This window comes from Salmo trutta, chromosome 9 (genome assembly GCF_901001165.1).
Source record: "Salmo trutta chromosome 9, fSalTru1.1, whole genome shotgun sequence".
In the NCBI taxonomy this organism is placed as follows: Eukaryota; Metazoa; Chordata; class Actinopteri; order Salmoniformes; family Salmonidae; genus Salmo; species Salmo trutta.
Window position 1 is genome coordinate 30882949 of NC_042965.1, and position 71897 is coordinate 30954845.

Here is a 71897-nt window from a genome sequence, read left to right on the forward strand (position 1 = left end):
AAAACCGGTGACGTTGACCGCCAAACGCCGCCTGAACAAGGAGAGGGACCGACTTCGGCGGGAGTCGTGACACTTGCATATGATTGGCTTTGTGCTCTATTCATTGCTCTGGCATTTACTTGTAATTTCAAACATTGTGATTCTGTGTATAGAGGGGCGACTCTACTGTGAAGTAAATATTTCACTTAGGTGTCTGACAACAAATATTGTCCTGCAGAGTTCCCTTTGATTCTTCTTTCTCTCTTGTCTTATGTCTCCTCCAGCCGTTACCTGTCAACAGTCAACACCCAAAAGTATAGTGGTACCCAGGTATTATATCTGCTGTTTTAACTGAGGGAACGTTGTGGTGTCACGTCCTGACCAGTAAAGAGGTTATTTTGTTATTATAGTATGGTCAGGGCGTGGCAGGGGGGTGTTTGTTTTGTGTGTTTTGGAATTTTGGGTTTGATCTATGTTATCTATTTCTATGTTTTCCTTTTTAGTTCTTCTATTTCTATGTTGTGTATGTTTGGGTTGATCTCTAATTGGAGGCAGCTGATCCTCATTGCCTCTGATTAGAGATCATATTTAAGTAGGGGTTTTTCTTCATGGGTTTTGTGGGTAGTTGATTCCTGTTTAGTCTGTGCACCTTACGGGACTGTTTTCGTCGTTTGTTTTTGTGTTTAAGTGTGGTTCTTTAATAAATATGAAGATGAGCACTTTATCCGCTGCATATTGGTCCGATGATTTCTCCTCCTCTGACGACAAACAATATGACAGCACTACCCACCAACCAGGGACCAAGCAGCGGAAGAGGGAGCAGCGAGAGAGGTATCTGGAGTCGTGGACATGGGAGGAAATATTGGACGGGAAAGGACCCTGGAGGCAGGCTGGGGAGTACCAGAGACCGAAGGTGGAACTGGAGGCAGCAAAGGCGGAGCGGCGCCATTACGAGGCGTTATACGCACCGATTGGCAAGTGCGAGAGGCAGCCCCCAAAATGTTTTGGGGGGGGCACACGGGGAGTGTGGCTAAGTTAGGTCGGAGTCCTGAGCCAACTTCCCGTGCTTATTATGGGGAGCGACGGATCAAGAAAGCACCGAGCTATGCAGAAATGCGCACTGTATTGCTCAGACGCATTCAAAGCCCGGTGCGATCGGTGAAATCTCCTCAGCGTTGCCAGGCTAGGTTGAGCACTCAGCCAGGAAGGGTTGTGCAGGCCGTACGCTCCAGACCTCCAGTGCGTCTCCAGGACCCAGTGTACCTTGTTTCTGCTTCCCGCACTAGCCCTGAGGTGCGTGTTACTAGGCTGGCGCCTCCAAAACCAGCCCCACGCATCAGGCCTCTAGTGCGCCTGCCCAGTCCAGTACGTCCTGTTCCTGCTCCTCGCACTAGCCCTGAGGTGCGTGTCACTAATCTGGCGCCTCCAAAGCCAGCCCCACACATCAGGCCTCGAGTGCGCCTGCCCAGTCCAGTACGTCCTGTTCCTGCTCTGCGCACTCACCCTCCAGTGTGCCTCCATAACCCGGTACAGCCAGTGCCTGCTGTGAGCACTCTGCCATTAGTACGTCCTGTTCCTGTTCCCCGCACTCATCCTCCATTGCGTCTCCATAACCCGGTACAGCCAGTGCCTGCTGTGAGCACTCGGCCTCCAGAGTCGCCCTCCAGTCCGGAGCTGCCAGAGTCGCCCTCCAGTCCGAAGCTGCCAGAGTCGCCCTCCAGTCCGGAGCTGCCAGAGTTGCCCTGCGACCCAGAGCCTACAGCAGTGGTATGCAACCCAGAGTCTTCTGCGGGGTGGGCAGGTTAGATTGGGGACTAAGCCCGGAGCCAGAGCCACCTCCGTAGGGGGGAGTATTGGGAAGGGTGGGGTGTAGCTCAAGAACTGTTGGTGAAGGTGGCCACCCTCCCTTCCCTCCCTTTATGTTTGGGTTTCTTTTTGTGGGTTGTTTTTGAGGTGCATTCGGGGTCTGCACCTTTGGGGGGGGGGGGGGGGGGGTACTGTCACGTCCTGACCAGTAAAGAGGTTATTTTTGTTATTATAGTATGGTCAGGGCGTGGCAGGGGGGGTGTTTGTTTTGGGATTTTGGGTTTGATCTATTATCTATTTCTATGTTTTCCTTTCTAGTTCTTCTATTTCTATGTTGTGTATGTTTGGGTTGATCTCTAATTGGAGGCACCTGGTCCTCGTTGCCTCTGATTAGAGATCATATTTAAGTCTGGGTTTTTCTTCATGGGTTTTGTGGGTAGTTGATTCCTGTTTAGTCTGTGCACCTTACGAGACTGTTTTCGTTGTTTGTTTTGTGTAAGTGTTTTGTTTTCCTTCGAATAAAGAAGATGTTAAATATACCCGCTGCAGTTTGGTCCATTCCATACGACGAACGTTACATGTGGACTACTTTGGATCGGTTTGTTTGTACGGTACCGTGTCCTCTTCAGTGATTTTTTTTTGTTTGTTTTTGCAGTAGAGTGAGATAAGAGATATCTAAAGGCTTCTCTGCTGTTCTTATGACCTGATTTGAACACGGTAATGGTGGTAGTATTTGTCATATAAACATGTGACCTGTTTGCCATACAGATTGACACTTTCTTTTTAGAAAGACCTGATGTGTAACCTGGACATAGAAGAAATCAAATCACATTTTATTTGTCACATGCGCCGAATACAACAGGTGTAGTAGACCTTAACGTGAAATCCTTACTTACACAAAAATAAATATTAATAACACAATACAATAAAGAGGCTATATACAGGGTACTGGTACCAAGTCAATGTGTGGGGGTACAGGTTAGTTGAGATAATTGAGGTAATATAGTATTCAGACCCCTTGACTTTTTCATAATTTTGTTAGGTTACTGCCTTATTGTAAATTTGAATCAATAGTCCCCCCCCCCATGATGACAAAGCTGTCATTGACGTGTGTGTAGGTGGCAGGGAAGTCAGGCGCAGGAGAAACCAACTTGGTGTAACTGGAGTCGTTTAATATTTATAAAACAAACTCCACAAAACCAACGTACATAAAAGTAAACATACCCGTCGCACACCTATACAAATACACGAACACAACCACTAACAATCTCCGACAAGGACATGAGGGTAAACAGAGGGTTTAATACACAACATGTAATTAATGGGATTGAAACCAGGTGTGTCGGAAGACAAGACAAAACCAATGGAAAATTAAAAGTGGATCAATGATGGCTAGAAGACCGGTGACGTCGACCACCGAGCGCCACCTGAACAAGGAGGGGCATCGACTTCGGCAGAAGTCGTGACAGAAGCATTTTTACTTATTTATTAAAAATAAAAAACTTAAATAGCACATTTACATAAATATTCAGACTGTTTTCTCAGTACTTTGTTGAAGCACCTTTGGCAGCGATTACAGCCTCGAGCATTGTTGGGTATAACAATACAAGCTTGGCACACCTGTATTTGGGTAGTTTCTCCCATTATTCTCTGCAGATCCACTCAAGCTCTGTCAGGTTGGATGGGGAGCAATGCTGCACAGCTATTTTCAGGTCTCTCCATAGATGTTCGATCGGGTTCAAGTCCGGATTCTGGCTGGGCCACTCAAGAATATTCAGAGACTTGTCCCGAAGCCACACCTGCGTTGTCTTGGCTGTGTGCTTAGGGTCGTTGTCCTGTTGGAAGGTGAACCTTCACCCCAGTCTGAGGTCCTGAGCGTTCTAGAGCAGGTTTTCATCAAGTCTCCCAGTCCCTGCCGCTACAAAACATCCCCACAGCATGATGCTGCCACCACCATGCTTCACCGTAGGGATGGTGCCAGGTTTCCTCTAAAAGTGACACTTGGCATTCAGGCCAAAGAGTTCAATCTTGGTTTCATCAGACCAGAGAATCTTGTTTCTCATGGTCTGAGAGTCTTTAGGTGCCTTTTGGCAAACTCCAAGCGAGCTGTCATCTACTTTTTACTGAGGAGTGGCTTCCGTCTGGCCACTCTACAATAAAGGCCTGATTGGTGGAGTGCTGCAGAGCTGGTCTTTCTGGAAGGTTCTCCCATCTCCACAGAGGACCTCTAGAGCTCTGTCAGAGTGACCATCACCTCCCTGACCAAGGAACTTCTCCCCTGATTGCTCAGTTTGGCCGGACGGAGTCTTGGTGGTTCCAAACTTATTCCATTTAAGAATGATGGAGGCCGCTGTGTTTTTGGGGACCTTCAATGCTGCAAACTGTCGGTCTGTCGTTCTTTGTGTTCTCGTTTTTCTGTGTTCACATTTATTTAATAAAATATAATGATGAACATGCAACCCGCTGCGCCTTGGTCCTCTCTACCCAACGACAACCGTGGCATCAGCTTTTGAAGCTGGTGTACAAAACCTAAAGTAAAAGATGCAAAAACAAACTTCAGAATGGGAGACATAGACATAGAACAGCTCTACCGCTTCTTAGACTTGCTTTCAACGAGAATTAAATATTTATTTTGTACTTTTTACTCCTAATTGGTAGTTACAATCTTGTCCCAACGCTGCAACTCCCGTATGGACTTGGTAGAGGCGAAGGTCGAGAGCCACGAAATATGACCCTGTCAAGTTGCACTGCTTTTTGACACACTGCTCGCTTAACCCAAAAGCCAGCTGCACCAATGTGTCAGACGAAACACCGTACAACTGGCGACCGATGTCAGAGTGCATGGGCCTGGCCTACCTCATGGGTCTCCCAGTCGCGGCCGGCTGCGACACAGCCCGGGATCGAACCCAAGTTTGTAGTGACACCTCAAGCACTGCGATGTAGTGCCTTAGACCGCTGCGCCACTCGGGAGGCTCTATATCTCACAATTCTATGTCAATTTGGTGGGATCGCCCAAAAAGTTACATATTATAGTTTTAAATATTTACAGCTTCATTTTGACAATAAAAAATATCAAAAACAGTCACAACAACCTCTGTCTCTTCCTGGGCTGTCATATGAAGCTCAGGAACTGGGAAGGAACTTTCTCAGCACTGGAGCAGGCGTCGTCCCCCTGTTCATTCTGCAGGTACAGTACACTTTCTACGCTTTTACTTATTTGGTTCAATGTGTGTCCCAAATGGCACTCTATTCCCAATATAGTGCACAACTTCTGACTAAAGCCCTATCGACCCTGGTCAAAAGTAATGCACTATATATAGGGAGTAGGATGCCAATGTGATTCTCACCATCTTCTTCATTCTACTGAGCCTGTTTCCTCTTCCTTAGTCTATAAGACTGTTTGTGGTCTTAGTTCAAATGTGCTGACTGTGCATCCAAAACATGTTTCTGTTATTGTTTGCAGTTGATTTGCCTGTGTTTCACCGTCCCCATCTTCTGACACTTCAGTCGTAATGGATATGGTTACAAGTAAAAGAAGAACCCATGACTTTCAACTGGCTTATTGCGCAATACAGGATCTCCTTCACTTTGTCTGTAAATAGAACACAAAGCAATCGGGTACCTTTTTTGAGAGCAGTTATGTTATGAGTACTTAGCATAATGACCAAGCATCTGACAAGAACAGTTGCCATTGAGACTGAGCCATTTTCAGGTATCATTCTGTATATTCATCTTTTGATTTCATTCTGGATGAATCTCACCTGAGAGACTAATATATGTGTATGTTATAGGGATTGTTTAAAACTTACAGAAAAAAATGTATGTAAACAATAGTCATCTCAATTTTTGACTGCTCCTACCTGTGTATTAAACCATTAAACCATACCTCTCAAAATGTGGATGTGCATAGCACATTTTCACTCTTACAGAGTAGGCATGATTGAAACAACAGTGAGTCAGTTTTTACTTCAGAAAATATTTTTTGATCATTGGTTATTTATAGTTGAAAACATAGGTGCCAAATTCCCCTCCACTGGTAGAAAAGGGTTACCACAACTTTAGACCTTTTGTGTTTCCTTTTGCTAGTTTAAAATGCATGGCACACGTTCTCAGTATAGATTTTTCCCAGTGTGCCCCAGAATAAGGAAGTAGAATGAACTGACAAACCCCTTGCCTTCAGAGTCTAATGAGAATGGAAACTACCAGTACGGTAAAGTCAAAGGAGCAGTACATCCTCTAAACAACGTATTGTAGAGGGTATTGGGCTTGAGTTACACTTGTATCACTATTTCAACTGACAAGGTAAACACAATGTTGACATTTTCTTAATTCACTAAAGCTCAATTGATACCATTCTCACAGAAATTTAATGATGTCTCAATGTCATCATCTTTAATTGAAAGTTATATTTTATTGGTTATAAAACAAAGAGGACATTTGATTGTATTTTGATTGTCATGAGTGACTTACTGCATGTGTCTATTGATCTAGACATAGCTAACCAAGGGATAAGAGACATTGGTCATGGGTTTATAAAGAGAGAGTAACAATAACTTATTAAACCTTGTCTGAGAACAATCTAAAATGTAATGTTGTCAGTATTATTGAAAACATCTATTTGAAGACATTTTATAAATGTGGTATAACAAGAAAGGTAGGGTAGTTTGGGGTTTCTTAGACTCTTAGAGGTCGTTTGGCAGTAATTGAAATTAGCTTGAATGTCAAGGAGGAAATTAAGTACATTTTAAATTTGACATTGAAACAGTTTCATTTCATTATGTTTATCAATTACAGACACAGCATGGTTTCAGAGGATGAGGGTGATATTGGGTTGGACACATATTACTGAACAAAAATATCAACGCAACATGTAAGTGTTGGTCCCATGTTTCATTAGATTAAATAAAACATCCCAGAAATTTTCCATACGCACAAAAAGCTTATTTTTCTCAAAATTTGTGCAGAAATATGTTTATATCCCTGTTAGTGAGCATTTCTCCTTCGCCAAGATAATCCATCCACCTGACAGGTGTGGCATATCAAGAAGCTGATTAAACAGCATGATCATTACACACAGGTGCACCTTGTGCTGGGAACAAAAAAGGCCAATCTAAAATGTGTTGTTTTGTCACACAACATAATTCCACAGATGTCTCAAGTTTTGAGGGAGCGTGCAAATGGCATGCTGATTGCAGGAATGTCCACCAGAGCTGTTGCCAGAGAATTTAATGTTAATTTCTCTACCATAAGCCACCTCCAACGTCATTTTAGAGAATTTGGCAGTACTTCCAACCGGCCTCACAACCGCCGACCGCGTGTATCCACGCCAGCCCAGGACCTCCACATCCGGCTTCTTCACCTGCGGGTTCGTCTGAGACCAGCCACCCAGACAACTGATGAGGAGTATTGCTGTCTGTAATAAAGCCCTTTAGTGGGGAAAAACATATTCTGATTGGCTGGGCCTGGCTCCCAAGTGGGTGGGCCTATGCCCACCCATGGCTGTGCCCCTTCCAAGTCATGTGAAATCCATGGATTAGGGCCTAATGAATTTTTTTCAGTTGACTGATTTCCTTATGTGGACTGTAACTCAGTAAAATCATTGAAATTGTTCCATGTTGCGTTTACATTTTTGTTCAGTATATTAACCTGAAGAAGGTGTACAATTCTACACACATTCATCCCACAGTTGAATGAAATATTGTTATGATGTTGGTTTACTTCCACAGATATTTCCTCAAAGACTAAATCGATATCAAACTGTCTTGGTCTAAACATCAGGGTAAAAACTATGATGAAAACCAGCCTGGTCCCCTGGGTAAATTTAAATGAAGTATTATACACAGGAAACCAGATAAAGCATGCTCATTTCCTCATACTGTGTGACACTTTATGGCCTCACTACTCAGTCTCAGACAATGGTTCCATGCTCCTTCTCATTTCTTTAGATGAACAAAATACAAATCTGACTCAGAGGTGTCCTCACAGTTTTGTGTGGTATGGTATGTTGCTGTTTTCACTGATGGTTTCTGTGTTAAAGACACGCTTTTCATTGATCTGTTGGCACATTGTGTGTTTATCTGTCTCTTGTTTTGTTTTTTCAGGTCTTAACGTACTTCTGGGAAATGGCTCAAAATTGCCTCAAGTGTTTGAAATACACCATGTGTGTGGTTAACTTCTTGTGCTTTGTACGTATCCCAAACATCCATCTGTTACCTTCTATTCTTCCTTCCCTCAATGAGATAAAAACCCATGTTCAATATTTCAGTGTACATTTATCACATTCCAGCTGGTGTCTATTCCACAAGTTACCACCGGCTAAATCTATGACTTTAAAATGCCTATTTACTCTGTTCCATCTGACTTTTTTTTAGACTAACATTTAGTTTTCAAAAGCGGAGATTTGCATAAAACTTGCTGTCTGTCTCTCCGACATTTGCAACATTGCTTCAATATTCAAATTCGATCTCCAGCTATCCCATGGTAATGAACGTGTCGTGACGAGACAGACAGACAGGCAGGCGGCGGTTCTCTGCCAGTTGAAATCATGAATCAGCTGGTATCCTATTTATAGATGTATACAAAGAAATGTCAATTGAAAAAAGGTAAAACGAAACGAAATGCAGCTAGCTTGCGGTCTTTCCAGCTTCCGTTTGAAGTGGTTGTGTTAGCTGTGTTGTTGGCTAGCGCCTTTGAACAATAGTGTCCAGACAAGAGAGCACATTTTCTATGCCAGGTGAAATCGCGCCTCATTAGCTGATTGTTATTTAAATAAATGTCACTAGAAAACAGCTTGAACAAATGCAAATGCGGCTTCTTTGCTGTTATTCTTGATGCACTTTTTGACGTGATTGTTAGCCGTAGTTGGCTAGCTAGTAAGCAATGGATAAGATAAGAAAGTTGCCAGCCAGTATGGCAATGGAAAATTTACAACGAACGACTGGGTTGCGTCCATAGATACAGAACAAAAAGACTTAACGACTGGGTCGGGTCCATAGGTACAGAACAAAAAGACTGGATGGCTGGGTCGCGTCCATAGATACAGAACAAAAAGACTGGATGGCTGGGTCGCGTCTCTAGCAACCGAAATGATAGAACAAACGACCAGCCGGCTTGGGCAGCAACCCTAGATTTGTGTCGGGACTATATCTTGTGGAAGGATGAAATTGTATGAATAAATTCATCAAAATAACGTTTTTAATGAAAATATGTTGGTAACCCCTTGTATAAAAGTGATTATGCCCTCGAAGCCGGTGTTTGGAGGATATATTGGCACAGATTATTCTACATTGTAGAATAACAATTAAGACATCAAAACTATTAAATAACATATGGAATCATGTAGTAACCAAAAAATTGTTAAACAAATCAAAATATATTTTATATTTGAGATTCTTCCAAGTAGCCACCCTTTGTTAAGCTTTGCACACTCTTGACATTCTCTCAACCAGCTTCATCTGGAATGCTTTTGCAACAGTCTTGAAGGAGTTCCCACATATGCTGAGCCATTGTTGGCTGCTTTTCCTTCACTCTGCGGTCCAACTCATCCGAAACCATTTCAATTGGATTGAGGTCGGGTGATTGTGGAGGCCAGGTCATCTGATGCAGCGCTCCATCACTCTCCTTCTTGGTCAATATTTTATTTTTATTTTTATTTCACCTTTATTTAACCAGGTAGGCAAGTTGAGAACAAGTTCTCATTTACAACTGTGACCTGGCCAAGATAAAGCAAAGCAGTGTGACACAGACAACAATACAGAGTTACACATGGAGTAAACAAACAAGCCAATAACACAATAAACAAGTCAATGATACAGTAGAAAAAAGAAAGTCTATATAGTGTGTGCAAAAGGCATGAGGAGGTAGGCAATAAATAGGCCATAGGAGCAAATAATTACAATTTAGCAGATTAACACTGGAGTGATAAATGAGCATATGAAGATGTGCATGTAGAGATACTGGTGTGCAAAAGAGCAGAAAAGTAAATAAAATAAAAACAGTAAGGGATGAGGTAGGTAGATAGGGTGGGCAATGTACAGATGGGCTATGTACAGCTGCAGCGATCGGTTAGCTGCTCAGATAGCTGATGTTTAAAACCTGTTGGGGCTAGGGGGCAGTATTTTCACGGCCGGATGAAAAACGTACCCAATTTAAACAGGTTACTACTCTGGCCCAGAAAATAGAATATGCATATTATTAGTATATTTTGATAGAAAACACTCTGAAGTTTCTAAAACTGTTTGAATGGTGTCTGTGAGTATAACAGAACTCATATGGCAGGCAAAAACCTGAGAAAATTGAATCAGGAAGTGGGAGAAATTAGAAATGTAGTTTTTCTTTTGAATCCCTTGAAAAACTACAGTGACATAGGATTTACGATGCACCTCCTAACTCTTCCATTGGCTGTCAACAATCTTTAGGAACTGGTTTCATCCGTTACCTGTTACCGGGCAGAAAATTGTGGCTCAGTCAATCACTGGCCAGTCTGAGGACAGGTGTCTTATGACGCGCGTGCATGTGACTTCATTATTTTTTATTTTTCTTCTGGGATGAATACCTATTGCCTGGTTGTAAAATTATCGCAATTTTACGTTAAAAAATACCCTAAAGGATTGATTGTAAACATCGTTTGACGTGTTTCTATAAACGGTAATGGAACTTTTGACCATTTCGTCTATGGATTTGCGCCACATGGCATTGTAAAGTGTGCTGGATGGGTCAACAAAACGGACGTATTTGGAAATAAATGATGGACTTTGCAGAACAAATGAACATTTCTAGTGGAAGTGGGAGCCCTTCCGAGTGCATTCCGCCGAAGATCAGCAAAGGTAAGAAAATATTTTGAACATATTTTTAGAGATTTGTCGACGCCGTGGTTGTAGGCTAACTGTATAGCTTAGCACTGAAGGCTAAGTTCTGTACTCAGAATATTGAACAATGTTCTTTTTCCGTAAAGTTATTTTGAAATCTGACAAAGTGGTTGCATAAAGGAGTAGATTATCTCGGATTCTTTAAATAATTTGTCAACGTTTATGAGTTCTTCTGTAAATGTATGTGCCTATTCACCGGAAGTTATGGGGAGAAAACATGTTCTGAACGTCACGCGCCAATGTAAAAATTGGGATTTTGGATATAAATATGAACTTGATCGAACAAAAAATGCATGTATTGTCTAACATGATGTCCTAGGAGTGTCATCTGATGAAGATTGTCAAAGGTTAGTGCTTAATTTTAGCTGTATATCTGGTTTTGTGAAGACTATCCGTGCTTGGAAAATGCCTTTTTTTTGCTAATGTGCTATCCTAAAATAATCTAATGTTTTGCTTTCACCATAAAGCCTTTTTGAAATCGGACAATGTGATTGGATTAACGAGTAGAGTATCTTTAAAATGCCGTATAATACATTAATTTTAAATTTTAGATTTTTTATTTTTTATTTTGCGCCGTGCTATCTCACTGGTTGTTGTCCAACCAATCCCATTAACGGGATTTTATCTTGAAGGGGTCCTCTAGAGGTTAAAGTTGGTGAGGGAAATAAGTCTCCAACTTCAGCGATTTTTGCAATTCGTTCAATCACTGGCAGCAGAGAACTGGAATGAAAAGCGGCCAAATGAGGTGTTGGCTTTGGGGATGATCAGTGAGATATACCTGCTGGAACGTGTGCTACGGGTGAGTGTTGTTATTGTGACCAGTGAACTGAGATAAGGTGGAGCTTTACCAAGCATAGTCTTATAGATGACCTGGAGCCAGTGGGTCTGGCGACGAATATGTAGCGAGGGCCAGCCGACTAGAGCATATAGGTCGCAGTAGTGGGTGGTATAAGGTGATTTGGTAACAAAACGGATGGCACTGTGATAGACTGCATCCAGTTTGCTGAGTAGAGTATTGGAAGAAGCTATTTTGTAGATGACATCGCCGAAGTCGAGGATCGGTAGGATAGTCAGTTTTACTAGGGTAAGTTTGGCGGCGTGAGTGAAGGAGGCTTTGTTGCGAAATAGAAAGCCGATTCTAGATTTGATTTTGGATTGGAGATGTTTAATGTGAGTCTGGAAGGAGAGTTTACAGTCTAGCCAGACACCTAGGTATTTGTAGTGGTCCACATATTCTAGGTCGGAACCGTCCAGGGTGATGATGCTAGTCCGGCGGGCGGGTGCAGGCAGCGAACGGTTGAAAAGCATGCATTTGGTTTTACTAGTGTTTAAGAGCAGTTGGAGGCCACGGAAGGAGAGTTGTATGGCATTGAAGCTCGTTTGGAGGTTAGTTAGCACAGTGTCCAAGGAAGGGCCAGATGTATACAGAATGGTGTCGTCTGCGTAGAGGTGGATCAGGGAATCGCCCGCAGCAAGAGCGACATCATTGATATATACAGAGAAAAGAGTCGGCCCGAGAATTGAACCCTGTGGTACCCCCATAGAGACTGCCAGAGGTCCGGACAACATGCCTTCCGATTTGACACACTGAACTCTGTCTGCAAAGTAGTTGGTGAACCAGGCAAGGCAGTCATTAGAAAAACCAAGGCTATTGAGTATGCCGATAAGAATACGGTGATTGACAGAGTCGAAAGCCTTGGCCAGGTCGATGAAGACGGCTGCACAGTACTGTCTTTTGAGGTCTGTTGAGTCATTGTCCTATTGAAAAACAAATGATAGTCCCACTAAGCGCATATCAGATGGGATGGTGTATCGCTGCAAGAATGCTGTGGTAGCCATGCTGGTTAAGTGTGCCTTGAATTCTAAGTGGGAACCAGTTAATGCTGAGTTGTGTCTGTTACTTGACCTCTTGTGAAGCATTTATTTGGGCTGCAATTTCTGAGGCTGGTAACTCTTAATGAACTTATCCTCTGCACCAGAGGTAACTCTGGGTCTTCCTTTCCTGTGGCTGTCCTCATGAGAGGCAGTTTCATCATAGCGCTTGATTGTTTTTGTGACTGCACTTGAAGAAACGTTCAAAGTTCTTGAAATTTTCCGGATTGACTGACCTTCGTGTCTTAAAGTAATGATGGACTGTCGTTTCTCTTTGCTTATTTGAGCTTTTCTTGCCATAATATGGACTTGGTCTTTTACCAAATAGGGCTGTCTTCTGTATACCACCCTTACCTTGTCACAACACAACTGATTGGCTCAAATGCATTGACAAGAAAAGAAGGTACACCTGTTAATTGAAATGCATTCCAGGTGACTACCTCATGAAACTGGTTGAGAGAATGCCAAGAGTATGCAAAGCTGACATCAAGGCAAAGGGTGGCTACTTTGAGGAATCTCAAATATAAATATTTTAATTTGTTTAACAGTTTTTTTGGTACTACATTATTCCATATGTGTTATTTCATAGTTTTGATATCTTCACGATTATTCTAAAATGTAGAAAATCTTAAAATAAAGAAAAACCCTTGAATGAGTAGGTGTGTCCAAACTTTTGACTGGTACTGTATGTTGAACACATGCTGTTGTGATTTGGTTGTTGTCAGATCTGTGGAACGGCAGGGTTTGGTTTTGGAGTGCTCATGATGATGAACTCTAAGGTGTCGTCTCTCATCCCGTCCCTGTCCTCCCTGAACATTGCCAACATGCTCTTCATCACCGGCATCATCATGACCTGTGTGTCCTTCCTGGGGTTCCTGGGGGCCCTGAAAGAGAACCACTGTCTCCTTGTCACTGTAGGTCTCACATTTGACATAATTTCATATTTTTTAGAGACATTGGTCTCATCCCACTGGGCACAGACATCAGTTCAACGTCTAGTTTTGATTTACATTTGGTTGAGTTGTCTAACATGAATTCAACATGAAATCATCCAACAATGTCACCCTGTCGTTGGATTTAAGTTAAAAGTTGGGTGAAAAAAAAGACAAAATTCCCTGCCGTTGATGAATTTTTTCAAATCCAATCAGTTTTCCACATTGATTCTATGTCATCACATTGAATTTTTGGGTTGAAATGACGTGTAAATAACATTGAGTCAACCAGTTTTTGCCCAGGTGGGGATCATTCACTGTCCTTGCTTTAATTAAAATGACTTACAAACACTTGTACTTTCTTGATTTTCAGTTTTTCATCCTGCTGTTCATTCTGATGTTGGTGGAGCTGACTGCAGCCTTTCTACTGCTTTTATATGAGAACAAGGTAAGATATAACAGATGGGCACTGGGATGTTGGGAGGAGATTTGAGAGGGGTGACAGAAAATGAAGTGAAGAAGAGAACTTTAATACATTACTAATTTACATGAGGAACATCAGGGATTGAGAGAGGGCCATTGTTGTGAGGAAAGCTCAAAGATGATAGGAGATAATCAGGTAGCGTTTTAAGAGATGTTCATACTGCCAAATAATTCATGTGTGTGCTTAGATTGACAGCTTCCTACAGAGGGATCTCACAGACAGTCTGGAGAAGTCCCGGGAACCAGCTAAAGGTGGGAATTCAACAATGAGCACGGGCGACTGGGACATCATTCAGACCACGGTGAGCGTGTGCTGTGAAATACACTGCTCAAAAAAATTAAGGGAATACTAAAATAACACATCCTAGATCTGAATGAATGAAATAATCTTATTAAATACTTTTATCTTTACATAGTTGAATGTGCTGACAACAAAATCACACAAAAATAATCAATGGAAATCCAATTTATCAACACATGGAGGTCTGGATTTGGTGTCACACTCAAAATTAAAGTGGAAAACCACACTACAGGCTGATCCAACTTTGATGTAATGTCCTTAAAACAAGTCAAAATGAGGCTCAGTAGTGTGTGTGGCCTCCACGTGCCTGTATGACCTCCCTACAACGCCTGGGCATGCTCCTGATGAGGTGGCGGATGGTCTCCTGAGGGATCTCCTCCCAGACCTGGACTAAAGCATCCGCCAACTCCTGGACAGTCTGTGGTGCAACGTGGCGTTGGTGGATGGAGCGAGACATGATGTCCCAGATGTGCTCAATTGGATTCAGGTCTGGGGAACGGGCGGGCCAGTCCATAGCATCAATGCCTTCCTCTTGCAGGAACTGCTGACACACTCCAGCCACATGAGGTCTAGCATTGTCTTGCATTAGGAGGAACCCAGGGCCAACCGCACCAGCATACGCTCTCACAAGGGGTCTGAGGATCTCATCTCGGTACCTAATGGCAGTCAGGCTACCTCTGGCAAGCACATGGAGGGCTGTGCGGTCCCCCAAAGAAATGCCACCCCACACCATGACTGACCCACCGCCAAACCGGTCATGCTGGAGGATGTTGCAGGCAGCAGAACGTTCTCCACGGCGTCTCCAGACTGTCACGTCTGTCACATGTGCTCAGTGTGAACCTGCTTTCATCTGTGAAGAGCACAGGGCGCCAGTGGCAAATTTGCCAATCTTGGTGTTCTCTGGCAAATGTCAAACATTCTGCACGGTGTTGGGCTGTAAGCACAACCCCAACCTGTGGATGTCGGGCCCTCATACCACCCTCATGGAGTCTGTTTCTGACCGTTTGAGCAGACACATGCATATTTGTGGCCTGCTGGAGGTCATTTTGCAGGGCTCTGGCAGTGCTCCTCCTTGCACAAAGGCAGAGGTAGCGGTCCTGCTGCTGGGTTGTTGCCCTCCTACGGCCTCCTCCACGTCTCCTGATGTACTGGCCTGTCTCCTGGTAGCGCCTCCATGCTCTGAACACTACGCTGACAGACACAGCAAACCTTCTTGCCACAGCTCGCATTGATGTGCCATCCTGGATGAGCTGCACTACCTGAGCCACTTGTGTGGGTTGTAGACTCCGTCTCATGTTACCACTAGAGTGAAAGCACCGCCAGCATTCAAAAGTGACCAAAACATCAGCCAGGAAGCATAGGAACTGAGAAGTGGTCTGTGGTTACCACCTGCAGAACCACTCCTTTATTGGGGGTATCTTGCTAATTGCCTATAATTTCCACCTGTTGTCTATTCCATTTGCACAACAGCATGTGAAATTTATTGTCAATCAGTGTTGCTTCCTAACTGGACAGTTTGATTTCACAGAAGTGTGATTGACTTGGAGTTACATTGTGTTGTTTAAGTGTCCCTTTATTTTTTTGAGCAGTATATATATATATAAGAAACATTTAGTGTGTGTCCCAAATGGTACCCTATGTACTATATAGTGACATGACCAGGTCTTATAGGGAGACACTGAGACTTTACAATGAAACATGTAGACTCCCTCTTTAGCCCTCCCAGGCATGTGAACAAAAGTGTGTGGAAATGTGATGTTGTTTCATGTGTTGATAACACTGCTTTTGTCATGTTTAATTCTATTACATACATGTAGTTCCAGTGCTGTGGGGTCCATAACTCAAGTGACTGGAAGGATAAAGTGCCTGCGTCCTGCTGCTCCAAGACCCAATGTGACCTCAATCAGCCGGTATACTGGAAAGAGATACGCTGCCAGGCTTGAGGTCAATTCAGGAAGTACACGGAAATTCCATTTCCAATTCCCTTCAATGCTTTTCAATGAAGAACATTTTGATTTGGAATTAGAATTTGGTTTACTTTCTGAATTGACTGGAATTGAAATGGAATGGTACCACATAATGGTCTTCCCCTCTTCAAAGGGAGAGACACCTTAGACCCAAACTGTTATAGACCTATATCCATCCTGTCCTGCCTTTTCTAAAATCTTCGAAAGCCAAGTTAATAAACAGATAACCGACCATTTCGAATCCCACCGTACCTTCTCCACCATGCAATATGGTTTCCGATCTGGTCACGGGTGCACCTCAGTCACGCTCAAGGTCCTAAACAATATCATAACCGGCATCGATAAAAGACAGTACTGTGCAGCCGTCTTCATCGACCTGGCCAAGGCTTTCGACTCTGTCAATCACCGCATTCTTATCGGCATACTCAATAGCCTTGGCTTCTCAAATGACTGCTTGCCTGGTTTACCAACTACTTCTCAGATAGAGTTCAGTGTGTCAAATCGGCAGGGCCTGTTGTCCGGACCTCTGGCAGTCTCTATGGGGGTGCCACAGAGCTCAATTCTCAGGCCGACTCTTTTCTCTGTACATATCAATGATGTCGCCCTTGCTGCTGGTGATTCTCTGATCCACCTCTACACAGACGACACCATTCTATATACATCTGGCCCTTCTTTGGACACTGTGCTAACAAACCTCCAAACGAGCTTCAATGCCATACAACACTCCCTCCATGGCCTCCAACTGCTTTTAAAAGCAAGTAAAACTAAGTGCATGCTCTTCAACTGCTGCGCACACCCTCCCGCCCAACTAGCATCACTACTCTGGACGCTTCTGACCTAGAATATGTGGACGACTACAAATACATAGGTGTCTGGTTAGACTGTAAACTCTCCTTCCAGACTCACATTAAGCGTCACCAATCCAAAATGAAATCTAGAATCGGCATCCTATTTCGCATCAAAGCCTCCTTCACTCATGCTGCCAAACATACCCTCGTAAAACTGACTATCCTACCGATCCTTGACTTCGGAGATGTCATTTAGAAAATAGCCCCCAACTCTCTACTCAGCAAATTGGATGAGTCTATCACAGTGCCATTAGTTTTATCACCAAAGCCCCATATACTACCCACCACTGCGACCTGTATGCTCTCATTGGCTGGCCCTCACTACATATCCGTCGCCAATCCCACTGGCTCCAGGTCATCTATAAGTCTTTGCTAGGTAAAGCCCCGCCTTATCTCAGCTCATTGGTCACCATAGCAACACCCACTCGTAGCACGCACTCCAGCAGGTATATTACACTGGTCATCCCCAAAGCCAACACTTCCTTTGGCCGCCTATCCTTCCAGTTCTCTACTGCCAATGACTGGAATGTACTGCAAAAATCACTGAAGGTGGAGTCTTATATCTCCCTCTCTAACTTTAAGCATCAGCTGTCAGAGCAGCTTACCAATCACTGTACCTTTACACAGCCAATCTGTAAATAGCACACCCGACTACCTCATCCCCATATTATTTCTTGCTCTTTTGCACCCCAGTATCTCTACTTGCACATCGTCATCTGCACATATATCACTCCAGTATTAATGCTAAATTGTAATTATTTTTGCCTCTGGACTATTTATTGCCTACCTTCCTACTCTTCTACATTTGCATACACTGTACAAAGATCTTTCTATTTTTCTTTTCTTTTGTGTTATTGACTGTACGTTTGTTTATGTGTAACTCTGTGTTGTTGTTTTTGTCGCGCTGCTATGCTTTATCTTGGCCAGGTCGTAGTTGTAAATGAGAACTTGTTCTCAACTGGCCTACCTGGTTAAATAAAGGTGAAATAAAAAAATCAACTAACATTTTTTTAAATATCCTTTCATGTGGGTAACAAGTGAACTGAACTATAAAACTAGAGTACCAGTCAAAAGTTTGGAAACACCTACTGATTACAGGGTTTAAAATAATTGTTACTATTTTCTACATTGTAGAATCATATTGAAGACATCAAAACTATGAAATAACACATATGGAATCATGTAGTAACCAAAAAAGTGTTTATACGATTGAGCCAATCAGTTGTGTTGTGACAAGGTAGGGGTGGTATAGAGGAGATAGCCCTATTTGGTAAAAGACCAAGTCCATATTATGGCAAGAACAGCTCAAATAAGCAAAGAGAAATTACAGTCCATCATTACTTTAAGACACGAAGGTCAGTCAATCCGGAAAATGTCAAGAACTTTGAAAGTTTCTTCAAGTGCAGTCACAAAAACCATCAAGCGCTATGACGAAACTGCCTCTCATGAGGACAGCCACAGGAAAGGAAGACCCAGAGTTACCTCTAATGCAGAGGATAAGTTCATTAGAGTTACCAGCCTCAGAAATTGCAGCCCAAATAAATGCTTCACAGAGTTCAAGTAACAGACACATCTCAACATCAACTGTTCAGAGGAGACTGCATGAATCAGGCCTTCATGGTCGAATTGCTGCAAAGAAACCACTACCGAGGGACACCAATAAGAAGAAGAGACTTGCTTTGTCCAAGAAACACAAGCAATGGACATTAGACCGGTGGAAATCTGTCCTTTGGTCTGATGAGTCTAAATTTGAGATTTTTGGTTCAATCCACCGTGTCTTTGTGATCTCCGCATGTGTGGTTCCCACCGTGAAGCGTGGAGATGGAGGTGTGGGGGTACCTTGCTGGTGACACTGTCAGTGATTTTATTTCGATTCAAGGCATTCTGCAGCGATACACCATACTTCTGGTTTGCGCTTAGTGGGACTATCATTTGTTTTTCAACAGGACAGAGTGAAGGAAAAGCATATGTGGGAAGGAAAATGCTTAGCATATGTGGGAATTCCTGTTGGAAAAGCATTCCGGGTGACTAACTCATGAAGCTGGTTGAGAGAATACCAAGCGTGTGCAAAGCTGTCATCAAGGCAAAGGGTGGCTACATGATTCCATATGTGTTATTTCATAGTTCTGATGTCTTCACTATTATTCTACAATGTAGAAAATAGTACAAATAAAGAAAAACCCTGTAATGAGTAGGTGTGTCCAAACTTTTGACTGGTACTGTACATAAAAAAAACATATCTGTCACTCAGCAATGTTTTCTCTTCTTCATCTCAGGGTTGTTACAATAAGCTGAAGGCCTGGTTTGAGGAGAACTTCCTAGCCACTGGAGTTGCTGTGATTGTGCTCTGCATTATTGAGGTATGGTCATCTTCCCATACTTGTAAATACAGGGTGTCAGTGACAGGTTTATCCACATTCACATGACAAACATGTCTTATTCCTGACCAGGATAATCTGTCAACTATATGTATCAATCATCATGTATAGCTTTTAAGAAATAGGTATTGTGTCCCAAATGGCACCCTATTCCCTATATAAAGTAGTGTGCACTCATTTTTACCAGATAAGACCATGCTCTATGTATGGCCATTTGGGAGGCTGTTGCATGAGTTTTTAAACATGTATTAGATGGAAATGAAAACTCCACCAGAACACCATGTAGGCTAACACATCCATTTTGTTTTTCTATGTTGGTAGGTCCTGGTCATGTGTTTTTCCATGACTCTGTTCTGCCACATAAGCCAGTCTGGACTCAGCTACATATTATGAAAACGGTGTTTATTTTTTGGTTTGTATTTTGTAATATAATCCCCTCTCGGTTCAGGCTTTCTATGATGTTTAATTTTATTACATGCTAAAAGGCTAGCACTTTTTATGTTTTAGTCATTTAGCAGACACTCTTATCCAGAGTGACTTACAGGAGCAATTTGCTCAAGAGCACATCGACAGAGTTTTTACCTAGTCAGTTTGGGGGTTCGAAACCAGTGACCTTTTTGTCTTCTTAACAGCTAGGCTACCTACCTGCACTTTTGAATGCTATATAATACTATTGATACTGTGACTGTACTGACACATTTTGTAAACAACCCAAATAATTCAATAAACATTGAGCTGTTATTTAATTTTAACCCGACAATGAACCTGACTGAAATTACTTTTCGATCTTTGTAACTACGCAGTGACTGACTGTGTAGTTACTTATGTTATTTGTGACAGCTGCTTCTCAACATCACATGGTTTCCTGTCACTAACTTTCAACCTGCTTTGTGAGTGTTCATATAACCATTATTTTTAGCTTATCTGATGTAGCTGGTGGTTTCACAATATAACAACGAGGGCGATGAAGTCGGATAAAAAGGAGCCTTTGTTAAAAGTCCTCTGAGTGAAAACGCTACAACATTGTTTGGGCTGGGTTGTTTGTAACAAGGAAATAAAGGATGCTTTTTGTTGTGCATCTCCATTCAGGCCCCTTTCTATGTAGATCTGCAGTTTTTCACACCACCTTAATATACGGAACAAAAATATAAATGTAACAATTTCTACGTTTTTACTGAGATACAGTTTATATAAGGAAATAAGTCAATTGAAATAAATTAATTCGTCTCTAATCTATGGATATCACATGACGGGCAGGGGTGCAGCCATGGGTGGGCCTTGGAGAGCATAGGCCCACCCGCTGGGGAGCCAGGCCCAGCCAATCAGAATGATTTTTTCCACTCAAAAGGGCCTTATTACATACAGAAATACTCCTCTGTGGATGCAGCTTATGGTAGAGAAATTAACATTCAGTTAGCAGGCAACAGCTCTGGTGGACATTCCTGCAGTCAACATGCCAGTTGCATGCTCCCTCAAAACTTGAGACATCTGTGGCATTGTGTTGTGTGACAAAACTGCACATTTCAAAGTGGCCTTTTATTGTCCTGAGCACAAGGTGCACCTGTGTAATGATCGTGCTGTTTAATCAGCTTCTTGATATGCCACACCTGTCAGGTGGCAAAGGACAAATACTCACTAACAGTATTTAAAAAAAACTAAGTATTTAAGTAAACAAATTTGGGCACATTTTAGCAAAATAAGCTTTTGTTCGTATGGAAAATTTCAGGGATTTTTTTTATTTCATCACATTAACATGGGACCAACGCTTTACATTTTTTCTCAATCCTGGGGTGGGATATATTTAACTTGAGGTGAGAGAACCATAAGCAACATCTTGCAGGTACATTTGCAAATAAACTTGAAGGTAGCCTATGCATTAAAGGTCCAATGCAGATGTTTTTATCTCAATATCAAATCATTTCTGTGTAACAAAGTACCTTACTGTGATATTTTTTTCATAAAAAAACAAAACAAAAGCTTCTTAGCACATAGCAATATCTCAATCAAGAATTTTGGAAAAAAAAAGAAAACTTCCTGTTATTGGCAGAGAGGTTAGGAACTCTTTCTAATTGGTTTATTAACTAATGTAATTAATTAAGAGACCAGTCAACAGGCAGGCATAAAACTCCATCCCACCAACAGGCGGAAATATCAGGCAGATCTTTCAAACAGTGCTAACACTAAAAGGGCAGTATCATAATTTTCATAATATTATTCCAACCCCATTGTGGAAATACACTATATTCAGAAAGTATTCAGACCCCTTGACTATTTCCACAGACTTATTCTATAACGATAAAATGAACAAAATTCAAAACTAAAATAAACCATTTACATAGGTATTCAGACCCTTTACTCAGTACTTAGTTCAAGCACCTTTGGCATAAAATTACCGCCTCGAGTCTTGGGTATGACGCTACAATCTTGGCACACCTGTATTTGGGGAGTTTTTCCCATTCTTCTCTGCAGATCCTCTCAAGCTCTGTCAGGTTAGATGGGGAGCAGGCTCTGGCTGGGCCACTCAAGGACATTCAGAGACTTGTCCCGAAGCCACTCCTGCATTGTCTTTGCTGTGTACTTAGAGTCGTTGTCCTGTTGGAAGGTGAACCTTCAACATGCTTCACCATAAGGATGGTGCCAGGTGTCCTCCAGACGTGATGCTTGCAATTCAGGCCAAAGAGTTCAATCTTGGTTTCATCAGAACAAAGAACCTTGTTTCTTATGGTCGGAGAATCCTTTAGGTGACTTTTGGCAAACTCCAAGCGGGCTGTCATGTGCGTTTTACAAAGGAGTGGCTTCCGTCTGGCCAGTCTACCATAAAAGCCTGATTGGTGAAGTGCTGAAGAGATGGTTGTCCTTCTCTGGAACTCTGTCAGAGTAACCATTGGGTTCTTGGTCACCTCCCTGACCTAGATCCTTCTCCCTTGATTTCTCAGTTTGGCCAGGCGGCCAGCTCTAGGAAGAGTCTTGGTGGTTCCAAACTTCTTCCATTTAAGAATGATGGAGGCCACTGTTTTCTTGGGGGATCTTCAATGCTGCAGAAATGTTTTGGTACCCTTCCCCAGACCTGTGCCTCGACACAATTCTATCACGGCGCTCTACATACAACTCCTACCTCATGGCTTACTTTTTTTTTTTTTTTTGCTCTGACATGCAGTCAACTGTGGGACCTTATATAGACAGGTGTGTGCCTTTCCAAATCATGTCCAATCAATTCAATTTACCATAGGTGGACTCCAATCAACTTGTCGAAACATCTCAAGGATGATCAATGGAAACAGGATGCACCTGAGCTCAATTTTGAGTCTCATAGCAACAGGTCTGAATACTTGTTTACGGTCTGTTTAAAAAAAAAAATAATAATTGCAAACATTCTAACAACCTGTTTTTGCTTTGTCATTATGGGATAGTGTGTAGATTGACGAGGAAAAACATATTTAATCAATTTTAGAATAAGGCTGTAACATAACAAAATTTGGAAAAAGTGAAAGGGTCTGAATACACTGTTTATAGAAATGTTGACACCCCTTACAATTTGTGGATTTGGCTATTTCAGCCACATCCATTGCTGACAGGTATAAAATCAACCACACAGCCATGCAAACATGTTTAGCCAAACATTGGCAGTAGAATGGCCTTACTGAAGAGTTCAGTGACTTTCAACGTGGCACTGTCATAGGATGCCACCCTTCCAACAAGTCAGTTCGTCAAATTTCTGCCCTACTAGAGCTGCCTCGGTCTACTGTAAGTGCTGTTATTGTGGAGTGGAAACATTTAAGAGCAACTACGGCCGCAAAGCGGTAAGCCACACAAGCGCACAGAATGGGTGTAAACACTGATTTCGAGTTCCAAACTGTCTCTGGAAGCAACATCAGCACAATAAATGTTAGTCAGGAGCTTCATGAAATGGGTTTCCATGGCCTAGCAGCCAGACACAAGCCTAAGCTCATCATGCGCACTGCGAAGCGTCAGCTGGAGTGGTGTAAAGCTCGCCGCCATTGGACTCTGGAGCAGTGGAAACGCTTTCTCTGGAGTGATGAATCACACTTCACCATCTGTCAGTCCAATGGACAAATCTAGGTTTGGCAAATGCCAGGTGAACACCACCTGCCCCAAAGCTTAGTGCCAACTGTAAAGTTTGGTGGAGAAGGAAAAATGGTCTGGGACTGTTTTTCATGGTTCTGGCTAGGCCCCTTTGAGAAATCTTAATGCTACAGTTTACAATGCCACTCTACACGATTCTGTGCTTCCAACTTTATGCCAAACAGTTTGGGAAGGCCTTTTCTTGTTTAAGCTTGACATTGCCCCTGTGCACAAAGCAAGGTCCATACAGAAAAGGTTTGTTGAGATTGGTGTGGAAAAGAACTTGACTGGCCTGCACAGAGCCCTGACCTCAAACCCATTGAACACCTTTGGGATGAATTGGAACGCCAACAGAGCCAGGCCTAATCGCCCAACCTCATTAATGCTCTTGGCTGAATGGAAGTAAGTCCCCGCAGCAATGTTCCAACATCTAGTGGAAAGCCTTCCCAAAAGAGTGGAGGGTGTTGTAGCAGCAAAGGGGGACCAACTCCATATTAATGCCTGTAATTTTGGAATGAGATGTTCGACAAGCACTGGGCCTTAAGTAAATAATAAAAACAGACATTTAAGCATTCCATAAGTATTCCACAGTTTTATTTAAAGAATAAAATCCTGCATCAATATTTTAAGACAAAAAAACCTAAGATTTCCTTAATTTTAAAATAATTGTTCTTTTTTGAAACCGTCACAAAAAATAGAAACAAGTACAATTTTGTAATTTAAAATGTTTTACTGTACACAGCAGAATATACCATTTATTGCAAACTGAACACCCCTGATACCTCAGAAACTATACACAATTATTTCAATTCACCTAGAGATATGCAAAACTACTGAGTTCGTTAATTATATTTTCTGGTCAAATATGACAGTCCGGTTTCTCTGCCATGTGCCCCTGTAATTACCATGTGTCTGAAGCACAGTAAGTGGCATCTTCAATGTGACGTCATGCCTTTAGTACAGTCCATTTTAGGGGAGGCCAATTTCTTTATTTAGTTTGTACAAAATTCCAGTAAATGTGGCACTTTTGTCCTCCTTTCTGCAAACATACAACAGAATAAACTAATGGGGAAGTCATAAAAAAAAAAAAAAAAGCAGAGCTCGCCACAGAGTCCCTCTGAGTGACAAACATGTTTACTAATTAATTAAGCAGAAACCGACTGACTTACATTATGGTAAAGCAATGCACCAAACGTAAGATGCTAGACTATTCCTGCATTATGGACATCTCTAAACACACAGGACAATAAGAAATAAAGTCTATAAAAAGGGATTTCATTTGGAAAAATATGTTTCATTCAGCCTTTGGGCTATTCAATTACTTATGACCTACACATCATAAGACAAAGTAATGGTTTGATGTACAACGCCTTAAAAAATGTGTTCCATGGTTTTTTCTTTCTTTTGCTGCGTATCACAATAATAACAGTACATGCCATTTTAATGACACATTCCATGTTTACTGGTCTAATCAGAGGAGGGTAGGGTTGCAAAATTCTGCTAACTTTCCAAAAGTTTGAGTTTTCCAGAATTCCTAGTTAGTTGATTCCGGATTTCCTGCTCATTCCGGGAATATGCCAACAGGGATTTCTGGGTATGACATAATGTTGCCCAGTGGCCCAAGAGGACACTGTATATGCAGTATAGTGGGTGTATACGACATTATTCCACCCCAGTAAATTACTCACTGCGGCCAAGTAACAGTTGCACAAGAAAATGTTGTAATCAAAAGCCAAATAAATACACCTGCATGACACAGCGCATCAGAAATCTGAAACTCAATTAGAATAGTTTGAGACAGTACCATGACTAAAAAGGACATATCGTTAAGTTAGAGAACCCAAACCATCCATGATTTAAATGCTGTAAAGAGTGATCTCTTATCACTCAGTAAATATTTAATCCACAAAGGTCCATGACCGCAGATCCATCACACTGCTTTATGTAATGACAATATCAATAAATAAGATGAGAAATCTTTTCCAACCCTTTTCTACCAAAATCCCCAAGCCAAACCTATTCATCCAAACCTATTCATACAACCCAATCATAACCACCAACCTCATTGGAATGAGGAAACAAAATAGGGTGCCCAGCCCCTCTAAAGAATCTAGGTTAAAAACCTGTATATCATCTGCTTTTTATAAAAGCTGTCAGTTATGTTTGTTGAGTAACCATCGACCCATGATAGAATCTGCACTTGTTTAAATTGATCATGTCAAATACAGTATCAAGAAATCACACCCCTGTACTGTCCATTGCGAGCATACATAACACCAAAAACAACAGACCCCTTATGGGTTAAGATCACAGTTACGGTTAGTTAAAATAAATGTTTTTTTTAAAAGGTCACCGATGATTCAAATCTGCCTCTTTTTGTAACCAGTATTCAGCCAAATAACTGCCGTCCCCACCCCATTGCACCATGGAGCCATCTACTTAGCATCAATTGAAAAAGCCTCTCAAAACAACAATCAATGCACTTTCACTGAAAGAAGCTGGAAACTAATAGGCTAAATCACTGCTAATGCAAACCAAGTAAGCAACCACCTTTCACTAGTTACAATGCTCAATTGAAGTAGCAGCCTGCAATTAACAGCAATACGAAGGAGGAACAGGAGAAATGATTGATTTAACAGCAACTATTTTCCAAAGTGTTTAAGCTACTCAAAAATATGGCTTGTATTTGTTTTTAATAACTGTTCCAAAAAAAAGACAAAATTATATTGAAAGTAGGAATCAGACGTCAAACTAGAGGTCACATGATTGATAATGACTAGCACATTTTAAACTAAACCAAAAACATCCACGGAAGAGACTACTTTTCACTACAATGAGCAAGAAAACTGTACAAGTAAGGCAGCTTGTTTTAACCAGATTAGTCAAAGCTAGGACAAGTGCTGCCCCATGGTGCATTGGAGAGTCAAGCAGACTGTAAGCATGTAAAGCATTGAGAATACTCTTCACTCATCTGTTAAGACTACAGGTTTCATGGTCACACAGAAGCTCTCTGGGCTGAACTAACCTACATGTATTCAATGGAAAAAATGCACAGGTTTGAACATGTCTGGGTCGTATTCATTAGGCACCAAACGTAAGAAAACAGACTGAAAAATGGAGGGACTACCTAAACTTATCCAATAAGAACCACTTGTTTTTTTTATTTCCGATGGCAAAGCATTATGTCATGGTGTGCACTAATGAATACGACCCTTCTGTGCATTTCAAAATGTTGAGGTACCCATATGACACTGCAGTTCACGGCTTCAAAACTGCTGGTCTTAGACAGTGGCATATCGATCCATGTTGTATAGCAGCAATACAACTTATTCATCTTCATATTCTAACAATGCATTGATGACACTAATTTACCAAAACCGTTATGGGACCAGAAGGACCAATAACTTAAAATATGGTCATAAAACCAAGTGAAATTCACTTCTCTGCAAGCACTTCTCTTCCATCGCTTGCACTTAATCTCAGAACGCTGACTTCAAAATGATTCAACAAAAAAAAGTATTGTCCCTTCCCCCCAAAAGCAGCCTTGAGAAATCCATAGCCACGCATGTACAGTATAGGAATGTAGGGGGTCTGACATGGCCAGGCTAGCGTGTGTTCTGCAGTTCCAGTTTGTGTAGGCCTGTGAGCAGGGGAAAGGGAGGGGAGCGGTGTGTTTTGAAGTGGAGTAGGGAGAGACTGAGGGCTCAGGGGGTTGTCTGCGTGTCGAGGGGTTATATGTGTTGGTGGTGGTGTCTGTGGGAGGAGCCCCAACCAGTGCCAGAGGAAGGGGAACGCTGGGTTGTGTCCCAAATGGCAGTCTTATAGTGTCCCATAGGGATCGGGTAAAAAGTAGTGCACCATGTAGGGAATAGGGTGCCATTTGGTACGTAGCCTCTGGGGTATTGGGATGGGCAGCTGTCAGTGCACTCTCTCTTATGGGAATAATGCAGCCATCGGTTGCATCAGTGATGGTCTCTTTTCTTCTCTCTCGCTCTCAGACACAGGGACAGACAGATGGCTTCTGGGACTGGGAGCCTGGCAGGTCAGGGTTCAAATGGGCATCAGCCGAGTGGTGTTGAACAGGAGTGGGTTCAGTTCCTCAGCATGCACAGCCCTGTGGAGGGAGGGCTCCGAGGCACTCCGCTCGATTTTTGGTAACAGGTCCTGGACCTGCTCAATGCCTAACATGATCTGAGGAGAAACAAAGTAAACATTGTAGAATTGGAAAGGTACTCACATTCAAACCATAAACAGCAAGAACCAAGGAGGCGGAGATGGATAAAACAAAACAATGAGAACAGTATGTAAAGAGGAAAAGCCCTGTTGTTGACTGATTAAATGCTTTGGCAGTGCTCTCTCTCACCTGTGGAAAGAGGGGCCTCTCATCACGTTTGAACTTCAGGCAGTCAATGATGAGCCTCTTCATTGATTTGGGTGAGCTACTGGACAGCAAACTGAGGTCTGGAGACAAGTAGCCGCGCCCAACCATAAAGAGTATCTGAGAGGGAAGAAGGGTTGTTAAAATGTATGTCTCTGGTTGGGAATAGAATATACAACAGTATCAGTTCTTATCTACGAGACGTTTGAATGTGAATGATCTTAAATAGCATACATGTTAGCTGCACCCTTCAGATCTGTATTAAGAGGTAAACCGTTCCTATCCTCCTCTCGGTAGTCTCATTTTATATTTATGTTTTTTTGTAAAATTTTAACAATTTCATTGTAATTATTTGTTCTCGTAACTCTGCTTGCTGCTGCCATTATAATCGTTTCACCTGGTCTCTGTTGTTGATCTGGGAATAAGGCAGAGTCCCTGACATCAGCTCAAACAGAACCACCCCGTAGCCATACACGTCTGACTGAAACGTATAAGGGTTGGTGTCCTGCATCCGGATCACCTCAGGAGCCTAAAAACACAAAACGCACACATATCGTTGGACAGCTAACTCAAGCACAAACATTTGATTTTATCTGCAGGTTCCATGAAGATTAATTTAAGACTTTTTCCATTTGCCTGGCTACCCAGTTTCTTCTCTGCAATGAGTCTGGATTGGAGTACATTCCTGACTCTTCACCGAATGCGAACACATTCGGGCCGTTTGACTGGTCCAGGAACCGATGGGTTGGGCCAGAGCCGGAACACATGGGTAAAGCGGCAGTTTGAAAATTCGTCATTGGCTTTGATACTCTGATTGGTTTGAAACGTTCCCAACACCCCTACATCACCAAACGACTTCAATGATGGAAGTTTCAAGCTTAGATGCCCATAGAGTAGATACCCATAGACTTCTAGTCATTGCGCCAATGCTAGTTAGCAATTGCACTAGTTAGCAACTTTCCTCAAACTGCACACGAGAGAAATAAACATTGTATTCAGAAGTTCAGGAAATTCAGTTCCCTTCATGTTTTGTGTCCTTGCCACGATACCTCAGAGTATTGCAACAACCTTAACTGTTATACTAACAAAGCTGAGACTACTCTTACTGTTAAGAGGACAGTTTTAAAAACAGTCTTTCCCACAAATATATTTTTAAAATGTTGCCCAACTGTCAGTATGCTTGCACTTATCAGAAAGCATATCTCCCTTCACTTCATGTGCAAAGGGGAGAGGGAGAAGCAGCGAAATAGAGACAGGGCAGTGACTTATTGCAGGAAGCAGGTTAATCCAGATTCATACACATTGCTTTTCCATTACTTCTAACCAAATTTCCATGACTAACAATTAGACATTACTTGATGTAAGTAGGAAAAAGTATGCATAATATGGTATCGACACTGGGAGGCTGCTCTTTGATCCCATGTACCATCTCCTGCCGTTGTGCAAGACACCCCCCTCCCCAAAGTATTATACCTGTTAGGAAACTGTATAAAACACATGGTCAACCCTCAGTCTGGAGTACTGGGTGTGAAGGCTTTTGAGCAAGCCCTGCTCAAACACACCAGAGCCACTTTATCAAGGTCCTGTTGAGCAGTTTATTTCTAAAATGTGGTTTATTAGAGGGGGATGGGAAAAGCACACCCATTAGCTCTCACAGAGAATGGTTGACCACCCTTGATGTATAACATTGCAACCAAATACATTTCATGCCTTTTGAAATAATTAGCTCATTCAATATATATATATATATATATATATATATATATATATATATATATATATATATATATATAAAAATCAAAGATCAAATGGCTATGGTAGGACACAAATATTTTTACTCAGCTGAAGCAAGCTAACATTTTCCTCAGGAAATGTAGCTTTTCCAGTTTAGTCAATCTTAGCTACCTTAAGTGTTTACTTTGCAGGTTCACTAGCATCTATTGAGTTGCATTGTCCCATAGATTGGATGACCAAATCAACTGGAAGTATCAACAAAACACGTTTTGAAGCCACATAATCGAAAAGGCTACATCAAATGTATTTTCCTAAAATTACTCTGATACAAATTATTTTGATTTGATTAGTTGTGATTGAACCAAATCTCAACTAATATAAATGGTGAAGTGAATCGTTTGTTTCGTCAAAAATACTTGTTTAGGGCCTCCCGAGTGGCGCAGCGGTCTAAGGCAATGCATCGCAGTGCTAGAGGCGTCACAACAGACCTGGGTTCAACCCTGGGCTGTATCACAACTGTCTGTGATTGGGAGTCCCATAGGGCAGAGCGTCCGGGTGATAAGATTATTATATAATAATGGTAAATGAATAGAGAATCCGACCCTGTCACGTAACCAATTAGTAGTTATGTAGCATGGGTAATGAATAATTAAAGTACTGAACGGAAGTCCCATAAGGTCTAGTAGAGACCCGGAAGGGAGAGAAATGTGTGTGTGTGATTAGTGATCCTAAAGGAACTGTAGACGTGTGTGTGAAGAAACAGGGAGTAGCCTTCAAGGTTCCCCTAATCTCCGGGGAAAGGAACAGGCAGCGCTGGATAGTGATTAACAGTGGTGGGAAGTCCGGGGAGGGATACTATTCACCTACTGTTCGGGTGTATGGGTGTGCGTAGGATATCTACTGTTTGTGTGGAGGTATGTGCGTAAGCGGGGAGGGAGAATAAAATTAAATTCTTTGTGGAATGTTCGGCAGAATGTTCTCTGAATAAACTGTACAAACTTTTTGCAGATGCTGAGTCTTTGCCTAATTATTAACCCATTGTCTTACAAACCTTGGGAATTAGTCAAGGCTTATTGATTGTTAATTATTATAATAATAATAATTGGGATAAAATAATTCCCTTAACACCGGGTTAGAGGAGGGTTTGGCCGGAGGGGCTTTACATGGCTCATCGCACTCGCGTGTTTTGAATTGGTTACTTGTCTGTTCTCTATCATATTTTATAGGCTAGGCCTACCTGCTGCTGCAACGTCTGACTGACTCCTTGAGCAACAGCCCACTCGTCTTGCACACATGCAGGTGATGCGAGCAAACAAACGAGCTGAAGTGTCATTCCGATCCTGGCGGATATGTTGATTTTTTATTTGACTGACAATCTTTAAACTGTGCCTAATGTGACGACCCTCCCACTCTGTCTGCTGTATTTTCTCTCTTTGCTCTTGTTCCTTATTAGGATGCCGGTGGGCGGAGTTGGAAGGGTCGTCAGCTAGATGGGAAACACCTGGGCTCGGGTGTGGCCCAGGATAAAGACACCTCTTCCACAGTCATTAAGAGACTCTCTCCACGCAGACACTTTATTGATTTTGGTTGTGTAGTTTTGTGGCTTTTTGGTTATTTGCTTTGGCACCTTTCAACACCCTGCATTATTACATTCAGGTATGCAAAACACTCACTTACACTACTGATTACTGATTACACACACCATTGTTAATAACTTAGTTACTTTATTTAATAAATATATATTTTGATACTCCTTGTCTCCACGTTGTCTCCCTTTTGTTGCGAACTCTGAGCCAGTTCGTAACACTAAATATATTAAATTCATTTCCATGACCTTTCCAAAACTTCTAGGATGTTATAATTTTCCAAACCTTTTTCAGGCGTGGAAAACAATTTCAAAATGTCATGACTTTTCCAGGATTTTCATGACTGTAGGAACCCTGGTTAATGCACATTACTGTTGACATTTGTTTTTTTAGAACCCAAAAGATCTGCAGGAACGATGTTTAGCCTAATCACCGAAATTATAGACGTAATCAAAATTGCTTCGGTAAGAGGGGGGCAATGTCGGTGTCTAGTTTTCAGTTAATCGTCCCAGCTCTAGTTACTGTTGTCTTAAATTGTAAAGACCACTTTCTCTCTGCAACAGCCCGACTTGCACAAGACGAGCACATGCAGATAAGCTCTGTAACATCTTGAAAGTGTGCTCAAGAATAGTTATTTGTAAAAAATAAAAATGTTACCGTGGTGGCAACAATTAAGCAGCTGCACAATAACAGAAACTGTGTAGTTATCGCCGTTGTATTTTTTAAGACCTTTGAAAACTGAAATGAAGACATTGTAAGACTTAAGGCCTTTAAATCAGATAATTAAATTCATTTAAGACAAACACTTTAAGGACCCGCAGACACCCTGTTTAAGATGTTACAACTGCGGTCTTTATACTGAAAGAGTAATCACGCATGAAAAATACAACCCCTCTAAACTCTCCAGGAAAACTCACATTACTAAATGTAGTTTGACAGTTAATGTGAAATGATGCTACCCCCACTATCAGCCAGTGATATCTAGGTTGTATTCCTAGACACCAAATGGAAGAAAAAGGACTGAAACAGACTACCTGAACTTGTTCAATGAGACACTGTGCTGTAAATTAATACAACCCAGGAGTGCAAGGAACTTACCATCCACAGAATGGAACCGCTAGGCTGTTCTACCTGCTCGGAGCCACTCCATCGAGACTTCACTGTGGCCAGCCCAAAGTCCCCGATCTTCACAGTCCAGCCCTCATGGAGGAAGATGTCTGACAACAGAGCTCAGGAACATGGCAGCAGGTAGGTAGGTATATACATTTGGAAAAGCAAATCACATTGGTGATTTTAACACAACCTTCAAAATGAAAAAAAAAACTTGAAATTGATAGCATTCTACAAAACTGATCTAGATTCAGACACAAGCATTGGCCTCAAGTGATACTGGTGGTGGGCATCTTTCTCTGACAAACATTTGATACATTTTGACAAATACGATAAGTTGATACATTTGTTCTAATTAATCTCCATGAATGTTTGATTTGCCAGAAAGAATGTGTTTTAAAGGCTACTTCACCTTTAAAAAGAAAAGATGCTCTGGCACAGTTTGAAGCTTAAAAAAGGCTCACACCAAGCAATATAAGCACTAAAATCATGATGCAAAGATTTCCCAACTGAACAGATATTGACAGACTATAAAAATATTAATATTAGTGGTGAACACAGCACTGAACTCACAGACAACACACACAAATAAATAGGGTGCTCAAAAATGCTTCTGTGGTCATTGATCATTGGCTTCTAACTAGGCTTCTGGCCAACCACATAGGCCTAGAACTGACAGATCCTCACCAGAGACAGCGTTAAGCACACCACAGATCCAAACTCATGGCCCGTATTCATAGAGTCTTAGAGTAGGACTGCTGATCTAAGATCAGGTCCTCCCGATCCATATAATCTACACGGATTAAAAATATAAAAACGCAACATATAACAATTTAAAAGATTTTACTGAGTTACAGTTCATATAAGGAAATCAGTTAAATGAAATGAATTCATTAGTCCCTAATCTATGGATTTCACATGACTGGGAATACAGATATGCATCTGTTGGTCACAGATACCTTAAAAAAAAAAGGTAGGGGCATGGATCAGAAAACCAGTCAGTATCTGGTGTGACCACCATTTGACTTATGCGACATCTCCTTTGCATAGAGTCGATCAGGCTGTTGATTGCAGCCTTTGGAATGTTGTCCCATTCCTCTTCAATGGCTGTGCAAAGTTGCTGGATATTTGCATGAACTGTAACACGCTGTCACACAAAGATCCAGAGCATCCCAAACATGCTCAGCGTGTGACATGTCTGGCGAGTATGCCATGGAAGAACTGGGACATTTTCAGCTTCCAGGAATTGTATACAGATTCTTGCGACATGGGGCTGTGCATTATCATGCTGAAACATGAGGTGATGGCGGTGGATGAATGGCATGACAATAGGTGTCAGGATCGTGTCACGGTATCTCTGTGCATTCAAATTGCCATCGATAAAATGCAATTGTGCTCGTAACCCTAACCCCACCAGCAAACCTTTCGCCCACACATGGTCTGCAGTTGTGAGGCCGGTTGTACGTACCGCCAAATTCTCTAAAGCGATGTTTGAAGCGGCTTGTGGTAGAGAAATTAAAAGTAAATTCTCTGGCAACAGCTCTGGTGGACATTCCTGCAGTCAGCATGCCAATTGCACGCTCCCTCAAAATATGAGACATCTGTGTCATTGTGACGTGTGACAAAAGCTGCACATTTTAGAGTGTCCTTTTAATTGTCCCCAGCACAAGGTGCACCTGTTTAATCAGCTTCTTGATATGCCACACCTGTTAGGTGGATGGATTATCTTGGCAAAGGAGAAATGCTCACTAACAGGGATGTAAACAAATTTATGCACAAAATTTGAGAGAAATAAGCTATTTGTGCATATGGAACATTTCTGTGCTCTTATTTCATCTCATGAAACATGGGACCAACACTTTACATGTTGTATTTATATTTTTGTTCAGTGTAAATTAATCTTATTCTACTTCAGAAGTAAAAGCCCAGCTCAAGAAAGGATACTGTTTGATTTCAGGTCTCGATGAATTATATTCTTGGCATGAAGATAACTGAAAAAAGAAAAAAGGCCTGTTATTTCTAAATGTATACATAAAGCAAATACAAAAGCAGATAAGCTAAAAAAGAACATACTGCATGTTAATACTTTTCAAAAGCACCATGTGTTGTGATAAAGACAGTTGAACAAAGCTCACGAGGCATTTATAAATTATATTCTAAAAGAATCAATAGTTATACAGTTGAAATCTGAAGTTTACATACACTTTGGTTGGAGTCATTAACACTTGTTTTTCAACCACTCCACAAATTTCTTGTTAACAAACTATAGTTTTGGCAAGTCGGTTAGGACATCTACTTTGTGCATCACACAAGTAATCTTTCCAACAATTGTTTAGACAGATTATTTCACTTATTATTCACTTTATCACAATTCCAGCGGGTCAGAAGTTTACATACACTAAGTTGACTGTGCCTTTAAACAGCTTGGAAAATTCTAGAAAATTATGTCATGGCTATAGAAGCTTCTGATAGGCTAATTTACATCATTTGAGTCAATTGGAGGTGTATCTGTGGATGTATTTCAAGGCCTACCTTCAAACTCAGTGCCTCTTTGCTTGACATCATGGGAAAATCAAAAGAAAATCAGCCAAGACCTCAGAAAAAAAAAGTGTAGACCTCCACAAGTCTGGTTCATCCTTGGGAGCAATTTCCAAATGCCTGAAGGTACCACGTTCATCTGTACAAACAATAGTACGCAAGTATAAACACCATGGGACCACATAGCCATCATACCGCTCAGGATGGAGACGCGTTCTGTCTCTTAGAGATGAAAGTACTTTGGTGCGAAAAGTGCAAATCTATCCCAGAACAACAGCAAAGGACCTTGTGAAGATGCTGGAGGAAACAGGTACAAATGTATCTATAGCCACAGTAAAACGAGTCCTATATCGGCATAACCTGAAAGGCCGCTCAGCAAGGAAGAAGCCACTGCTCCAAAACCGCCATAAAAAAGCCAGACTACGGTTTGCAACTGCACATGGGGACAAAGATCGCACTTCTTGGAGAAATGTCCTCTGGTCTGATGAAACAAAAATAGAACTGTTTGGCCATAATGACCATCGTTATGTTTGGAGGAAAAAGGGGGAGGCTTGCAAGCCGAAGAACACCATCCCAACCGTGAAGCACGGGGGTGGCAGCATCATGTTGGGAGGGTGCTTTGCTGCAGGAAGGACTGGTGCACTTCACAAAATAGATGGCATCATGAGGCAGGAAAATGTGGTGGATATATTGAAGCAACATCTCAAGACATCAGTCAGGAAGTTAAAGCTTGGTCGCAAACGGGTCTTCCAAATGGACAATGACCCCAAGCATACTTCTAAAGTTGTGGAAAAATGGCTTAAGGACAACAAAGTCATGGTATTGGAGTGGCCATCACAAAGCCCTGACCTCAAGCCTGTAGAAAATTTGTGGGCAGAACTGAAAAAGTGTGTGCGAGCAAGGAGGCCTACAAACCTGACTCAGTTACACCAGCTCTGTCAGGAGTAAAGGGCCAAAATTCACCTAACTTATTGTGGGGAGCTTGTGGAAGGCTACCCGAAACATTTGACCCAAGTTAAACAATTGAAAGGCAATGCTACCAAATACTTATTGAGTGTATGTAAACTTCTGACCCACTGGGAATGTGATGAAAGAAATAAAACTGAAATAAATAATTCTCTCTACTATTATTCTGACATTTAACGTTCTTAAAATAAAGTGCCGATCCTAACTGACCTACGACAGGGAATATTTACTAGGATTAAATGTCAGGAATTGTGAAAAACTGAGTTTAAATGTATTTGGCTAAGGTGTATGTAAACTTCCGACTTCAACTGTATATCATGAATTTTAAAAAAATATATAAAATGGATTGCCACTTTAATAACAGTGTTTAAAGTGAAATAGCTTACTCCATGCCCTGTGCCGTCTGCCTGGCAACGTCGATGCGGCGCATGGTGTCAAACTTGGTCTCGGAGACGTGCAGATGACGGTATAGGCTGCTGCCCTCACACCACTGTGTGATGATGGCAAAGTTAGGCTTAGTCATAAAGCCCATAAACAGCAGAATGTTGACGTGGCGTGTCTTTCTGCAGGGGGGGGACACACCAATATCAGTCACAACACACACTGTTATCAATATCTCACCCAAACTGCATGTTCCACAGTTCTAACAACAATACTCATGTTAACTCACGGTAGGACAGTTTCAGTAAAAACAGCTACGTAAATTGCAATACAGTACCGTCAAGTAATGTGCCGTATTTCAAGACCTCCAAAAAAAAAACATGAATTAATTTGTCAACGTAAGAAGAGGGCAGGTACAGTACTCACCTTAGGACTTGCATTTCATTTTTAAAAGCCTGCAGCTGCTCAGGTGTTGGTTCTGTCACTTTGAGGATCTTGATGGCCACATCTCCGTGCCACTTTCCCTTGAAAACAGTCCCAAAGGAGCCTGCACCTATCCTTTTTTGCATGGTGACTTCACGAGAGTGGACCTCCCAGTAGTAACTTGAGTCTCTATAACCGCCACGGTGCTGAAACACACTTTTACTTAACACCATTTTCAACAACATCCCCATCACTAATTAACAAGGAGCACCAAGGGTTCAGTCTCAGACACATACCACTTTCTAAAAACAAGAAAAGGTAATGATGACATCTCCCAAAAAGACTGCAACAACTGATGCCAGAACCTTTTTTCACCCAGATGAGATCCTCATTCCATAGAAGGGTTTTAGTAGCGCCGGCAAATCTAAACGTTACTTACCACTTTCTTTTTGTCGTCAGATGAGGAGGGCTTGCGCTCTTTGTGCTCTGAGGGGGATTTAGGGGGTCTCCTGCCAGGGGAGTCCAGGGAGGGTGGGCTGGTGGAGGGTTTGGATGAGGGTTCAGGACCTGTAAAGAACAGTATTCAAATGAGCAGGTTATGAGACAAATGTCCAAGTGCAAAATAATCTCAAAGAAATGGGTGAGGATAAAGAAATCAGACTTGAAATCTCACCCATTGTATTGTTTTGTATTTTTAACGCCTCCTAAAAAGGAGAAACACATGGTCTCATATTAATGAAACATTCACCGACTCACATTGATGTCCACTGTGTGTGTGATGTATGCTATTGTAGGGGTTGAGAAATAAGCAGAAGACACATTTCCATGGTTCACTGTAACAAATAGACTAATGAATTTGCATTGTAAACCCTGTGTTACAGGAGTGACTGTCTCACCTCTATGATGCTGACTCCGGCAGGGCCCACTGTGCTGACCATGTGGACATTGGGGGTGGAGGTAGACCGATGCCTCTGTAGGGATGGTCCATCTCCAACTGGCGGGGGGAACAGGAAGGCAGAGGTCGGGGACAGAAGTCCATGCCTACAAGACACAAAGGGGCACAACAGAACAGGTTCGGTTCATTTCTGAAGAGTTATGGTTATCCATTTGAGGGGGCACCAATACCATATGGTTTCTGTGACTACATCCTAAATGGCACACTATTCCCTTTATAGTGCACTACTTCTGACCAGAGCCCCATGGGATAGGTAGTGCACTACTTCTGACCAGAGACATATGGGATGGCCCGCAGATCAATTTCCTAAGACCAAAAATGTATAGAATGTGACTTAGAATAAAAAAAGTACAATTTCAAAATTTGGCATTGCATCATCAGTTTCTCTCTTGTCATTTCAGTCACTCAATTAGCCCAGCTACATTTTTTAGACTAATTTAACCAGCCATCTAAACTTTTAGTAACCCTGGTGAAATTACCAGGGGGCCCCCATTCATTTTGTTAGTCACTCTCACTCAGACATCATATTCAAAACTGCAAACATTTCTTTCCACCCTATGGCAAAATGAGTAGAAATGCATGAAATGTGTTATAAAATGTCTAAATCTTCACTCGCCCCTTGGCAAAACGTGTAGAATTGCAGGAAATTAACTCTAAAAAGAATTATCCGCTGTCAAGAGGGGGGGGGGGGCCGCAAAACATGTTTTGCTTGTAAGGTGGGGGGGGACCCCCCCCGCAACAAAATGTCACTTAGGGCCCCCAAAAGACTAGGGCCGGCTCTGACTGCATGTGTGGGTATGGGATTGCAGACCCACGAATCACTGCGGCCTCTCATGAGTTCAGATTTTTTGTGGCCCCCACCCCCATCAAATTTGCCCATCCCTGATATAGGGAATAGGGTGTCCTTTGGGACGCGTGTGACTATGGTTCAGATCCACTTACCCAGAAGAATCTGGGGTTAAGGCTATGTCGCTCTGGGATATGGAGTTGTCTGGCAACAGTATGGATATCTGAGGGTACTCATCTGTGCAGGGATTAGGTGTGAACCTGGAAATAAGGTACAGTACACACACAGAGAGTAAGCAGAGGGTAAAGAGCTGTTCCAGTCACACAATGCTAACAGTAAAACAAATATGAAGTGATATTGGTGACATTGTGAAAAGCACAACAAAATGCATGGAGAACATTATGGGATTTGATTATTTTAGTTTGACCAACTTTTTATTTCGTTCTGTCTTTTTGAAGGGCGGGTGGGTGGGGGCGGAACTACAGAAATTCAGCCGTGACAATATATTCATTTTGATAAGGATTAAACCTGCAAAATATCTTAACAATAAACACAATAAATAAGTCTCCATTAAAAAAAAAAAGAAAACTAAAAAGGACAGTTTTGTATGGGCTGTCTCTATCCACTGCATCCGCCCTTATGTCGCTCTTCCGTATCTGCAGTGGAAAGTGGCAGAGCTACAACGTTGTTTGTCAGATGAACAGATATCCCAGGAAGAAAAAATAAAAATAAAAATCGGTCTTCACATGAAAATGTCTGTAGTGGTTTGGCCTAACTTTGAAAAGATGAAACTCTCGAACATGATGGTGTTTTCTGTTTTTCTTTACAACCCCCACTAATGTCACGCGACTCGTCTGAAGGTAACCCATACAAATTAATGGAAGTATGGAGGTAGTTGTCCCAACAAAAGGGGTTAAATGTGTCCACTTGTTTCTTTTTTTCTGAGCTTTCTTATATCTCCTACATATAGGACAGACACTTCAAAACCTTACTCCATATGATTTACTTTTTGACTGTCTTTTTTTTAAATTTACGAATGTGTTATTCAATGCATTTCTATGGGCTACAGTAGTAAAGGCCAAATTCAATATTCTATCAAATATATATTTTTGTTGGGGTGGGGGATACCTAAAGGGGTCCTAAAATTCAAAATCAAATAGCTAAATGATCCACGATATCACCACCTGAAAACAATTCCAGATCTTAGCTTAGTAGAATGGGACCAACACTTCACATTTAGCATGTATATTTTTGTTCAGTATAAATTAAGTTCTGTCTTGATTTTCAAAAGAGTAATAGCTACCTGGTCTGAAAATAGTGTTTGTTGATAATGCTCTAACATCGATAGCAGATTTGGAAATGTTATCTTCTTTGTGATTTATTCAACCCAGATGCAAAGCTAGTTGCATTATTTCTAATAAAACCTTTAGCGGCATCTCATAGGAGCCGGTGGAAAATCAACTTAATTTTTATTGATCATTATGAATTTAGTTCAATTTCAAATTGATCACAGAATGTAGGATTTTTTTGTCATGAAATGTTCTAATGCCATTTTGTGGCTCTTTTAGGAGATTCTGACATTTCAAGTTGGCAGTGGTAAGCGTGGTGGTCGGACAAGCTCATATCGATTAATTAAAGAAAATAGAGATGTAGATAATAGTATGAAATCGATGTGAGAATGATTTATGCATGTTTAAGTAGAAAGTGTGCTCTTTTGCTTTAGGATTATGTGCTCACCAGGCATCAATGAGGTTGTAAACAGAGTATATGCTGGAGAGCCTTGCCTTGGTTGCATGTGGATTGTAGTTGGTCTTATTAGATTTGTCCCACATGTCCAAAATACCATTCATGTCCGTCCCAATAACCAGATGGAATTCAGTTAATTCTAACAATATGCTGTTCAGAGAATGCAACATTTTTTAAGATCATAAGAATTTGAAGAGTACATATTAATAAAAAGTCAATTTGCATGATTGATACAATAAAAGTGCCTTCCTCACCATCTTAAATAAGCATGCTCCATTCAAAAGAAACATTTAACTAGGAATAGATACAGCCCTTGGTTCACTCCAGACCTGTCTGCCCTTCACCAGCACAAAAACAGCCTGTGGCGTTCTGCATTAGCATCGAATAGCCCCCGTGATATGCAACTTTTTAGGGAAGTTAGGAACCAATATACACAGGCAGTTAGGAAAGCTAAGGCTAGCTTGTTCAAAGATAAATTTGCATCCTGTAGCACAAACTCCAAAACGTTCTGGGACACTGTAAAGTCCATGGAGAATAAGAGCACCTCCTCCCAGCTGCCCACTGCACTGAGGCTAGGAAACATTGTCACTACCGATAAATCCACAATAATTGAGAATTTCAATAAGCATTTTTCTACAGCTGGCCATACTTTCCATTTGGCTACCCCTACCCCGGCTAACAGCCCTGCGCTCCCCACAGCAACTCGCCCAAACCTCCCCCACTTCTCCTTCACCCAAATCCAGATAGCTGATGTTCTGAAAGAGCTGCAAAATCTGGACCCCTATAAATCAGCCGGGGTAGACAATTTTAGAAAGAGAGGGTCCAGATTATCTGCCGAAATTATTGCAACCCCCGCCTGTTCAACCTCTTTCTTATCGTCAGATTCCCATAGATTGGAAAGCTGCCACGGTCATCCCCCTCTTCAAAGGGGGATGACACTCTAGACCCAAACTGCTACAGAACTAGATCTATTCTACCCTGCCTTTCTAAGGTCTTTGAAAGCCAAGTTAACAGATTACCGACCATTTCGAATCTCACTGCACCTTCTCCGCTATGCAATCTGGTTTCAGAGCTGGTCATGGGTCCAACTCAACCACGCTCAAGGTCCTAAACGATATTCATAACCGCCATCAATAAGAGACATTACTGTGTAGCCGTATTCATCTACCTGGCTAAGGCTTTCGACTCTGTCAATCACCACATTCTTATTGGCAGTCAACAGCCTTGGTTTCTCAAATGATTGCCTCGCTTGGTTCACCAACTACTTCTCCGGTAGAGTTCAGCATGTCAAATCAGAGGGCTTGTTGTCCGGACCTCTGGCAGTCTCTATGGGGGTGCCACAGGGTTCAATTCTCGGGCCGACTCCCTTCTCTGTATACATCAATGATGTTGCTCTCGCTGCTGGTGATTCTCTGATCCACCTCTACGCAGACGACACCATTTTGTATACCTCTGGCCCTTTGTTGGACACTTAACTAACCTCCAGTTGAGCTTCAATGCCATACAACTCTCCTTCCGTGGCCTCCAACTGCTCTTAAATGCAAGTAAAACTAAATGCATGCTCTTCAACCGATCGCTGCCTGCACATGCCAGCCCGTCCAGCATCACTACTCTGGGCAGTTCCGACTTAGGTATTTGTATTTGTCCACATATTCTAGGTGTCTGGTTAGACTGTAAACTCTCCTTCCAGACTCACATTAAACATCTCCAATCCAAAATTAAATCTAGAATCGGCTTCCTATTTCGCAACAAAGCAGCCTTCACTCATGCTGCCAAACATACCCTCGTAAAACTGACCATCCTACCGATCCTCGACGATGTCATTTACAAAATAGCCTCCAACACTACTCAACAAATTGGATGCAGTCCATCACAGTGCCATCCGTTTTGTCACCAAAGCCCCATATACTACCCACCACTGCGACCTGTACGATCTCGTTGGCTGGCCCTCACTTCATACTCGTCGCCAAACCCACTGGCTCCAGGTCATCTACAAGTCTCTGCTAGGTAAAGCCCCGCCTTATCTCAGCTCATTGGTCACCATAGCAGCACCCACAGCACGCGCTACAGCAGGTATATCTCACTGGTCACCCGCCTCTCCTTCCAGTTCTCTGCTGCCAATGACTGGAACGAACTGCAAACATTTCTGAAGCTGGAGACTTACCTCCCTCACTAGCTTTAAGCACCAGCTGTCAGAGCAGCTCACAGATCACTGCACATAGCTCATCTGTAAATAGCCCATCCAATCTACCTCATCCCCATACTGTATTTATTTATCTTGCTCCTTTGCACCCCAGTATCTCTACTTGCACATTCATCTTCTGCACATCTTACCATTGCAGTGTTTAATTGCTTTATTGTAATTACGTCGACACCATGGTCTATTTATTGCCTTACATCTCTTATCCTACCTCATTTGCACATGCTGTATATAGAATTTTCTACTGTATGTTTGTTTTTTCCATGTGTAACTGTGTTGTATGTGTCGAACTGCTTTGCTTTATCTTGGCCAGGTCGCAGTTGCAAATGAGAACTTGTTCTCAACTAGCCTACCTGGTTAAATAAATAAAATCAAAATGTTGATTCTGCCTTCTTGGTCTTCACCCAGAATTGTAATTTTAAGTTTCCTATGTATTATTATGATTACACATTTAGTTTTGTTTGGGGCTAATGAAAAAGCAGCCTTCTGTACAAATGGTTCTCTATTCTATGCGAGTCTTTTTGGAGCAGGTGTGTTTCTTGGATCATTGCTATATCAACATGGTTTCTTGTTAGGATATCAAGAAAGCTGGGACGTTTAATAAGGACAGTTTGGGACTTTCAAATGCCAAGACAGAATAGCTAGCGTTGCCATTTTTTAAAAATCTTTAGTGTTAGTAAGCCCATGGATGTGAAACAAAAGGGTTTTACCCAGAGGGAAACCCACACATTCTCCCCCCCCACTCTAAATTACCCCTAAACATAATGTACCCTCAATTTGTATTAAGCATGTATGTGCTCTATGTAAGAGATAAATTCAGCAGCGTAAAGAGGGGGACAGCCATCTATCCTAAACAGTTTAGCCCAAAGGGATGCAATGCTCTATAGCCCCACAAGGACGCAACCCTTGTAAATGTTATCACAATTTACTGGATAGTTACAACACTATTGACTCATACAATCTAGAACAGTATCCCCGTTCCATCCCCATGTCCTCGACCAGGGCTCTAAAGTACAACCCTTTGGATCGCATATGCTCCTAGATATTTCGCTGTGTGACATTACATATTATTTTAGGAGCACCAGTGAGACAAAAGATGTAATAAAAATAAACACCCAGATAATTGCTGTAATGATAGGTGTCACTGTGCAGATGTTTCCAAGTCCACTAGAGAAAAAGCAATCAGAGATGAATTTGTTTAATCCAAAGCCTACATGTAAAGAATATTAAAGGCCGCTTCTTCAGTGATTTGTATTTCTTGCAACTTTCTGAAGAAGTCACGGCATGGCAATGCCTGCGTATACCACTGTGTAGGCAACAGTTATTTTTCAAGGCTTTCCCAAAAACTGGCAGAATGATATATCATGATGATTTGTATCAATCGGGTGGTCTTTTGTTTTGCAAACTCTATTCCGCATGCAGTACAGAAACACCGCCAGCCAAACACCAGTCTCTTGAGGTGCATAATTGAAATTAAAGGGCAACTATACCTGCCAAAATATTTTATTGTGGTCTGCTGATGAGGTTTATTAATCATTGTTATCCAAATGTTGTTTTCTATGAAAAGTGAGATTTTTAGGAGTGAAAACCAGAAGGGGAAGAAAAAAACAAACAAAAAAAAAAAAAAAAAAAAAAAAAAATATGGGGAAATCCAAAACGTTTGTTTCTTGTGTTATAAATGTATTGACTGGTAAGAACTCTGAGTGGCTGGTAGTTATTTTCATCTAACTGACACAGTGGTTTATGAACAGGGCCTAAAAGCTATGTCACGAGTCATTCCCAAACCACTCATGGGCATTTGTTTAAACCTTGTTCAGTCAGGTTACATCATTAGCTAACAACCTGGTTACTTTACCAGTACATCAAAACATTTGGGGGAACAAAAAGAAAGGGAAAAGGACAGCTTCTTTAGAAGACCACTGATCATAGCAATGAATGAATGAGTGCTCTCTTGCATGTCGTCACTCACAAACTTGACTTGCTTAAAGAGACAGGGTAGAATTGTCTATGTAATGCATCTCACTAGGTAGTGCTTTTACACAACGTAGAAAGCTAATATAAAAAGATATCTCTTCTGGCACTCCTAGATTTGTTGTGGGAAAACTAGCGCTACCAATGAAAAATGCTAATTTAGAACCCTGTCCTCGACAGACTCACCGTTTTGTCATAGTGTCCATGTCCACACACACAGTGGGAACTTTGCTGCTGCAGTGCTGGTGAAACTTGTAGCCACATGTCTGACATCTGAAGCCGTTGAACAGAAACTTGTGGCAGAAGTCACAATAGGCCAACTTGAAGAAGGTTTTCCGTACCTGCAATAAAAAATAATGTGAAAGTATATTTTTCAGACATTTCAGTTGAAGAGAAAGTGAGGAGAGTTGTAACAAAGTAGTGGTAAGTCTGCTATACTAACCCACACAGTCAGAAGCACGTGAGTTCAGAAGGTGGTGGTGTTAACCACTACTGGAAAAATAAGTGTTGCCTTACAATACACAAATGCAAAGGTGAAACATTTACAAGAGCTACTTACAAAGTTATGCATGGCAAGAGGGACATCATCCAACACATCTACAAGCAGCTCTTCTCCTACCAGCGGGGTGATGTCAGTGTTCCAATCAGTTAGTCTCTTGCGACTGTGGGGGAGGGGGGGTGTCAGATTAAAAAAAGACCAATGATATCTAAGAAAAACAAATCTAAATCAGAAAACTGTATTACCATGAAAGAAATGTATCTTGGGGTTGTACATAGAGGGTTAAGACGCATTAACAATGAACCACTTACCGATTATTTCGTAAACAGACACTGCTAGAACCTTTTACTTATTGAACTGTACACACACCTTGCCAGATGAGACAAGAAAGATGCTTAAAAATGGAGATGGTGCAAAACAAGATATTAAAATGAGCTAGGACAGACACTTACCCCTCTAGGAGTCGAAACACTGCGCAACAGTCCTGGCTCAGGCCCCTCACTTTAAGGGCTTTATCCAGACTGTCATAAACGGTCTGGCCAGGGCGAACATTCACCTGCAGACACAAACAGTAGGGAGTTTCGTGTAGTTTAGCAATTTCAAGTAGGGGGAAGTGGCATGTTGTGTCAGAGAAAGATAACTACTTTCACATAATAAAATACAGCACCAACTCTGTTTACAGTTATGAAATTGTGTGAGTTACATATTCACAGTGAATTATTTGGATTTCTATGGTAAACCATTTGTTTTCTCATGTTTGAGAAACGTGATAAGAAATAGATTGGAACTGGGCCTTAGGCACCAGCTGGGACAACACCAACTGTCTGCTAGGAGTTAGTCATTGATGCAGGCGTGAATCATTCGTCTTGAAAATAATTCAATTTTTCATGTAATACAAATGCCCAAAAGATTATTGTGAAAGTCTTACCACAGTCCTCTGTTTATTGGGGAGGTAGACGCGGATGGTGCCCCCACCTCGGGGCACGTCCTCTGGACTGGTCTCACCAGAGGAGGAGCAAGAGGAGGAGTTGGAGGACATGATGAGAGGCTGGAGGAGCAGGGGAGGCAGCACTGAGATGCTTCAACCGCAGGTGAACTTCATGCACTGGGGATCCGGGGGAGTGTGCCCTTACCTGGAACCTGAGACAGACAGTGCTACGAATTAGCTACGATCCATTTGAATCCAATCAAACGAGTGAGACAAATGTGCCCATAATTATGAACATAGATTGACTAAGTATGTTGCAACTAGCAAGGATGATACCACATTGTGTAAACTAGGTAAAGAACTGGTAAATAAACAGAAGAGGCCTCATTTCTACATCTCCAAAAAATAGCTGCTCACAGTAAAAACTGTCTAAAAAGGGTTGCTTGTACCAAAACAGCTGAGTTGGTGTAGGTTATCAATGGCTCGAACAAATGTGATTTATCATGGATGATTACTACTTTGACACTTTAACTAGTTAAACTTACTAACCAGCTAGCTAACTTCATAGGCAACTTCACGTAGCCTAGACATTGCTAGTTAACGTTCATTACTACAGCATGTCTCGCTGCACTTTGACTCACAGCCAGACATTTAATGTGCACGCGAAATTGCATTATTGCTGTCAAGTACCGTAGGAGCCTTGTTGGCTTTGTAAAGCTACTTTATGGCTAAAGTCGTTGGCAAGGCAATTACGTAGCTATCCTAGCTTAGCATATAGTAATGATATTTGACTGTTTAGCAATATGACATTTCCACATTTTGGAAGCCATGTTTCTCTCAGTACAACTACCACTGAGGCTTGCAATTCGTTTATATTATTTTGATGGAATGACAATACCGCGTCGACGAGGCTGTTATAAATAGTTTCTTAATTCCTGTCAGGTGTTTATTTCACGTTCGAGTGAGTGCTTTCGTGAGGCGGAAAGGGATTAGCTAGCTAGCTATGAGCCATCTAGCGCGTTAGGTTGCTACTTTTGCTGTCTGATACTATCATGTAACGAAAAGCTTGTTTCACTCTAATTTACGTAATAACATAAGCAACTGCCTAATTCATCATTGGCAATTCAATACCATTGCAAAACGAGTCATTCATAAACAACTAACCGCAAATTTGGTTTTGGAATAGTCTTACCTGAGGGAGCCATCTTGAATGCTCTCAATCAGAAGTAGAAGCTCTTGGAAAGCGGAACACCTCCGTGATGCGCGCTCCCTATTGGTCAATTCTCACATGTATACTCGCTCATTGGATAACGTAATATAACATAAAGGGGCGGGTGTTACAAGTAAACATGATTTTTTTTAAAAGTTACATTGTACAAACTTATGTTACAGTAAACTACAAACGACGTGGATATGATTCAGTTGACCTATTAAATATCCGGGGGGAACATTGTTACATCTGAATGTACCACATTAAACGGCACGTCCATAACTATTAATTTTAAATAGCAAAATAGCTACATGCAATAAATGGAGGTTGGGCCTCATTCTGTGATAAAGCAAATGTACAGTATGTATGATCCTAAATTTTTTTTACAGTAAAGTGGTTTGTATCATATGAGCAAGTAAAAACAAGATTAAAACCTGGGACTGCTTTTATTTCCACATGTTGATCATCTCTGGGCAAGTCACTAGCTCAGATACAGTACATATGTATTTTTATTTAACTAGGCAAGTCAGTTAAGAACAAATCCTTATTGCCAATGCTGGGCCAATTGTGCGCCACCCAATCACGGCCGAATGTGATGCAGCCTGGATTTGAACCAGAGACTGCAGTGCACTGAGACGCAGTGCCTTAGACCGCTGTGCCACTCAGGAGCCCAAATGTGTGTCTTTCTATAAACTTGGGGACCAGTGAACATTTCTTGTTGTGGTTATTATTGTCAATCATTTTGTTGACAGAACCCATTGTATTAAATATCAACTATTAAAAAAAATATTGAAATTCTTTTATCTTTTTCATTCTTCTGGAAGGTTTAGCATGGCTATACATTTTAGAGAAGTTGACTAAAGCACAAACAGACATGCCTACTAGGCATGACAAAGAAACATGCAGTTTTCATGTGACATTTTGAATGACATGTAGATGTTTTGTTGTTGCTAGTAGTTATGGTCTCATTGTGCCTATCTAGACTCGTATTCCTGAAACTACACATTTGAAGCGGCAAGAAAATCATATGTATATCAAACCATTTAGAAATGTTTAGCCTGATGTCACACATTGGCCCCTTTATTTATAGAAAAAGACCCATATGTAGTACAAAACCACTGAAGTAAAAATGTGTTACACATGACTTGTCCGGTAGAGTCTGTTTCCATGAAATTATCCATGGTCTGACACCATATTAACATGAAATACATATCCGATGAATGGTGTGTAAAACTTAACACAGCATTATGCAACTATGTGGTTGGGCTGCTTTTGCCATGAGCGGTCCATGAAAGGGGCATACTGGTTGAGGCTACTCCACGCTGAGAAACTTCCTCTTTTTGGCAGTGTGTGTGTACGAGTGGTGGCGCCACTCAACGTCCGCTGTAGCCTCATTCTCCAGGGTACCAAGCTTGATCATGTACACTACAGACGGAAATCCAGTTGTTAAAGCACTAGTTTATAATATAACAATTTTAATGATGTGTGTACATCATCAACACACACACACAAGAGGAAGATACACAAATGGTATAGGGGCTGCAGTCCAATTAATACAAAATTCCACCTTGTAAAAAAAAAACCTCCTTTGATGTTGCTAATGATGAGAAAGGGAAAACATTGCACTTACATTTCATTTCAAATCTAGGCCCAACTTCTGACAACTCAACATTCTTGTGGTCCGTTTTCTTGTAAGTGTGATGTCTGCAATGAAAATAGGTCCTTTAAGTGAATAAGTCTGAGTCTAGAAAATTAATCAGAAAAACACAAGGTACATTTTCCCAAATAGCTCATCCAAAGCATCCCCCTACTCACCTGAAAGATATAAAATCCTCCTGGTTGGCAAATGTGACAACTCGTCTACTGTCCTCTTTAGGCACTGGGAACAAATACTTGAGGATATTGGAAACCTGATTGAGATTTACTTACAGTCAGTGTCAAATATTTGCATACACTACTCAAATAATATGTTTATTTATTTATTGAGAATTGTTAAGTGTCAAGCCTCACCCTCTGGCCAAGTCGTGAGGAGAAGTTGTGAAAGATGAGGTGGGGGTAGGCCTCAGACATGGTTCCAATGTCCGGCACATCATGTCTCATTACCACATTGTAAAGGGTGAAGTACGCAGTTGGTCCAAAAGGTAGGTGGCACACCACCAGCCCATCTATTAATACCACAGGCAATATAAAAGTAGTTATTTTAAGGTTACCTCAATGCAGTGTTTTTATACTTGGAAATAGTCATTATAGTCTACCCAGATCCATTTGTGCACTCTTGCCTACTCTATTGCTTTCTTGTGAAGCCAAACATGGCACGGCAAGGAGTGACAAGGAAATAGCACGATATAGCACAAATAGACTGGATAATTACAACCGCTGTTCGCATTAAACAAACACCTAATATTATTAAACCTAGAGAAATAATAGTGCAGGGCTATGATACTTAATTGAGAGGATTTGGTGTTGGTTATGGATGGGCTTACCTGGCTGTCCTCTGGTTTCATGAACAATGACCAGGTCTGTAACATTGTTGGCTTTACAGGCTTGTACCAGAGCATTGATCTCATGACCTCCCCTGTTCATACGCTGAGCACCTGGGAGGATCAGCTTCACCTCCTGTCAACAGCAAAAGTTACACATCAGGCACAATTGAGGAGATGTCATTACTGTAAATATACTTTGTGTTAGAAATTGGGCAGAGGACAGACATTTAACAAGAACGCATCTCTCAAATAATCTTTCTACGATTCCTTAATCCTATCTCCTTGCCTCCTATCTTCTCCAAAGCCTTTTTAGAAGGAGGCGAGTAAAGAGGATGCAAAGAATCAAGGAAAGACAAATTGAGAAAGGGCCAATATCTTGAGACATATAATGGGGACAGACTTTGACAAACATCTTGAGTCGAGAGCTGGGGTCTCTTGACGTTGTGACCATGACCTTTGGATCCTCCACTCCAGCCCATTTATACTCATCATCCATGTGAGAGCTGACACCTGCACACACAGAGAAGCTCCCAGTCAGTCACTGGTTTGCTCATTGTCACGAGTGACATAATATTTACAGTGGATGTGCAGATGCAGAACCTGATGTGCGGAAAAAACAGAATTATATGGAGAATGTCATTTTATTTCTATGGAACAAACCTTCCGCTCCCTCATCGTCATACTCCAGCAATTTCTGTAACTGTACTGCTTCTCTGCGAACCTCCGTAGGGATGAGACGATTGTCTGCGAAAAAAAAAGAAGAGTCAAAGTCTTGGAACTAACTAATGTTACCCAAATTGTAACTTGTTTTCAAGGCCATGCCTATTGCCATCCTAAAAAGTATCAAAACATTTCAGATTGTTCATCATTCACCCAATCTTCTGAATTACATGCAATCCTCACCATCAAGAGCAGATTTCAGCTTCTGTTTCTTCTCCTCAATCGTCCGCACTCTGTCCTCCTGGGCCTTCCTATACAGATACTCCCGTCTCAGTCTCGTCTCTCGGCGAAGCTACAATCAGACACAAACACACCATGTACAGTTGAACATTGGCTATAGCATTCATTCATAAAACAGTATCATGGATTAAAGTGTAAAAAATGTAAATAAAAAAAACCACCAGGCATAAATTAACATAGTGGCTCTCCATGAGACTCATGTAACATAAATAAAACCAACAAAGATCAGTCTAATAAAATCTTAAATACACAACAGTCCAAAATGTCCACTTGGCTGTGTTCGGCTAGCAAACTAGCTAGCTAACGCTACGAAGCTAGCTAGCATGGTAACCTGGATCAGCAACGTTGAAACAGAGTGTCCGACATCAAAATATTTGTTTAATTTCTACACTGGAGTCAGAAATAATCTGATGTTTTAAGCAAATATGAGATTATTAAAAACTAAACAAATGTTCAGTAAATTTACCATTGTGTTGCTTTGCTAACACTCACTCACACGCATGGGAGGCTGTAAGGAAGACACCAACACTCTTTTTCATTGGATACGCCAACAGCCAATGGCAGTGAACAAAACTGTCTAGCTGGATGACAAGTACACGCCATCGAAAATAAAAGTCCCAGATACAATCCATAAGAAACATTGATTGAACCAAATATTGGAAATTCATTAGCATTTAACGTTCGCATATTTGAGTCATTAGCTGTTTTTTTATTTTCACAGATATCAGGACAGCTTCCATTCACATTTCTAAATGTGTACTAAGCTATCCTATATTTGCCTATTAAACACTCACAACTTTTAATTATATGATTCAATGTGATTAAATCAACCCAACTATGCAAAAACAAGAAGAAGAAAACAAGCGCTCTCTATTAGGCTCGATATATTTGGTTGGCCATTTTTTGACATGCCCCTCTCAGACACTGACAAAACCACCTTCTGCTCGGTTTTACCTCATATTTTGAACATTCAACAACAAAAATGCTTCACTGTTCTGGCTTGCAGGTAAGGTCCAGATATGCTTTGAAAAAGTGCTTGAGACTTTTTTGTGTATTTGTTTTGAACATTTGCTGTTTTTGATCTGACCTAGGATGGATTTCAATAACCAAAGCTAAATTGAAGGCATAGCAACAAAAAATTGTTTTACAGAGTGAATATTGTTTTGACTGAACTGATATTCAATACTTACTGTACATATCTGTTTAAGTGTTTGTTCCAATGTTACAAAACACTGTCAGCTGTTTTCAAAATAGAAAAGTTAAAGTTACAGATGACTCATAACAATTAAATCTACTTTATGAAACAATTTGGGATGCATAACAAGTTTAATTCTACTGCCATTCACATGCTAACAGATTCTACCCCCAGCCCATAAGACTGCTGAACAATTAATCAAATGGCCACCAGGACAATTTACATTGACCCCCCCCCTTTGTTTTTACACTGCTGCTACTCACTGTTTATTATCTATGCATAGTCACTTCACCCCTACCTACATGTACAAATTTACTTCGACTAACCTGTACCCGCGCACATTGACTCGGTACCGGTACCCCCTTTATATAGCCTTGTTATTCTTATTTTATTGTGTTACTTTTTCTTACATTTTTTACTTTAGTTTATTTAGTAAATATTTTCTTAACTCTATTTCTTGAACTACATTGTTGGTTAAGGGCTTGTAAGTAAGCATTTCACGGTAAGGTCTACACCTGTTGTATTTGGCACGTGACAAATTTGATTTGATTTGGTTGTGATATTTGAGACTGGAAATTCCCCAAAACTTTTCTTGAACTGATGTCTTGATAGGTCTACGCCTACAAGTACAATTAGAAAATTAGCTATGTAGCGTACAAACGGTTTGGCCTACAAACTAATATGACCACTCCATGGACACGTCTGAAGGTAACCAGTACCAGTTAAAATCCTTAAGAGTCTGTTGATGCACCTGTGCATCAATCTAAGTAACAGAAAAAAAAAATGTATGAAATTGTATGAAATGTATGCATTCACTACTGTAAGTTGCTCTGGATAAGAGCGTCTGCTAAATGACTAAAATGTAAATGTAAATGTAATGTAAGTTGCTCTGGATAACAGCGTCTGCTAAATGACTAAAATGTAAATGTGATAATACAAAAATCCCCATCAAAATCTGTTAGTGTAAGCTAGCGATGTTTTTTTGCATGGGCTGCGTCTCAATCCGCATATATACAAGGCCGCTCAAAGCTCCACTCTGTTGATCTACGTGCATGCACATGGGTGGAATGGGATTTTTGGGGGCAGCGGACTCTTTTCGTTGCGTTCCACCCAGAGAGGATGTCCGCCTTGTGTAGTGTATATCCACTAGGGGCTTGGGGAGCCAGAGTAGCTTACCAAGCTAGAGGGGCTGAGGCACTCTTTTTTACTGTAGCTAAAGACAACATGCCTGTTTACAAATACTAGTAGCTAGCTAGTTACATGTCAGTCTAGCAATTTTGGCTCCCCACTCATTGCAGGCCAGCTGCTGCTACCAATGCCAGAGTGCTTGCTGGGGACCCAAACACCAAGCCCATATGTCTTTGTGGGATGCGAGGCCTTCCCTCTGAGGGTAAACCTGATGCGACCTTATCCAGGTAAGATACATTAAATACATGTGACTATATACATTTGTGAAAATTATACCAATATAGACATTGTAATGATATGCATAAAAGTGATCAAGCATCTTAGTAAGAGAATAAGGGCCTATGTCCAAAGCATATGCTACGCAGTTGTTACAGTACATTGATAGCCTTCATATTCCTGTTCAATACTAATGGAAATGCTTATTTTATTCAAAGGGTCTTCTGGCCTTGATGACACTAACATCTACAGCTACTGCCACTCAAGAACCAGAAGAATTTCAGAGAACTGCTTTGGGATCCTTGCTACAAGACGCGAGGATCCTAGAGAAAGCTGAGACCATTGTGAAGGCCTGCATGGCCCTCCACAATTACCTGCACCACAGACACTAGACATTGACAACACTGTCATCAACACAGTACATCCACCCCATGTTTGTTGACCACTCCACAACCACTGGGGACCTGTGTCCAGGAGAGTGAAGACAGCTTCCTGGACCCAAAAAACATGTAAATGTTGGAGTGTGGTTTGGAAAACGTGTTTACATACATTCTCTTATTCTGGTTGATGTCTGTCATGTTGAGCTACACGAAATGGTTTTCCTGTTCTTCTTATTCACACTTTACAAATCACAATAATCACAGTCACTTCATCCTTGTTTTAGTTTTTCATATTCTTTGGAGGCTAGACCTTGTTATGTGTAGTGGCCTTTCAGTGGAGACCTTCCTGCTATAGTACATGGGTGAGATTGAGTGGTCAGCTGTAGACAATAAGGACAGACCCCCAAGACATTAACCTAATCTACAAAGTAGTACAAGTTTACTGAGTGACTGATTCAAAACAGTAATATTTTCTGCCACAAGTACAAATACATTTGCAGACCTTTTAGATATTTATTTACTACCTCAAGAGGAAAATAGTGATACGGAAAACACAGGGTAAAGTGTGGTGAAAGGGGAAATAAGAGAAAAAACTAAGTAAACACCAGTAACAAGAATGAGGAAATAAGTCAATATAAAAAAATCATGCAACAACCACCCTGTAAATTACCCACCACCCTTACGTGTGAATAAGAAAAAAAGCACACAACACGTTTTTGGAGTGAGACAGAGGGCTCTGTCTCCCTCGAGAGCGGACACTGTACTGATTAGAGGTCGACCGATTATGATTTTTCAACGCCGATGCCGATTATTGGAGGACCCAAAAAAATAGCCGATACCGATTAATCGGACGATTTTTAACATTGATTTGTAATAATGACAATTACAACAATACTGAATGAACACTTATTTTAACTTAATATAATACATAAATACTATCAATTTAGACTCAAATAAATAATGAAACATGTTCAATTTGGTTTAAATAATGCAAAAACAAAGTGTTGGAGAAGAAAGTAAAAGTGCAATATGTGCCAAGTAAAAAAAGCTAACGTTTAAGTTCCTTGCTCAGAACATGAGAACATATGAAAGCTGGTGGTTCCTTTTAACATGAGTCTTTAATATTCCCAGGTAAGAAGTTTTAGGTTGTAGTTATTATAGGAATTATAGGACTATTTCTCTCTATACGATTTGTATTTCATATACCTTTGACTATTGGATGTTCTTATAGGCACTTTAGTATTGCCAGTGTAACAGTATAGCTTCCGTCCCTCTCCTCGCTCCTACCTGGGCTCAAACCAGGAACACATCGACAACAGCCACCCTCGAAGCAGCGTTACCCATGTAGAGCAAGGGGAACAACTACTCCAAGTCTCAGAGCGAGTGACGTTTGAAACGCTATTAGCGCGCACCCGCTAACTAGCTAGCCATTTCACATCGGTTACACCAGCCTAATCTTGGGAGTTGATAGGCTTGAAGTCATAAACAGCGCAATGCTTGAAGAATTGCGAAGAGCTGCTGGCAAAACGCACGAAGGTGCTGTTTGAATGAATGCTTACGAGCGTGCTGCTGCCTACCATCGCTCAGTCAGACTGCTCTATCAAATATCAAATCATAGACTTAATTATAACATAATAACACACAGAAAAACGAGCCTTTGGTCATTAATATGGTCAAATCCGGAAATCATCATTTCGAAAACGAAACGTTTATTATTTCAGTGAAATACGGAACCGTTCCGTATTTTATCTAACAGGTGGCATCCCTAAGTCTAAATATTCCTGTTACATTGCACAACCTTCAAAGTTATGTCATAATTATGTACAATTCTGGCAAATTAATTACGGCCTTTGTTAGGAATAAATGGACTTCACACAGTCCGCAATGAGCCAGGCGGCCCAAACTGCTGTATATACCCTGACTGCTTGCACGGAACGCTAGAGAAGTGACACAAATTCATGTTAGCAGGCAATATTAACCTCTCTAGGGTAGGGGGCAGTATTTTCACGGCCGGATGAAAAACATACCCAAATTAAACAGCCTACTACTCGGGCCCAGGAACTAGAATATGCATATTATTTGGATTTGGATAGAAAACACTCTGAAGTTTCTAAAACTCTTTGAATGATGTCTGTGAGTATAACAGAACTCATATGGCAGGCAAAAACCTGAGAAAAATCGAACCAGGAAGTGAGAATTCTGGTGCTTGTAGTCCTTTCAAGTCATTGCCAATCGAACACACAGTAACTTAGGGTTCATTTTGCACTTCCCAAGGCTTCCACTAGATGTCAACAGTCTTTAGAAAGTTGTTTGAGGCGTCTATGATGAACAGAGAGCAAACAAGAAGGTGGGGAAGTTGGTGACCCAGGGAAGGACATCAGTTCATTGGCGCGCATTCACGTGAGAGGTAGCTGTGTTCCAAAACGTTTTTCAAGACAATGGAATCGTCCGGTTGGAATATTACTGAAGTTTCACGTTATAAAGGCCCTAAAGATTGATGCTATACAACGTTTGACATATTTGAACGAACGTAAATATAACTTTTTTTACTTTTCATCGCGACATTTTCCACGCGCTTCCTACACTTGGAGTAGCTAACTGAACGCGCTAACAACAAGGAGCTATTTGTACATAAATTATGGACTTTATCGAACAAAGCAACATTTATTGTGGACCTGGGATTCCTGGAAGTGCCTTCTGATGAAGATCATCAAAGGTAAGTGAATATTTCTAATGCTATTTCATATTTTAGATGACTCCAAAATGGCGGGTATCTGTATTGCCTAGTGTATTTTTCTGAGCACAGTACTCAGATTATTGCAAAGTGTACTTTCCTGTTGAAGCTTTTTTTTAAATCTGTCACAGCGTTAGCATAAAGGAGATGTTCATCTATAATTCTTTGAATGACAGTTTAATATTTTATCAACGTTTATGACGAGTATTTTTGTAAATTGTTGTGCTGATTCACCAGCTGTATTGGAGGCAAAATATTTTCTGAACGTCACGCGCCAATGTAAAATGGGGTTTAAGGATATAAATATGAACTTGATCGGACAAATAATGCATGTATTGTGTAACATGATGTCCTAGAAGTGTCATCTGATGAAGATCGTCAAAAGGTTAGTGCTTCATTTAGCTGTGTTTTGGGTATTTGTGATGCATCTAGTTGCTTGGAAAATGACTGTGTTGTTATTTGTGTTTATCTACTCTCCTAACATAATCTAATGTTTTGCTTTCGCTGTAAAGCCTTTTTGAAATCGGACAACGTGGTTCGATTCAGGAGAAGCGTATCTATAAAATGGTGTAAAATACTCCTATGTTTGAGAACTTTGAATTATGACATTTTGTGGTTTTGAATTTGGCGCTCTGATTTTTCACTGGCTGTTGAATAGTGTGAACTGAGAGAGGTTAATTAAATATGCAGGTTTAAAAATATATACTTGTGTATTGATTTTAAAGAAAGGCTTTGATGTTTATGGTTAGGTACATTGGTGCAACGACAGTGCTTTTTTCGCAAATTCGCTTGTTAAATCATCACCGGTTTGTCGAAGTAGGCTGTGATTCGATGAGAAATTAACAGGCACCGCATCGATTATATGCAACGCAGGACACGTTAGATAAACTAGTAATATCATCAACCATGTGTAGTTAACTAGTGATTATTTTAAGATTGATATTTTTTGTAAGATAAGTTTAATGCTAGCTAGCAACCTACCTTGGCTTCTTGCTGCCCTCGCGTAACAGGTAGTCAGCCTGCCATGCAGGCTCCTCGTGGAGTGCAATGTAAGGCAGGTGGTTAGAGCATTGGACTAGTAACCGGAAGGTTGAAAAAATGAATCCCCGAATCCCCCCTGAACAAGGCAGTTGACCCCCGTTTCTAGGCCGTCATTGAAAATAAGAATGTGTTCTTAATCTGACTTGCCTAGTTAAATAAAGGTGTTAAAAAAAATAATTAAATAGGCAAATGGGTGACCAGAAATACTGATTACTGATTGTTCTGAAAACTTGAAAATCGGCCCTAATTAAATCGGCGATTCCGATTAATCGGTCTACCTCTTAGTCGCAGGATTCTTAGCTTAGAGATGAGCTTTGAGGGTACTATGGTGTTGAACGCTGAGCTGTAGTCAATGAATAGCATTCTCACATACGTGTTCCTTTTGTCCAGGTGGGAAAGGGCAGTGTGGAGTGCAATAGAGATGGCATCATCTGTGGATCTGTTTGGGCGGTATGCAAATTGGAGTGGGTGTAGGGTTTCTGGGATAATGGTGTTGATGTGAGCCATTACCAACCTTTCAAAGCACTTCATGGCTACGGATGTGAGTGCTACGGGTCTGTAGTCATTTAGGCAGGTTTCCTTTGTGTTCTTGGGCACAGGGACTATGGTGGCCTGCTTGAAACATGTTGGTATTACAGACTCAATCAGGGACATGTTGAAAATGTCAGTGAAGACACCTGCCAGTTGGTCAGCACATGCCCGGAGCACACATCCTGGTAATCCGTCTGGCCCCGCAGCCTTGTGTATGTTGACCTGTTTAAAGGTCTTACTCATGTCGGCTACAGAGAGCGTGATCACACAGTCGTCTGAGCCTGTTTGATGGTTTGTCGCAGGGCATAGAAGGATTTCTTGTAAGCTTCTGGGTTAGAGTCCCGCACCTTGGAAGCAACAGCTCTACCCTTTAGCTCAGTGCGAATGTTGCCTGTAATCCATGGCTTCTGGTTGGGGTATGTACGTACAGTCACTGTGGGGACGACGTCCTCGATGTACTTATTGATAAAGCCAGTGACTGATGTGGTGTACTCCTCAATGCCATCGGAAGAATCCCGGAACATGTTCCAGTCTGTGATAGCAAAACAGTCCTGTCGTTTATCATCTGCTTCATCTGACCACTTTTTTATAGACCGAGTCACTGGTGCTTCCTGTCTGTGGTGGTAAATAAACAGCCACGAAAAGTATAGCTGAAAACTCTCTAGGCAAGTAGTGTGGCCTGCAATTTATCACAATATACTCTACTTCAGGCGAGCAAAATCTAGAGACTTCCTTAGATTTCGTGCACCAGCTGTTGTTTACAAATATGCACAGACCGCCGCCCCACCCCCCCTCGTCTTACCGGAGTGTGCTGTTCTATCTTGCCGGTGCAGCGTATATCACGCAAGCTGAATATCCATGTCGTCATTCAGCCACGATTCCGTGAAACATAGGATATTACAGTTCTTGATGTCCCGTTGGTAGGATATTCGTGATCGTACCTCGTGTAATTTATTGTCCAATGATTGCACATTGGCGAGTAGTATTGACGGTAACGGCAGCTTTCCCAGTCGCCTTCGCCGGGTCCTGACCAGGCATCCGGATCTTTGTCCTCTGTACCTGCGTCGCTTCCGCTTGCAAATAACGGGGATGTCGGTTCTGTGAGGTGTTTGGAGAATGTCTTGTGCGTCGTCTTTGTTGTAGTAAAAATCTTTGTCTAATCCGAGGTGAGTGATCGCTGTCCTGATATCCAGAAGCTCTTTTTTTGCCGTAAGATACGGTTGCAGAATCATTATGTATAAAATAAGTTACAAATAACACGAAAAAACAACAACACATAATAGCACAATTGGTTGGGCGCCCGTAAAACTGCTGCCATTTCTTCCGGCGCCATGTTATTGTTCACTGACAGACTCATTTTCGACACCTCAAACGAGTTTCCCACATGCATCCTTACTCAAAAAATGCATCCCAACAAGAAGCGATTCATTATCATTCATACACATATCCTCTACTCCAATTTTAGACAATTTCCTTTTTTGTCCCAGTTTTCGCTACTACTGTTGTCCATTCAGAACATTTGTCTTCACCAATTATGCTTGACGCGCTGCTTGATTCGAACTCAGCATCCACTTCCGCCATCTTTCCTACCAAAAGTAGCAGAATGTCTCTTCTGTGTAGAAAATATACCGGAAAATATGTGATGTAGACACAGGGGCAGGACTTCCGTTGAAAAACTCACTCAATACTGCCCCTAGTCTTCACAAGAAATGATACATCTGTCGGGTTTCAATTTCCATGTAGAAAAATCTGCGTTGAATAACGGAGTGTATAGAAGATGCCCCTTTTATGACACGACATTGCAACACTGCGCTATGCTCCGTCGGCTGTAGAGCAGAGCTGTTGTGAAGGAAGTTGTCAAGGAAGTGAGTTTGTGTTTATACAGGAGCTGGTGCCCCCACCTATCGTCAACCAATCATTGTTATAACGTTTGAGAAGCGCACAGCGATGCGGTACAGAGCTTGATTTGGCCTCCGCATGCCTCAGGAGGATTGACCATGTAAAGCCTCTAAATTGGCTTTTGTGCCTTGATCACACAGACAGAATTACTGCATTTTGGTACACCAGAAGTACATTAATTTCCAATGGAACCCTGCGTTTGCGTTCTGTGTGCTGCATACGCTGGCTTTATCAAACTGTATGCGTAGACGGCTTGACAGAAATGGTAGCAGAAGGTAAAAGTTGAACTTTTGTTGTACACATATCCAGATGATGCTGCTTAACATTTTTCGCAAGCTCTGTTGGTGTGATCGAGGCATTAACGTCAGCCTTCCGCAACTGCGAAAATCGGGTTTCTCACGAAAACGTCTTTAGCTTCAGAACGGTTTGGCATACAAACTAATATGACCACTCTATGGACTTGTCTGAAGGTAACCGGTGCCAGTTTTTAAAACTGGTAACTGGTACAGGTTACCTTCAGATGAGTCCAAAGAGTGGTCATATTAGTTAAAAACCTTATGAATGTGTTATTCAACGCGTTTATGGGCTATAATTAAAAGTCCATATTTAAATAATATATATATATATATATATATATATTCAAATAATGAAACTATATACACTGCTCAAAAAAATAAAGGGAACACTAAAATAACACATCCTAGATCTGAATGAATGAAATAATCTTATTAAATACCTTTTCTTTACATAGTTGTATGTGCTGACAACAAAATCACACAAAAATAATCAATGGAAATCCAATTTATCAACCCATGGAGGTCTGGATTTGGAGTCACACTCAAAATTAAAGTGGAAAACCACACTACAGGCTGATCCAACTTTGATTTAATGTCCTTAAAACAAGTCAAAATGAGGCTCAGTAGTGTGTGTGGCCTCCACGTGCCTGTATGAACTCCCTACAACGCCTGGGCATGGTCCTGATGAGGTGGCGGATGGTCTCCTGAGGGATCTCCTCCCAGACCTGGACTAAAGCATCCGCCAACTCCTGGACAGTCTGTGGTGCAATGTGGCGTTGGTGGATGGAGCGAGACATGATGTCCCAGATGTGCTCAATTGGATTCAGGTCTGGGGAATGGGGGTGCCAGTCCATAGCATCAATGCCTTCCTCTTGCAGGAACTGCTGACACACTCCAGCCACATGAGGTCTAGCATTGTCTTGCATTAGGAGGAACCCAGGGCTAATCGCACCAGCATATGGTCTCACAAGTGGTCTGAGGATCTCATCTCGGTACCTAATGTCAGTCAGGCTACCTCTGGCGAGCACATGGAGGGCTGTGCGGCCCCCCAAAGAAATGCCACCCCACACCATGACTGACCCACTGCCAAACCGGTCATGCTGGAGGATGTTGCAGGCAGCAGAACATTCCCCACGGCGTCTCCAGACTCTGTCACATGTGCTCAGTGTGAACCTGCTTTCATCTGTGAAGAGCACAGGGCGCCAGTGGCGAATTTGCCAATCTTGGTGTTCTCTGGCAAATGCCAAACGTCCTGCACGGTGTTGGGCTGTAAGCACAACCCCCACCTGTGGACGTCGGGCCCTCATACCACCCTCATGGAGTCTGTTTCTGACCGTTTGAGCAGACACATGCACATTTGTGGCCTGCTGGAGGTAATTTTGCAGGGCTCTGGCAGTGCTCCTCCTTGCACAAAGGCGGAGGTAGCGGTCCTGCTGCTGGGTTGTTGCCCTCCTACGGCCTCCTCCACGTCTCCTGATGTACTGGCCTGTCTCCTGGTAGCGCCTCCATGCTCTGGACACTACGCTGACAGACACAGCAAACCTTCTTGCCACAGCTCGGATTGATGTGCCATCCTGGATGAGCTGCACTACCTGAGCCACTTGTGTGGGTTGTAGACTCCGTCTCATGCTACCACTAGAGTGAAAGCACCGCCAGCATTCAAAAGTGACCAAAACATCAGCCAGGAAGCATAGGAACTGAGAAGTGGTCTGTGGTCACCACCTGCAGAACCACTCCTTTATTGGGGGTGTCTTGCTAATTGCCCATAATTTCCACCTGTTGTCTATTCCATTTGCACAACAGCATGTGAAATTTATTGTCAATCAGTGTTGCTTCCTAAGTGGACAGTTTGATTTCACAGAAGTGTGATTGACTTGGAGTTACATTGTGTTGTTTAAGTGTTCCCTTTATTTTTTTGAGCAGTATCTATACTATATACTAATATATATATATATATACACACCTAAAGGGGTCCTAAAATTGAACCCCGGTACAGGTGTCTTCTTTTTTTAACCCATAACCATGTGTGTGAGGTGTATACTTTTGTTTCAAAGTAGATTGGACTACAACGAAACAGTCTGTGCGACCCTGATTTAGCCCACTGCAGTAAAAGGTTTTAAGTATGCATTTTTTCAAGATGACTGATGAGAAAAGTGCACTACATGACCAAAGGTATGTGGACATCTGCTCGTTGAACATCTCATTCCAAAATCATGGGCATTAATATGGAGTTTGTCCCCCCTTTGCTGCTATAAAAGCCTTCACCCCTTTGGGAAGGCTTTCAACTAGATGTTGGAACTTTGCAGGGGGGCTTGCTTCCATTCAGCCACAATAGCATTAGCGAGGTCAGGCACTAATGTTGGGCGATTAGGCCTGGCTGGCAGTCGGTGTTCCAATTCATCCCAAAGATATTTGATGGGGTTGAGTTCAGGGCTCTGTGCAGGCCAGTGAAGTTCTTCCACAACGATCTCGACAAACCATTTTTGTATGGACCTCGATTTGTGCACGGGGGCCATGTAATTTTGAAACAGGAAAGGGCCTTCCCCAAACTGTTGCCAGAAAGTTGGAAGCACAGAATCGTCTAGAATGTAATTGTATGCTATAGTGTTAAGATTTCCCTTCACTGGAACTAAGGTGCCTAGCCCGAGGTGTCCACATACTTTTGTATATATAGTGTATCGTCCAACCCACTGTAGAATTTGTGAATTTTGTCACTTGTATAATAAATTCGATAAATTAGTTTATACTGGATTAAGCGTACATTTTAGTTTACTGTATGTCCCAACATTCCATCCATCTTGTGCCAGTATCAGTTATTTTTAAGTCGTGGTCCCAATAGAATCTTACCTGTCATATTTTTACATTTACATTTAAGTCATTTAGCAGACGCTCTTATCCAGAGCGACTTACAAATTGGTGCATTCACCTTATGATATCCAGTGGAACAACCACTTTACAATAGTGCATCTAAATCTTTTAGGGGGGGGGGGGGTTAGAAGGATTACTTTATCCTATCCCAGGTATTCCTTAAAGAGGTGGGGTTTCAGGTGTCTCTGGAAGGTGGTGATTGACTCCGCTGTCCTGGCGTCGTGAGGGAGCTTGTTCCACCATAGGGGTGCCAGAGCAGTGAACAGTTTTGACTGGGCTGAGCGGGAACTGTGCTTCCTCAGAGGTAGGGGGGCCAGCAGGCCAGAGGTGGATGAGCGCAGTGCCCTCGTTTGGGTGTAGGGACTGATCAGAGCCTGAAGGTACGGAGGTGCCATTCCCCTCATGGCTCCGTAGGCAAGCACCATGGTCTTGTAGCGGATGCGAGCTTCAACTGGAAGCCAGTGGAGAGAGCGGAGGAGCGGGGTGACGTGAGAGAACTTGGGAAGGTTGAACACCAGACGGGCTGCGGAGTTATGGATGAGTTGTAGGGGTTTAATGGCACAGGCAGGGAGCCCAGCCAACAGCGAGTTGCAGTAATCCAGACGGGAGATGACAAGTGCCTGGATTAGGACCTGCGCCGCTTCCTGTGTGAGGCAGGGTCGTACTCTGCGAATGTTGTAGCGCATGAACCTACAGGATCAGGTCACCACCTTGATGTTAGTGGAGAACGACAGGGTCTTGTCCAGGGTCACGCCAAGGTTCTTAGCACTCTGGGAGGAGGACACAATGGAGTTGTCAACCGTGATGGCGAGATCATGGAACGGGCAGTCCTTCCCCGGGAGGAAAAGCAGCTCCGTCTTGCCGAGGTTCAGCTTGAGGTGGTGATCCGTCATCCACACTTATATGTCTGCCAGACATGCAGAGATGCGATTCGCCACCTGGTTATCAGAAGGGGGAAAGGAGAAGATTAATTGAGTGTCGTCTGCATAGCAATGATAGGAGAGACCATGTGAGGATATGACAGAGCCAAGTGACTTGGTGTATAGCGAGAATAGGAGAGGGCCTAGAACAGAGCCCTGGGGGACACCAGTGGTGAGAGCACGTGGTGCGGAGACAGATTCTCGCCACGCCACCTGGTAGGAGCGACCTGTCAGGTAGGACGCAATCCAAGCGTGGGCCGCGCCGGAGATGCCCAACTCGGAGAGGGTGGAGAGGAGGATCTGGTGGTTCACAGTATCAAAGGCAGCAGATAGGTCTAGAAGGATGAGAGCAGAGGAGAGAGAGTTAGCTTTAGCAGTGCGGAGAGCCTCCGTGACACAGAGAAGAGCAGTCTCAGTTGAATGACCAGTCTTGAAACCTGACTGATTTGGATCAAGAAGGTCATTCTGAGAGAGATAGCAAGAGAGCTGGCCAAGGACGGCACGTTCAAGAGTTTTGGAGAGAAAAGAAAGAAGGGATACTGGTCTGTAGTTGTTGACATCGGAGGGATCGAGTGTAGGTTTTTTGAGAAGGGGTGCAACTCTCGCTCTCTTGAAGACGGAAGGGACGTAGCCAGCGGTCAAGGATGAGTTGATGAGCGAGGTGAGGTAAGGGAGAAGGTCTCCGGAAATGGTCTGGAGAAGAGAGGATAGGGTCAAGCGGGCAGGTTGTTGGGCGGCCGGCCGTCCGTCACAAGACGCGAGATTTCATCTGGAGAGAGAGGGGAGAAAGAGGTCAAAGCACAGGGTAGGGCAGTGTGAGCAGGACCAGCGTTGTCGTTTGACTTAACAAACGAGGATCGGATGTCGTCGACCTTCTTTTCAAAATGGTTGACGAAGTCATCTGCAGAGAGGGAGGAGAGGGGGGGGATTCAGGAGGGAGGAGAAGGTGGCAAAGAGCTTCCTAGGGTTAGAGGCAGATGCTTGGAATTTAGAGTGGTAGAAAGTGGCTTTAGCAGCAGAAACAGAAGAGGAAAATGTAGAGAGGAGGGAGTGAAAGGATGCCAGGTCCGCAGGGAGGCGAGTTTTCCTCCATTTCCGCTCGGCTGCCCGGAGCCCTGTTCTGTTCATATGAATATCATTTTCAGACTCAAATAGGATTCCCTCATCATTGCGCTGATGTCCAAATGATTTCAAATCGACATTTCGTGACATGACATTTTTATGTTGCATATATTTGAAAATATCTACATTGGCCAGTCCAAATTTGCTTTTTAATTCTGCCATGGAAATAATTGTATTTCCTATTACCAAGTCATTTACGGTTTTTATGCCTTTAGTTTTCCATGTGAACCAATTTATCGGCGAATTCTGAAACGCTATCGAATGCAGAGTCGAAAAGTTGATAAACTTTGGAGGGGACAATTACATGAAATTTTCTCAAGAGCAATTCCTGAGGGGGACACCAAAAGTAGTGCTGTATCACATAACAACGTAGGCTAAATGTATATTGAGGAACCATAATTACTACTACTGGATAATTGATAGGTAGTTAACTGAAGGGTTGTCCCAACTTGTTAAAATGTTTAAATCATTCTAATACTACTAATAATAATAGTTATCGCAGTGTTCCTTATCAGTCCAGTATGTATGCAGGTATTTGTATTTACAACCAGCAATACCAATAAAAGCCAGTAGGTGGCAATGGTACTGTACACTGTATGGGTGCAGTTTTCGTAAATACAATGAGAATGCTGCGATCTCATCTAAAATAATCTCCATTGAGAACCATCAAAGTTGGTCTCAGTATTGAATTGACCTTTTTATTTGACTTTTTCTGATACATTTATATAGTCATTAAATATGTTCCACTGTCCTGAGTCGACTACAATAGCTTTACAAGAACAAAAAGCTCAAAATAAGTACAGTTCTAAAAGCGAAATAACTACTTCAATGAATAACCCAAATAAATCATGTAACGAGTGTCGTGTGTGGAGGACCAAGACGCAACAGGGAAGTGTATACTCATCTTCTCTTTTTAATATATAAGAAGGAGAAACAAAATAAACACGTATACAATTAACAGAAACGACACTAACAGTTCTGTCAGGTGACAAGCACAAAACAGAATACAACTAACCACAATACAAACACACCCCTAATTATAGGACCTTCAATCAGAGGCTACGATAGACAGCTGCCTCCAACTGAAGGCCCCAACACCAATTAACTAAACATAGAAATACAAATGACTAGACAGAACATATAAATAAACTAACATAGAACAATAACCAAAACCCTGGACTAATAAATCAAATACCCCTCTCTACATGGACACATACACACAACCACCCTGAACCACATAAAACAAATACCCCCTGCCACGTCCTGACCAAACTAAACACTAACAAATCACACCTTTACAGGTCAGAACGTGACAAATCAACCAAAATATCCTTCAAAAATACTTATTTATTGTTCAGTGTCTTAACTCTTCAAACAACAGCTTTGGACAAGTATGTCACAAAGTATGCAATTTTAAATAAAATAACAAAATAAATCATTAGTAAGTGTACTGTCATGCACTAAAAACTAAGAACTACTAAACAAAATAACAAAAACTCGGCAAAAAAATAAATGTCCTCTCACTGGCAACTGTGTTTATTTTCAGCAAACTTAACATGTGTAAATATTTGTATGAACATAAGATTCAACAACTGAGACATAAACTGAACAAGTTCCACAGACATGTGACGAACAGAAATGGCACAGTGTGTCCCTGAACAAAGGGTGGGTCAAAATCAAAAGTAACAGTCAGTATCTGGTGTGGCCACCAGCTGCATTAAGTACTGCAGTGCATCTCTTCCTCATGGACTGCACCAGATTTGCCAGTTCTTGCTGTGAGATGTTACCCCACTCTTCCATCAAGGCACCTGCAAGTTCCTGGACATTCTGGGGGGAATGGCCCTAGCCCTCACCCTCTGATCCAACAGGTCCCAGACGTGCTCAATGGGATTGAGATCTGGGCTTTTCGCTGGCCATGGCAGAACACTGACATTCCTGTCTTGCAGGAAATCACACAGAACGAGCAGTATGGCTGGTGGCATTGTCATGCTGGAGGGTCATGTCAGGATGAGCCTGCAGGAAGGGTACCACATGAGGGAGGAGGATGTCTTCCCTGTAACGCAAGTTGAGATTGCCTGCAATGACAACAAGCTCAGTCCGATGATGCTATGACACACCGCCCCAGACCATGATGGACCCTCCACCTCCAAATCGATCCCGCTCCAGAGTACAGGCCTCGGTGTAATGCTCGATAGACGATAAACGCAAATCCGACCATTGTTGCCGGTGATGTCTGGTGAGGACCTGCCTTACAACAGGCCTACAAGCCCTCAGTCCAGCCTCTCTCAGCCTATAGCGGACAGTCTGAGCACTGATGGAGGGATTGTGTGTACCTGGTGTAACTCGGGCAGTTGTTGTTGCCGTCCTGTACCTGTCCCGCAGGTGTGATGTTCGGATGTACCGATCCTGTGCAGGTGTTGTTACACGTGGTCTGCCACTGCGAGGACGATCAGCTGTCCGTCCTGTCTCCCTGTAGCGCTGTCTTAGGCGTCTTACAGTACGGACATTGCAATTTATTGCCCTGGCCACATCTGCAGTCCTCATGCCTCCTTGCAGCATGCCTAAGGCACGTTCACGCAGATGAGTAGGGACCCTGGGCATCTTTTTTGTTGTGTTTTTCAGAGTCAGTAGATAGGCCTCTTTAGTGTCCTAAATTTTCATAACTGTGACCTTAACTGCCTACCGTCTGTAAGCTGTTAGTGTCTTAACGACCGTTCCACAGGTGCATGTTCATTAATTGTTTATGGTTCATTGAACAAGCATGGGAAACAGTGTATAAACCCTTTACAGTGAAGATCTGAAGTTATTTGGATTTTAACAATTTATCTTTGAAAGACAGGGTCCTGAAAAAGTTTCTATTTTTGCTGAGTTTATCATACTTTACACCAGGGGTTCTCAAACAGGGGTCCGTGGACCCCTACGGGTCCCTGGTGTAATTGCAAGTGGTCCGTGAAATAAAAGTGTAATGAACGTATTCAGTACCACAAGGTTTTCAATAACTTTACATATAGAGGGGGTGGGGGTCCCTGAGGACTACTCAAAACCTTGCCTGCCTTGCCTCAAAATATGAAGGTGTTCCTGTACCCAAAAAAGGTTGAGATCTACTGCTATACACACTACTGAACTAATGAACAAAAGAACCAAACATATGTTTGCAGGTTTCAATGGATCCAACAAATTGCTGGCAGATATTTTCCCTCTTGAGACTGTCCAGCCTGTCTTTATGTACATTACAACTACGCTGTTCAGTCTCTCTTGGCCCATGCTAGCCCGTAGCCAAGTCTCCAACCTGCGGAGTGCACTGAAACTCCTCTCAGCCTCACATGAAGACACTGGCACTACAAACAAAATTCTGATCAGCACCTCAACTTGGTCAAACAACCCCCGCACCTCCACTGGAAGCCTCCTGAGATCCTCTGCTGCCTCTCCACTGCTGCTACAGGGGTATTTGTTGTGAAAGAGAGGCAACTGCACTGAAAGAAAATCTATGTTCAGCTCAGGGTACTGATATAGAGACTCATCCAACTCCCCCGTGAGAAGCGCTCTTTCCAACTTTTGCAGGACGTTTAGACTGTCCTGGTCAAAACGGTCGCCAAACTGAACCTTCACACAATCCAACACTTAAAAAGATTCTGCCCTATAGTGATCCACTGCTTTGCCAGCAAATTGTTTTGAGTGTATCTCAATGAATTCAATGGAGTCAATCAATGTTGTTGCTTTCTCATACAGTGCAAGGTAGCTTTCGTCATTTCTCTTGCCCCTAAGAGATGACCACACACACAGTTGACTGCAGCCTGCATACCAGAGACAGTCTGAGTTTTCTTTTGCAGTGTAATGTTTAGGCATTCAAGCTCTCCAAGAACAGCAGAGGCAAGTGTGAGGCCCAACAGTCTTGCCTTTGCTGAAGTGCTCAAATAAGCCACTGGCAGTTGAAGCTGTCTTGGATGCAGTTTTTGCCATCTCCTCTAGGATGCTTTGTACCCGCTCACACTGCCCTAGCACAGGTCTAATAGCAGTATTCCGCACAGTCCACCTTGTTGGACATAGAGGTTTCAGGGTGGTCAGATGTGTATCTTTGGACGTGGCAATTGATTCAAACATGCTCTTAAACTTTCATGACTGACATCGGCTGATGTAAAAAGGGCTTTATACATACATTTGATTGATAGAGGACACCTATCAAGAAAGGAAATCCCGGATCAGTGGGGAGGCTGAGCAGCCAGCCTGTGTAATCAGATTTACACAGTGTGCTCCACAATGCACATAGAGGGCTAATGGCTGCCGCCTCCTCACAATTGCCTGTGCACCTGTGTATTTTCCTGGCATGTTTGAGGCACCATCATAACTCTGCCCACGTAAGCCAGACATGGGCAAATTGAGCCTCAACAACACATCAGTTGCAATTTCGCAATGCCCTCACCTGTTGTCTCCGACACCCTGTATAGCCCAATAAACTCCTTGTGAGGGACACGGTCATGGTAAACATAACGCAGGCAGACACACTCCTGTTCAGCACCAGAGACATCTTGAGTACCATCAACAATTACTGAAAATTGTACAATCGATAGAGACCTAATCTCAGCTGGAATGCCTCGAATGACTGTATTGGCCATGATGTTCAGAATTTCATTCTGTGTTTTTGGGCCTGTGTACATTGTGGTACACTCTGTTAACCACTTCAGTAAATGGGATCATCCTCTTAAATTCCTACCGTCATCCGTGTGGCCTCTAAAGGCTTGTCCCCGTCTTGCTACATGCCGCACCAAACTAATAATTTTCATCAAGCAATGCCTTGTGTCTTCCTGCTGTTTAGCCCACGTGCTGGATAACTGGGCACTGGATTTAGCTGGTGTGCTGTTACAGTTACAAAGTGGTGGTGGGTTTGGAAGTTTCGATGTGCTGTGAATTTTACAATGGCTTTTCTCCAGTTCCTAAATCCTGCACTAATGAAGGCAGCATCCGCTCTTTGGCCAAAAGATGGCTGGCTTGAAAACCCTTGGCTACAGTGAAAACACAACACTCCTTTTATTGATGGATTATAATGTAGCCAGAGGAAATCGCGAAACCATTTCTCTTGAAACATCAACACACTGTTGGCAAGAGTTTGAGGTTCTATAAATTGTGGGTGTGGCTGATATGGTTTTGTGCCATCACTGAGGTAACTGGACAATGCTGTGCCACTGTAACAGTTTAGCTTCTATCCCTCTCCTCGCCCCAACCTGGGCTTGAGGCACATCAACAACTGCATCGTTACCCATCGCATCGTTACCCAAGTAGCTGACTTCACGGTCTCAGATCGAGTGACGTCACCGATTGAAACGCTATTAGCGCGCACCACCGCTAACTAGTTAACCATTTCACATCGGTTACACTCGTGACCTCCTTTTCCGCACAACCAGTGATCCGGGTCAACAGCATCAATGTAACAGTTTAACTTCCGTCCCTCTCCTCGCCCCAACCTGGGATTGAACCAGGGACCCTCTGCACACATCAACAACTGACACCCACGAAGCATCGTTACCCATCGCGCCACAAAAGCCAGAACAATTAGGGGAACAACTACTTCTCGGTCTCGGAGCGAGTGACGTCACCGATTAAAAACGCTATTAACGCGCACCACCGCTAACAAGCTAGACATTTCACATCGGTTACACCACTGTCCCATATACTGGTGGTGCTGGCAACAAGGTTGACACCTGGTCCTGCCGTGGCTGTGACACTGTCATCTGAAGTCTCTCTCCCTTCCACCACCCTCACTTACTCACAGTCTGTCTCCTAGAAAATAAATAAGGTGTTTGCCATACTCCTAACTACCGGTACCCAAAACTACACAATCACAACGGCAATACAATTGCCTTAAAACCTCTTACATCTAGACGTTCCGCTAGCGGAACACCTGCTCCAATAGCCAATGATGGGCGTGGCGCGAATTACAAATTCCTCAAAAATACAAAAACTTCAATTTTTCAAACATATGACTATTTTACACCATTTTAAAGACAAGACTCTCCTTTATCTAACCACACTGTCTGATTTCAAAAAGGCTTTACAACGAAAGCAAAACATTAGATTATGTCAGCAGAGTACCCAGCCAGAAATAATCAGACACCCATTTTTCAAGCTAGCATATAATGTCACATAAATCCAAACCACAGCTAAATGCAGCACTAACCTTTGATGATCTTCATCAGATGACACCCCTAGGACATTATGTTATACAATACATGCATGTTTTGTTCAATCAAGTTCATATTTATATCAAAAACCAGCTTTTTACATTAGCATGTGACGTTCAGAACTAGCATACCCCCGCAAACTTCCGGTGAATTTACTAAATTACTCACGATAAACGTTCACAAAAAACATAACAATTATTTTAAGAATTATAGATACAGAACTCCTATATGCACTCGATATGTCCGATTTTAAAATAGCTTTTCGGTGAAAGCACATTTTGCAATATTCTCAGTAGATAGCCCAGCCATCACGGCTAGCTATTTAGACACCCAGCAAGTTTAGCACTCACCAAAGTCAGAGTTACTATAAGAAAAATTGTATTACCTTTGCTGTTCTTCGTCAGAATGCACTCCCAGGACTTCTACTTCAATAACAAATGTTGGTTTGGTCCCAAATAATCCATAGTTATATCCAAACAGCGGCGTTTTGTTCGTGCGTTCAAGACACTATCCGAATGGTAAAGAAGGGTGACGAGCACGACGCATTTCGTGACAAAAAAATTCAAAATATTCCATTACCGTACTTCGAAGCATGTCAACCGCTGTTTAAAATCAATTTTTATGCCAATTTTCTCATAAAAAAGCGTTAATATTCCGACCGGGAGTGGTGGTTTTCGTTCAAAGAGAGAGAGAAAGTAAGCATGGAGTCGACTTGTGCACGAGCCTTAGTCTCATAGTACTCTGACCGGCCACTATCCAAACGTGCTAATGTTTTTCAACCAGGGCCTGCAAAGCCACGATTCAGCTTTTTGCCGCCTTCTAAGAGCCCATGGGAGCAGTAGGAAGTGTCACGTAACAGCAGAGATCCCCTGTATTGGATAGAGATAATCAAGAAGGCCAAGAAATGGTCAGACAGGGTACTTCCTGTTTGGAATCTTCTCAGGTTTTGGCCTGCCAAAT

General features: G+C 42.1%; 3 protein-coding genes across 7 annotated transcripts; 1 reads left to right on the top strand and 2 right to left on the bottom strand.

Annotated features, from left to right (window-relative positions):
• The first annotated feature begins 5478 nt into the window (after nt 1-5478).
• On the top strand, nt 5479-20190 carry LOC115200392 (leukocyte surface antigen CD53-like). 4 transcript variants are annotated; one of them, XM_029763429.1, is made up of 8 exons: nt 5479-5497; nt 7887-7970; nt 13250-13438; nt 13830-13904; nt 14128-14241; nt 16058-16150; nt 19332-19415; nt 19755-20190. In XM_029763429.1, the coding sequence occupies exons 2-8, from the start codon at nt 7908-7910 to the stop codon at nt 19824-19826; spliced, it is 690 nt and encodes a 229-aa protein (XP_029619289.1). In that variant the 5' UTR covers nt 5479-5497; nt 7887-7907; the 3' UTR covers nt 19827-20190. The 4 variants fall into 4 exon arrangements, with proteins under 4 accessions (XP_029619289.1, XP_029619287.1, XP_029619286.1 ...); XM_029763427.1 differs by lacking the exon at nt 5479-5497 and adding an exon at nt 5985-6655; XM_029763426.1 differs by lacking the exon at nt 5479-5497 and adding an exon at nt 5985-6087.
• Nucleotides 20191-24095: 3905 nt separating this feature from the next.
• LOC115200393 (serine/threonine-protein kinase A-Raf) lies at nt 24096-46996 on the bottom strand. 2 transcript variants are annotated; one of them, XM_029763431.1, is made up of 16 exons: nt 46911-46995; nt 45719-45930; nt 45243-45346; nt 44851-44953; nt 44478-44632; nt 38530-38634; nt 37529-37673; nt 37306-37336; nt 37072-37199; nt 36636-36838; nt 36215-36391; nt 34269-34315; nt 32313-32431; nt 28292-28423; nt 27880-28014; nt 24096-27707 (listed from the first exon to the last, which is right to left on the bottom strand). In XM_029763431.1, exons 2-16 carry the CDS (start codon nt 45827-45829, stop codon nt 27567-27569), a joined length of 1836 nt encoding a protein of 611 aa, XP_029619291.1. In that variant the 5' UTR covers nt 45830-45930; nt 46911-46995; the 3' UTR covers nt 24096-27566. The 2 variants fall into 2 exon arrangements, with proteins under 2 accessions (XP_029619291.1, XP_029619292.1); XM_029763432.1 differs by lacking the exon at nt 38530-38634 and having other exon boundaries at nt 46911-46996.
• Nucleotides 46997-47355: 359 nt separating this feature from the next.
• On the bottom strand, nt 47356-50938 carry LOC115200394 (U3 small nucleolar ribonucleoprotein protein IMP4). Its single transcript, XM_029763433.1, has 9 exons — nt 50838-50938; nt 50315-50423; nt 50072-50155; nt 49812-49921; nt 49412-49544; nt 48939-49093; nt 48744-48838; nt 48559-48632; nt 47356-48353 (listed from the first exon to the last, which is right to left on the bottom strand). Exons 1-9 carry the CDS (start codon nt 50838-50840, stop codon nt 48241-48243), a joined length of 876 nt encoding a protein of 291 aa, XP_029619293.1. The 5' UTR covers nt 50841-50938; the 3' UTR covers nt 47356-48240.
• Between the last annotated feature and the right edge of the window lie 20959 nt (nt 50939-71897).

What these genes read in the sequence shown, in the direction of transcription:
- LOC115200392 (XM_029763429.1), top strand. Translation starts at nt 7,908, where the DNA reads ATGGCTCAAAATTGCCTCAAGTGTTTGAAATACACCATGTGTGTGGTT. An exon ending in ACCACTGTCTCCTTGTCACT is followed by an intron (nt 13,439 to 13,829) that starts GTAGGTCTCACA and finishes CTTGATTTTCAG; the next exon opens with TTTTTCATCCTGCTGTTCAT. An exon ending in GGGACATCATTCAGACCACG is followed by an intron (nt 14,242 to 16,057) that starts GTGAGCGTGTGC and finishes ACATACATGTAG; the next exon opens with TTCCAGTGCTGTGGGGTCCA.
- LOC115200394 (XM_029763433.1), bottom strand. An exon ending in TGAAACCAGAGGACAGCCAG is followed by an intron (nt 49,094 to 49,411) that starts GTAAGCCCATCC and finishes TGGTATTAATAG; the next exon opens with ATGGGCTGGTGGTGTGCCAC. An exon ending in GAGGATTTTATATCTTTCAG is followed by an intron (nt 48,633 to 48,743) that starts GTGAGTAGGGGG and finishes TTTTCATTGCAG; the next exon opens with ACATCACACTTACAAGAAAA.
- LOC115200393 (XM_029763431.1), bottom strand. Translation starts at nt 45,829, where the DNA reads ATGTCCTCCAACTCCTCCTCTTGCTCCTCCTCTGGTGAGACCAGTCCA. An exon ending in ATGGACACTATGACAAAACG is followed by an intron (nt 38,635 to 44,477) that starts GTGAGTCTGTCG and finishes CCTTATTTCCAG; the next exon opens with GTTCACACCTAATCCCTGCA. An exon ending in CAGACGGCACAGGGCATGGA is followed by an intron (nt 34,316 to 36,214) that starts GTAAGCTATTTC and finishes TTCTTTTTTCAG; the next exon opens with TTATCTTCATGCCAAGAATA.